The 72089-nt window shown below is 37.9% G+C and overlaps 1 protein-coding gene, 1 long non-coding RNA gene and 2 pseudogenes across 2 annotated transcripts; 3 read left to right on the forward strand and 1 right to left on the reverse strand.

The window, feature by feature from the left end:
• The first annotated feature begins 460 nt into the window (after window positions 1-460).
• Window positions 461-1480, forward strand: LOC108403964 (olfactory receptor 2T27-like). Its single transcript, XM_017671348.3, has one exon. The coding sequence runs from the start codon at window positions 461-463 to the stop codon at window positions 1478-1480; it is 1020 nt and encodes a 339-aa protein (XP_017526837.3).
• Window positions 1481-4683: 3203 nt separating this feature from the next.
• Window positions 4684-17074, forward strand: LOC108403963 (olfactory receptor 2AG2-like; annotated as a pseudogene).
• A 3750-nt stretch (window positions 17075-20824) lies between these two features.
• On the reverse strand, window positions 20825-26611 carry LOC140845962 (uncharacterized). Its single transcript, XR_012124918.1, has 2 exons — window positions 22700-26611; window positions 20825-22302 (listed from the first exon to the last, which is right to left on the reverse strand). It is a non-coding gene; the product is annotated as an uncharacterized lncRNA (long non-coding RNA).
• A 14794-nt stretch (window positions 26612-41405) lies between these two features.
• Window positions 41406-43252, forward strand: LOC108394988 (calpain-7 pseudogene; annotated as a pseudogene).
• The last annotated feature ends 28837 nt before the right edge of the window (window positions 43253-72089 follow it).

Genomic DNA, 72089 nt, shown 5'->3' on the forward strand with positions numbered 1-72089 from the left:
ATATGAACTGAGAGATTTGATTAATCAATCCATATTTCTTGGTTCAGAGACCATTTACAAACTAGAATTTTAATGTAACTGCTTGAGAATCTCAATTTCTAGAAAATTTGAAGAAACATGATTTTAAACTCTACCTTATGGCAAGTGTCATATTTTGGATGGTTTCTTCGAGACTTCTTAGAAATGTTTGAAAGGCAAAATTCATTTATTTACTATTAGTAAATAATAAAAACTAAATTCATTTATTTACTATTAGTATATAATAAAAAACAAAATTAATTTATTTACAATTAGTAAATAATAAAAAATAAAAACTTTTTAAGACTTAAGAAGTTAAGTCCAGAGAAAAAATATTAACTTGATGTATTGGAAAATTATCCATAATTTAATTTGAGAATAATCTTAGTCGGTAAACAGATGCTTTAACATTGTCTCCAAATTTCCAAATTAGGAACAAAAGATGGCATGGCAGAACAACCAGACTTCAGGGCGTGACTTCCTCCTCTCAGATCTGTTTCAAGGCACCTCTGCTCCCTGGACCTTCTTTGCTCTCACTGTACTGAATCTCCTGGTAGCCCTGCTGGGCAACACGACAATGATCACCCTCATTAGGGCTGACCCTCAGCTCCACAGTCCCATGTACTTCCTGCTCGGCCAGCTCTCCATCATGGACCTCTTGTACATCTCTACGTTTGTCCCCAAAATGGCCCTCGACTTTCTCTCTGGGGACCGTCGCATCTCCTTCTTTGGATGTAGCATTCAGATGTTCCTCTTCACAACCCTAATTGGGTCAGAATGCCTGCTACTGGCCGTCATGGCTTATGACCGCTATGTGGCCATCTGCCACCCACTGCACTACCCCATCCTATTGCGCCCCAGGGTCTGCACACTCCTGGTGCTCACATCCTGGCTGGGCGCACTGCTCAATGCCTCCATTCATGTTATCTATACTATGAATCTCCCTTTCTGTGCCTCCAGGGAAATTCATCATTTCTTTTGTGAGATCCCACATTTACTGAAACTAGTCTGTACTGACACCTCCCAATATGAAAAGGGTATTTTTGTCAGTGGTTTTATTTTTTTACTTCCTCCATTCTCAGCCATTCTGGCCTCATATGGATGCATACTGTCCACTGTACTGGGTACAGGATCAAGCCTGGGGCTCAGGAAAGCTTTGACCACTTGCTCTTCCCACATGATCGTGGTGTCTCTGTTCTATGGGGCTAGTATCATCAAGTACATTCTGCCAAAGTCCCACAACTCCCCTGAGCAGGATGAAGTGCTCTCGGCCTTCTACACCATCCTCACGCCCACGCTCAACCCCCTCATCTACAGCCTGCGGAACAAGGATGTCACCAGGGCCCTCAGGAGGGTGCTGGGGAAATGTGGAAGATGGAGTGATCAAGTTTCCAGTGTGAATCCTCAACAGGTGAAGCATATTTTCAAAATTGGAGCAGACAAAATCATTTCTTCCACCTGAAGATAAAATATAATCATCTTTTTTTTCCTTTTCATTATTTATCCTTTGTATTCACTTATAACTTAATTGTGATTATTTTTATTCCTGGAATACATGAAATGGATTTTTATTCTCATTAATTTTATTCATTTGTTCAAAATACACATATATTCAAAAAGAGGAATCATAATGTCCTCAATTAAATTTCATTAAGAATTTAGTTGTATTACAAAACCCCAATTTTAATTGTTGGATTATTTTCATGTATATAGGGTTTCCAAATTTTAAATGATTTCCTAAGATGAACTTGCTCTATTTTCTGACATTGAATAACAGAATCAATATAAATTGATATCCTTAATATGTTTTAAATATAAATTGACTAAAAGATTTTTTTCTTAACACATTTTAAAATCATTGCATCATCTGTGTTGATATTAACTTTGTGTCTTACTATCTTATATTTTAATTATAAAACATATTGTTAGTAAAGATGTTCCTACATATTGTTTCTACATAGGGAATGTATGATTTTCAACATAGATGTTAACTGTACTTCATTGGAATGGCTACCTTTTCTCCTTTTTCTGATATTTGCTTTTGAAATGTCCAATATATTGTTGCTTCTTCATTTCAAAATTTGTAAAAATTTGCTTTGTACTTTACTGCTACTATTATGTAAAAAATTCATTTATCCCCAGTCATAGCCCTTTTTCACAATGTGTCAGTTCCTTATTATCATTTCCTCCACACTGCATTAAATCTGATTACTTCAGTTATTTTCTCAGAATGTCCTGATTTCTGTATCCAGGTAATTTATTTTATTCTACTCCATACCTGTAAATATAATTTCAAGAACATGGTTCTTATTTGGAAAAATTACAGCTAGCACTCACCATAGCTTGCACTCAGGGGATAAGTAATAAAACATTTCTCTATTTACAGATTTTTGAGGTCAATATTTGGTTTTCATGTACTTATCATTTATTCTTTCCTGCAGGTGATGGTGAGGCAAATACTAATTATTTTTGTGGTCTCCAAAGGAAAATGAGTGGTAGAAGTGAATATTTAAGGATTAACTTCATATAATTTATATTTTTATTGAACTATAGTTGACATACAATGTTATTTTGGTTCAAATATGCAACATGGAGATTCAACAGTTTTATACATTAGTAAATCCTCAGCTCAACTAGTGAGTTACTGTCAACAGAAAAATATGTTATATGATTATTAACTATATTCTCTATGCTGTAATTTATCCTTTACTATTTTACATTATAATTGATATTTTGTGTTTCTTTATCCCCTGTACCTCTTTCATCCACCCACCTCAACCCTTCCTGCTTGGTAACTAACAGTCACTTCCCAGTGTCTATGAGTCTCCTGCTGTGCATTCCTATATAATTAATTTCTTGATATCTAAATTTGTTGGTCTTTTACCCTAGTACCATCTACTGCCCATATGCATTTTTTGTTCTCCCCAGCTTTTTTTGAAATAAAATTGACAAAAACTTGTACATCTTCAATGTGTACAATGTGTTGATATGCATATATATTATGAAATGATTATCAAAATCAAACTAGTGGGATACATCCATCTTCTTATGTAGTTATGTTATTTGTGTGTGTGTGTGTGTGTGTGTGTGTGTGTGATGAGAACCCTTGAGACCCTGTATCAGAAAATTTCAAATATATGATGCAATATTATTCACTATCGTCTTCATGCTTTATATTAGACCCAGAACTGACTCATCTACATACTTAAAACTTTTTACACTTTGACCACCATGTCCCCTACCCACGCTCCCAGCCTTGGAAACTGCTATTCTGTTCTCTGGTTCTGTAAATTAGACATTCTCAGATTCTGCATGTAACCAACATCATGTAGTATTTATCCTTCTGTGTCTGGCTTATTTCACTAGCTTGATATCCCCCAGGTTAACCAATGTTTTTACAACTATCAGGATTTCCTTCTTTTTTATAAATGAAATTTCGTGTGTGTGTGTGTGTGTGTGTGTGTGTGTGTGTGTGTGTTTATATAATTTGTTTATCCTTCCATCCATTGTTGGACACTTTGGTTGTTACTGTGTCTTGGTTAGTGAACTCAAATTGTATTACAAAGCTACACTCAATCAAAGCAGTTGATTCTAGTATAAAACAGACATATAGACAATGGAACAGACTAGTGATCACAGGAGTAGCTCATGGCACATAGTTTCACTTAAGCTCATTGTATATTTGAATTCAGGAATACAACTAAATGTGTGGGCTCACGGGTCAGGCAGAGCTCACTTCTATTTCTACTGCAATTGCAAATTCTCTGATGTTAGGCACATTTCTTACAACCTGTGGGTTTCATGTTTGAGTTTTAAATATAAGTGCATAATTACATAGCATTTTTTAAATAATAAGATAGGGTACAAGTATTCCTGTAACCTATCAGGGTCATAAGAATTTAGAAAGTTCTCACTAAATAGTAGCCACTGGTATTTTCAAGTACTCAAAAACTGTTACTGTTCTATGATGAAACTGATGAATAGAGGGTGGTGAAATTCTATGCTTCGATTTAGATTAGAGCCAAAATGTGAAGAAAATTCCAAGTATAATAAAAAATCAATATGCTATGTATAATTAGTATTCCATATAAATTTTTTTTCCAAGACAAAGGAAGCATTTATTGAATTTTAGTATGTATCAAGCATTTTGCTAGACATTTTTACCTTTGTTCATTCATTCATTTATTTTTTGCAATTGCTTTATTGAGATATAATTCATATGCCATAATATTCAACAGTTTAAAGAGTACTATTTCATGTTTTCTTAGAGTTGTGCAACTATCATCACAATCAATTATAGAATATTTTCATTACTCCCAAATAAATCCCCTACCCTTTACAAGTCACTCTCCTTTTCTACTCGAATTTCTTAGGTGATCACTAATCTATTTCCTATCTATCTAGATTTGCTTATTCTGTACATTTCATATAAATGAAATTATATGTGTTTTTTGGTGACTGGCTTCTTAACACAATGTTTTCAAGGTTCATCAGTGTTTAAGCATGTATCATGTTTTAGCATATATTTTTTATTGCTAAGTAATATTCCATTATATGGATATAGACCATGCTTTATGCATCTGTTGATGGAAATGAGGTGCCTCCATTTTTTGGCTATTATGAATAATGCTCTTATTAACATTTTATAAGCTTTGGTGTGCAGTTATGTTTATTCCTCTTGGGTATGTATACCCAGGAGAGGGTTTTCTGGGCATATAGTAGCTCTGCGTTTAAACTTTTCAGGAGCTCAGATTGTTTTCCAAAGCAGCTGTACTATTTTGTGTTCCTATTTGCAGTGTATAAATGTTCTAATTTCTCCACATTTTCATTCTGTTATTTACCAAAATACATAATATTTATTTCACAATATTAAACAACAATGGTGCTGGATAGATATTAAAAATCTTATTTTATATATGGAGAATCAAAGCCTCAGAAAAACTGTAAATAACTTGTCCCAAACCATAAAAATAGTAAGTAAAAGAGTTAAGTTTTTTTTTTTTGCCCACAGAAATTATTCTTTTATTAATGCCAAAAGCAAAAATGTAAACAATGACATTTGTCAGGTGAATTTTGGATAATCTGTTCCTTTTTTATATAAGTACATTTTCCAAGCTGAATAAAATATAAATTTTAAAAAATTATACCTTTATAAAAAAAAAATGTTAATTGACTGAACACTTGAAATTTAATCAAATGCGCCCCTTGCTGGTGAGCATAAAACTGCTTTGCCAGATTACTTTTTTTTTTTCTCTAGCTTACTTTATTGGAAGAATACAGAATGTAATACATATAACATACAAAAGACGTATTAGTCACCTGTTTATGTTATCAGGAAGACTTCTGGTCAACAGTAGGTTATTAGTAGTAAAAATTTTGGGGGAGTCAAAAGTTACATGTGGATTTCAATAGGGTTGGGGGTCAGTGGCCATAAGCACCCTGTTGTTTAAGGGTCAACTATACATTTTTATTTTGAGAGGGCATCTCTCATATTTATTGATCAAATGGCTGTTAACAACAATAAAATTCTGTATGGGGAGACAATGCTCAATGCACAATCATTAATCCATCCATCTCAAGCCTAATTCTTGTCAGTCTCCAAACTTCTGAAGCATAATGAACAAGTTCTTACATGGTGAACGAATTCTTACATAGTGAACAAGTTCTTACATGGTGAACAGTACAAGGGCAGTTATCACAGAAACTTTCGGTTTTGATCACGCATTATGAACTATAAACAATCAGGTCAAATATGAATATTCGTTTGATTTTTATATTTGATTTATATGTGGATCCCACATTTCTCCCTTTATTTTTATTATTATTTTTATTTTTAATAAAATGCTGAAGTGGTAGGTAGATGCAAGATAAAGGTAGAAAACATAGTTTAGTGTTGTAAGAGAGCAATTGTAGATGATCAGGTGTGTGCCTGTAGACTATGTGCTAATCCGATTTAGACAAGGGCAATAAAACATCCACGGATGCAGAAACTTTCTCTCAAAACAGAGGGGTGAGGTTCTAAGCTTCACCACTGTTGTTCTCCAATTTCTCACCTTATGGCCCCCCTGCGACTATGTCTGTCTTAGGTTGTTCCTCCCTTGAGGAATCTTACCTGTCTCTGGCTAACCAGTCATCTTCCGGGGACATACAGGGAGATGTAAAGTTGGTAAGTGAGAGAGAAGCCATATTGTTTGAAAAGGTTAGCTTTTTACTTCTTTGCAGATTTATGCCCTGTGGCTTCTATTCCCAGCACTTGTCTCGAGGTATCTTTAGCACCTGGAGGAATTATGATACTCGGTAAATTCAATATGAGACACGAATTCTATTTAAGGGTTGTAATTAGGAAGGAAGAAGAAAAGCTATAGAGGTAGCATATGGCAGAAAACATGGGAGGATTGATTATTTCTTTGACATATCTTCTTGTAGAGTACCTTAAGCATGTATAGGTTTTAAACCACTAACTAAATTGCGCACTCATATTAACATAATATGAATACGGTTACATAAACAAAGCAAATCTATAATTACCATCCATCTCCAGTGAAGCCAAGAAAACCAGTTAGGCATGCTAGGCATTTGTGAAAATTTGTCTATGATATGATGTATATTGTCCAACTGTACTTGAACAGCCTGAGAGAAATCAGACAAATTAAAGCAACCCATTTCTGGGATCTGTTCACATCCCATATGTTCTTTTAACCATAGATAGTCTACAGTTGTAAGATGTTGGAGCGCTACAACTTGCACCCCTCCCAACTCCTGGTTGAGTTCCAACAGTACAGATCCGGTCAAATTAGTTGTCTCACTGTATGCACATGCCGGCCTAGACATCTCCCTCCTCATTCCAATGGCAAGTCCAGGAAACGGTGGGATGGATGGAGCCACAACCGCAGCATCGCCCGGATCCCTGTGGAGGCTTTTTGATGATCATCCCCTGGCACGAGTCCTCCAGAGAGTGCTGATGCCGGAAGCTCCTCCTCATATCGTATCTTAGTTCATTTTCTGGGTAGCCAAACTAGGCCTTGATATTCTGCATAAAAACAAACGGACCCTTTGCACATACTTTGACATGCCCTCTATACCACTGTGTAGAACTCATTGGAGGTCACCATGCAGGAACTGCTTTTTTTTTATTAAGAGAAAGGAGTATTATCAGAAAAGAGTACCTCCTTAGCCGATCGTCTGACACCCTTTAAGTGATCAAAATTAAGGATATTTAAAGCATGCGTTAATCATTGATTTACCATTGGTTTTATCCTATCAAGGAGTAATCCCGCTTTACTTTCTTTCTTTCTTTTTTTTTTTTAAATCTTTAATCTACACTTATATGAAGAATACTATGTTTACTAGGCTCTCCCCTATACCAGGTCCCCCCTATAAACTACATTACAGTCACTATCCATCAGCATAGCAAAATGTTGTAGAATCACTACTTGTCCTCTCTGTGTTGTACAGCCCACCCCTTTCTGCCTCCCCTCCATGCATGCTAATCTTAATATCCCCTTTCTTCTTCCCCACTCTTATCCCTCCCTGCCCACCCATCCTCCCCAGTCCCTTTCCCTTTGGTACCTGTTAGTCCATTTTTGGGTTCTGTGATTCTGCTGCTGTTTTGTTCCTTCAGTTATTCATTTGTTCTTATACTCCACAGATGAGTGAAATCATTTGGTATTTGTCTTTCTCCACTTGGCTTATTTCACCGAGCATAATACCCTCTAGCTCCATCCATGTTGTTGCAGATGGTAGGATTTGTTTTATTCTTATGGCTGAGTAATATTCTGTTGTGTATATGTACCACATCTTCTTTATCCATTCATCTACTGATGGATACGTAGGTTGCTTCCATTTCTTGGCCATTGTAAATAGTGCTGTGATAAACATAGGGGTGCATCTGTCTTTTACAAACTAGAGTGCTGCATCCTTAGGGTAAATTCCTAGGAGTGGAATTCCTTGGTCAAATGGTAAGTGTATTTTGAGCATTCTGAGGAACCTCCATACTGCTTTCCACAATGGTAGAACTAATTTACATTCCCACCAGCTGTGTAGGATGGTTCACTTTTCTCCACAACCTCGCCAGCATATGTTGTTGTTTGTCTTTTGGATGGTAGCCATCCTTACTGGTGTGAGGTGATATCTCATTGTGGTTTTAATTTGCATTTCTCTTATAATTAGCGATGTGGAGCGTCTATTCATGTGTCTGTTGTCCATCTGTATTTCTTTTTTGGAGAACTGTCTGTTCAGCTCCTCTGAGCATTTTTTAATTGGATTATTTGTTTTTTGTTTGTTGAGGTGGGTGAGCTTTTTATATATTTTGGATGTCGAGCCTTTATTGGATCTGTCATTTACAAATATATTCTCCCATACGGTAGGGTATCTTTTTGTTCTATTGATGGTGTCTCTTACTGTACAGAAGCTTTCAACTTAATATAGTCCCACTTGTTCATTTTTGCTTTTATTTTCCTTGCCTGGGGAGATATGTTCAAGAAGAGGTCACTCATGTTTATGTCTAAGAGATTTTTGTCTATGTTTTTTCTAAGAGTTTTATGGTTTCATTACTTACATTCAGGTCTTTGATCCATTTCAAATTTACTTTTGTGTATGGGGTTAGACAGTGGTCCAGTTTCATTCTCTTACATGTAGCTGTCCAGTTTTGCCAGCACCATCTGTTGAAGAAACTGTCATCTCCCCATTGTATGTCCATGGCTCCTTTATCAAATATTAATTGAGCATATATGTTTGGGTTAATGTCTGGAGTCTCTAATCTGTTCCACTGGTCTGTGGCTCTGTTCTTCTGCCAGTACCAAATTGTTTTGATTACTATGGCTTTGTAGTAGAGCTTGAAGTTGGGGAGTGAGATCCCCCCCACTTTATTCTTCCTTCTCAGGATTATTTTGCCTATTCAGGGTCTTTGGTGTTTCCATATGAATATTTCAACTATTTGTTCCAGTTCATTGAAGAATGTTGCTGGTAATTTGATAGGGTTTGCATCAAATCTGTATATTGCTTTGGGCAGGATGGCCATTTTGACGATATTAATTCTTCCTAGCCACGAGCATGGGATGAGTTTCCATTTGTTAGTGTCCCCTTCAATTTCTCTTAAGAGTGTCTTATAGTTTTCAGAGTATAGGTCTTTCACTTCTTTGGTTAGGTTTATTCCTAGGTATTTTATTCTTTTTGATGCAATTGTGGATGGAGTTGTTTCCCTGATTTCTCCTTCTATTGGTTCATTGTTAGTGTATAGGAAAGCCACAGATTTCTGTGATTTAATTTTGTATCCTGCAACTTTGCTGTATTCTGATATTAGTTCTAGTAGTTTTGGAGGTGAGTCTTTAGGGTTTTTTATGTACAATATCATGTCATCTAGAAATAGTGTCAGTTTCACTTTTTCTTTACCAATCTGGATTCCTTGTATTTCTTTGCTTTGTCTAATTGCCATGGCTAGGACCTCCAGTACTATGTTGAATAACAGTGGGGAGAGTGGGAATCCATATTTTGTTACCGATCTCAGAGGAAAAGCTTTCTGCTTCTCGCCATTCAGAATGATGTTGACTGTGGGTTTATCATATATAGCCTTTATTATGTTGAGGTACATGCCCTCTATCTCCTTTTTTGCTGAGAGTTTTTTTTATCATGAATGTATGTTGAATTTTGTCAAATGCTTTTTCAGCATCTATGGAGTTGATCATGTGGTTTTTGTCTTTCTTTTTGTTGATGTGGTGGATGATGTTGATGGATTTTCTAATGTTGTACCACCCTTGCATCCCTGGGATGAATCCCACTGGGTCATGGTGTATGATCCTTTTGATATATTTTTGTATTTGGTTTGCTAATATTTTATTGAGTATTTTTGCATCTACATTCATCAGGGATATTGGTCTGTATTTTTCTTTTTTGGTGGGGCCTTTGCCTGGTTTTGTTATTAGGGTGATGTTGGCTTCATAGAATGAGTTTGGGAGTATTCCCTCCTCTTCTATTTTTTGGAAAACTTAAAGGAGTATAGGTACTATATCTTCTCTGTATGTCTAATAAAATTCCAAAGTAAATCCGTCTGGCCCGGGTTTTGTTCTTGGGTAGTTTTTTGATTGCCATTTCAATTGCTTTGCTCGTAATTGGTTAGTTTAACTTTTTGGTTTCTTCCTTGGTCAGTCTTGGAAGGTTGTATTTTTCTAGGAAGTTGTCCATTTCTTCTAGGTTTTCCAGCTTGTTAGCATATAGGTTTCCATGGTGGTCTTTAATAATTCTTTGTATTTCTGTGGAGTCTGTCGTGATTTTTCCATTGTCATTTCTGATTCTGTTGATGTGTGTTGATTCTCTTTTTCTCTTAATAAGTTTGGCTAGAGGCTTATCTATTTTGTTTATTTTCTCAAAGAACCTACTCTTGGTTTCATTGTTTTTTTCTATTGTTTTAGTCTTCTCTATTTTGTTTATTTCTTCTCTAATCTTTATTATGTCCCTCCTTCTGCTTACTTTAGTCCTCATTTGTTCTTCTTTTTCCAGTTTTGATAATTGTGTTGTTAGACTATACATTTGTGATTGTTCTTCCTTCTTTAAGTGTGCTTGGATTGCCATACGCTTTCCTCTTAAGACTGCTTTAACTGAGTCCCACAGCAGTTGGGGCTTTGTGTTGTTGTTGTCATTTGTTTCCATATAGTCCTTGATCTCTAATTTAATTTGTTTGTTGATCCACTGATTATTTAGGATAGTGTTTTTAAGCCTCCATGTGTTTGTGATCCTTTTTGTTTTCTTTGTAGAATTTATTTCTGCTTTTATAACTTTGTGTTCAGAAAAGTTGGTTGGTAAAATTTCAATCTTTTGGAATTTACTGAGGCTCTTTTTTGTGAGCTAGTATGTGGTCTATTCTGGAGAATGTTCCATGTGCATTGAGAAGAATGTGTATCCTATTTCTTTTGGATGTAGAGTTATATAGATGTCTATTAGGTCCATTTGTTCTAGAGTGTTGTTCAGTGCCTCCGTGTCCTTACTTAATTTATGCCCAGTGGATCCATCCTTTTGGGTGAGTGGCGTGTTGAAGTCTCCTAAAATGAATGCATTGCAGTCTATTTCCTCTTTTAGTTTTGTTAGTATTTGTTTCACTTATGCTGGTGCTCCTGTGTCAGGTGCGTATATATTTAGAATGGTTATATCCTATTGTTGGACTGGGCCCTTTATCATTATGTCCTTCTTTACCTCTTGATACTTTCTTAGTTTTGAAGTCTATTTTGTCTGATACTAGTACTGCAACCCCTGCTTTCTTCTCTCAGCTGTTTGCCTGAAATATGTTTTTCCATCCCTTGACTTTTAGTCTGTGCATGTCTTTGGGTTTGAGGTAAGTTTCTTGTAAGCAGCATATAGATGGGTTTTGCTTTTTTATCCATTCTGTTACTCTGTGTCTTTTGATTGGTGCATTCAGTCCATTTACATTTAGGTTGACTTTGATAGATCTGTACTTATTGCCATTGTAGGCTTTAGATTCATGGTTACCAAAGGTTCAAGGTTAGCTTCTTTAGTATATTACTGCCTAAATTAGCTCGCTTATTGAGCTGTTATATACAGTATCTGGAGATTCTTTTCTTCTCTCCCTTCTTATTCCTCTTCCTCCATTCTTTATATGTTGGTTGTTTTATTCTGTGCTCTTTCGTGTTTCCTTTAACTGCTTTTAGCAGGTAGTTGATTTTACTTTTTTGCCTTTAGTTAGTATTTGGTTGGTCTTCTTTCTTTGATGTGATTTTATTTTCTCTCGTGACATCTGTTTAGTCTTAGGAGTGCTTCCATCTAGTATAGTCCCTCTAAAATACCCTGTTGAGGTGGTTTGTGGGAAGCAAATACCCTCAACTTTTGCTTTTCTGGGAATTGTTTAATCCTTCCTTCATATTTAAATAATAATTGTTCTGGATACTGTATCCTTGGTTCATGGCCCTTCTGTTTCATTGCATTAAATATATCATGCCATTCTCTTCTGGCCTGTAAAGTTTCTGTTGAGAAGTCTGATGATAGCCTGATAAGTTTTCCTTTATAGGTGACCTTTTTCTCTCTAGCTGCCTTTAAAAGCCTGTCCTTGTCCTTGATCTTTGCCATTTTAATTATTATGTGTCTTGGTGTTGTCCTCCTTGGGTCCTTTCTGTTGGGAGTTCTGTGTATTTCCATGGTCTGTTCGATTATTTCTTCCCCCAGTTTGGGGAAGTTTTCAGCAATTATTTCTTCAAAGAGACTTTCTATCCCTTTTTCTCTCTCTTCTTCTTCTGGTACCCCTATAATATGGATATTGTTCCTTTTGTAGTGGTCACACAGTTCTCTTAATATTGTTTCATTCCTGGAGATCCTTTTATCTCTCTCTGTGTCAGCTTCTATGTATTCCTGTCCTCTGGTTTCTATGCCATCAATGGCCTCTTGCATCTTATCCATTCTGCTTATAAATCCTTCCAGAGTTTGTTTCACTTCCGTAATCTCCTTCCTGGCATCTGTGATCTCCCTCCGGACTTCATCCCTTTGCTCTTGCATATTTCTCTGCATGTCCATCAGCATGTTCATGATTTTTATTTTGAATTCCTTTTCAGGAGGACTGGTTAGGTCTGTCTCCTTCTCAGGTGTTGTCTCTGTGATCTTTGTCTGCCTGTAGTTTTGCCTTTTCATGGTGATAGAGATAGTTTGCAGAGCTGGGACGAGTGACAGCTGGAACAACTTCCCTGCTTGTTGGTTTGTGGCCTTCCTCTCCTGGGAGAACAGCGACCTCTAATGGCTTGTGCTGGGCAGCTACACTCATAAAGGTCTTCTGATTCTTGCCCAGGTGCTATGGAGTTTATCTCTGCTGTTGCTGTGGGCATGGCCTGCCTGAGGCTGCTGCTCTGATATGGTGGAGCCGTGTTGGAGGGGGAACGGCTGGGAGGCATTTTATCTCCGTGAGGGGCCTCCATGCTCCCTGCTGACCAGGGGGGTTATAGTGCTTAGAGATCCCCAGATTCCCAGGAAACTTCCATTGGGCTGTGAGGTCCCTGTGCCTTTAAGACTTCCATAAAGCACTCGCTTTTCTTTGTCCCGGGTGCAACATCTGCAGGGAGCTGCTCATAGGTCTTACTATCCTGTTTCCCTAGTTTCTAGCACCTCATGCATGCACTGTGTCTGCACTCTGGTGTGATTGCTGAGGTTGGGTATGTAGCAGTCCTGGGCTCCCTCTCCTTCCCACTCTGCCTCCTCTCTTCCCACTGGAAGCTGGTGTGTGGGGCACTTGGGTCTCGCCGGGCCAGGGCTTCTATCTTACCCCCTTCGTGATGTGCTGGTTTCTCGCAGGTGTGGATGTGGTCTGGCTGTTGTCCTGTGTCTTCTGGTCTCTATTTTAGGAATACTGTTCTTTGTTGTATTTTGAAAAATATATATGGTTTTGGTAGGAGACTTCCGCTGCTCTACTCACACCACCATCTTGGCTCCGCCCCCTATTCATTTTATTTTTATACTTGATTTATATGTGAATCCCACATTTCTCCCTTATCATTATTATTATTATTTTTAATAAAATGCTGAAGTGGTAGGTAGATGCAAGATAAAGGCATAAAATTTAATTTAGTGCTATAAGAGGGCAAATGTAGATGATCAGGTGTGTGCCTATAGAATAAGTATTAATCCAGGCTAGACAAGGGCAACAAAACATCCACAGATGCAGAAGATTTCTGTCAAAACAGGGGGGTGAGGTTCTAAACCTCACCTCTGTTGATCCCCAATTTCTCACCTGATGGGCCCCCTGCGACTGTGCCTGTCTTAGGTTGTTCCTCTCTTGAGGAATCTTACCCATCTCTGGCTAACCAGTCATCTTTCAGGGCCACACAGTGAAATGTAAAGTTGGTAAGTGAGAGAGAAGCCATATTGTTTGAAAAGGTTAGCTTTTTACTTCTTTGCAGATTTATGCCCTGTGGCTTCTATTCTCAGCACTTGTCTCGAGGTATCTTTAGCACTTGGAGGAATTATGATACTAGGTAAATTCAATATGACTCACGAATTCTACCAAAGGGTTGTAATTAGGAAGGAAAAAGAAAAGCTATAGAAGTAGCAGATGGAAGAAAACATGGGAAGATTGATTATTTCTTTGACATATCTTCTTGTAGAGTAACATAAGCATGTATAGGTTTTAACAAACTACTAATTAAATTGTGTACACACATTAACATAATAGGAATATAGCTACATATCAAAAGCAGACCTACAATTACCAGCCATATCCAGTGAAACCAAGAAAACCAGTTAGGTACCCTAGGCATTTGTGAAAACTTAACAATGATATGATGGTTATTATATAACTGAATTTGAATAGTTTCAGAAAAATCAGACAAATTAAAACAACATATTCCTGGGAACTGTTAACATTCCATATGTTCTTTTAACAGTAGATAGTCTATAGTCACATGATTTTGGAGCACTGCAACTTGCACTTCTAATTCTTGGTTGAGTTCCGACAGTATAGATCCAGTCAAATTTGCTGTTTTACTGTATGCACAGGCAAGCTTAGATGTCTCCTTCTTCATTCCAATGGCAAGTCCAGAAACTAGTGGGATGAATACAGCTACAACTGCAACAGTGCCAGCATCTTTGTTGAAGTTTTTGATGATCACCTTCTGGAATGACTCTACCAGAGGATGTTGATGTTGGAAGTTCTTCTTCATATCGTATCTTAATTCATTTTCTGGGTAGCCAAATTAGGCTTTGATACTCTGTATAAACACAAACAAACCCTTTGCCCACACTTTGATATGACCTTTATACCATTGTGAAAAACCTAATGGAAGTCACCACACAGGAACTGCTTTTTTTATTTAAGAGAAAGGAATATTATCAGAAAAATGTACTTCCATAGCTGATCATCTGACACCCTTTAAAAGATCAAAATTAAGGATATGTAAAGCCTGAATTAATCATTGATTTGCAGTTAGTTTTATCCTATCAAGGAGTAATCCCCCTTTTTTTCTCTTCTTTTTTTTGTTATCATTTATCTACAATTATGTGAAGAATATTATGTTTACTGGGCTCTCCCCTACACCAAGATCCCCACAAACCCCATTACAGTCACTGTCCATCAGCATAGCAAAATGTTGTAGAATCACTACTTGTCTTCTCTGTGTTGCACAGCCCTCCCCTTTCTCCCATTCCCCACATTATGCATGCTAATCATAATACCCCCTTTTTCCTCCCCACCTTATACCTCCCTACCCACCCATCCTCCCCAGTCCCTTTCCCTTTGGTACCTGGTAGTCCATTGTTGGGTTCTGTGATCCTGCTGCTGTTTTGTTCCTTCAGTTTTTCCTTTGTTCTTATACTCCACAGATGAGTGAAATCATTTGGCATTTGTCTTTCTCTGCTTGGATTATTTTACTGAGCATAATAACCTCTAGTTCCATTCATCCTATTGCAAATGGTAGGATTTGTTTTATTTTTATGGCTGAATAATATTCCATTGTATATATGTACCACATCTTCTTTATTCATTCATCTACTGAAGGACACTTAAGTTGCTTCCAAATCGTGGCTATTATAAATATTTAATTACAGCTCTTGCTTTAAGATAGTTCCTTAGATGATATTTTTTCCTTTTTGCAACTAATAATCAAAGAAGGTATTGGACTGTATGTAAGAGATATAGTTGTTGATAGCTGTGTCCTTTACCTGATTCTGAGTTTTTCTCAAAGTTTTTCCATTTTGTTCCATGTACATGTATTGATAAATGTGATAATCAACTGAAACATATAGTAATTAATGCATTTAATTAATAAATTCATGTCTCTGGATTCAGAGCTGTTACCGAAAGTAGAAGTTTAATGTATTTGCATAAAAGCTAAAATTTCTACAAAAATTTAATAACAAACATATATCTAAACTATATATTAAAATGTAAAAAACAAATATGCCATAATCCCTAGGGTGCAATGTGTTATGCCATAGATGATCTCTTAATATTTCTTAGTAAATTCTGCTGAAAGGAAAATGTATCTATTCATGAACACTAGAAGATGAAGGGCAGGAAGGGAACTTACCTGAGATATTGGGAAGTGAGGCAGGAATTAATTTGAAAATTTTCTCCGCACTATAAAAATAATGCTTATAATTACAGCTATTTAAAAATGATCTTCACATTTGCAAATTAGGAACAAGAGAGTGTCATGGCAGAACGACCAGACTTCAGGGCGTGACTTCATACTCTCAGATCTGTTTCAAGGCACCTCGGCTCCCTGGACCTTCTTTGCCCTCACTGTGCTGGATCTCCTGGGTGCCCTGCTGGGCAGCACCACAACGATAACCCTCATTAGGGCTGCCCCTCAGCTCCACAGTCCCATGTACTTCCTGTTCGGCTGGCTCTCCCTCATGGACCTCTTGTACATCTCTACGTTTGTCCCCAAAATGGCCCTGGACTTTCTCTTTGGGGACCATCACATCTCCTTCTTTAGGTGTAGCATTCAGATGTTCCTCTTCACGAGCCTTGTGGGGACCTAGTGCCTGCTGCTGGCCGTCATGGCTTATGACCGCTGTGGCTGTCTGCCACCCACTGCACTACCCCATCCTCATGCGCCCCAGGGTCTGCACACTCCTGGTGCTCACGTCCTGGCTGGGCGCACTGCTCAATGCCTCCATCCATGTTATCTATACTACGAATCTCCCTGACTGTGCCTCTAGGCAAATCCATCATTTCTTTTGTGAGATCCCACGCTTACTGAAACTGGTCTGTGCTGACACTTTCCAGTATGAAAAGGGTGTTTTTGTCAGTGGGGTGATTTTTCTCCTCCCTCCCATCTCAGCCATTCTGGCCTCCTATGGACGCATACTGTTCATTGTGCTGGGCATGCAATCGAGCCTGGAGCTCACGAAAACCTTGGCTACTTGCTCTTCTCACTTGACTGTGGTGTCTCTGTTCTACGGGGCTGCCATCTTCAAGTACTTTCTGCCCAAGTCCTACCACCCCCCTGAGCAGGATGAAGTGCTCTCCGTCTTCTACACCATCCTCACACCCATGCTCAACCCCCTCATCTACAGCCTGCGGAACAAGGACATCGCCAGAGCCCTCAGAAGGCTTCTCAGGAAATGAGGGCTGTGCGGTGCTGTTGTTTGCAATGTGAATCCACTACAGAGTGAGCTTCTGCTTTGAAATGGAATTAACAGGTATGTATATAAACATATCCATGTGGATTTAACAGGTGACACCATGTATTTGAGAATTAGGGGAAAACATATAATACCTTCTGTAATGATACAACTTAACATCGTCGTTTTCTTATAGTTAATCATGTGAATGATAACAAAAATGGAGATATTTTATTCATGTAATATATGTAATAATTTTTATTCTTATTATATTACATTTGTTCATTTTATAAAAAGTACACAGAATTTTTAAAGAGAAGAACATCATTTACCAATTTCCTTTATTAGAAGAATTTATATGTATATTCCCTAACTACCACTCTAACTGGTATAATAATAATAATTTTCAAGTATATACTATTTTTTAAATATTTTTCCTATGAAAATTCTTTTTCTCATGATATGACATGGAATTATTGAAGTATTTATTGATACCCTATATGTTTTAGCACAAATTAATTAAATAGCGTTCTTTTAAGATACTTTAAAATTTTGTTTAATCTGTCTTTCTCTTTGTTATGTGGCTCAGTACTTGTGATTTCCAAAATAAAACATACATTTTAGTGAAAACATTTCGTTTCTATTGTATAGAATTTTCAAAATACCAATTACTCTTCATTAGAGTTGTTATCTTTAGCTGTTTCATATTTACTTCTGAAATTGCCTGAATTTATGGCTTATTCATTACTTCTAATTTTTAATAACTTTTGCTTTGTATTTTTCTGTTACTTTTGTATGTAAAATAAATTTGTCACTAATCATAGCTCTTGTCACAATATGGCGATTCCATATCATCATTTCCCCTGCAAAGTCTTAGATAAGAATACTGAAGTTACATTTTTACTGACATAATTTACAGAAGATACTGTACTCTTTCAGGTGAGTAAAAAAAATTTCAATATTTGTATGTATTGTAAAATGATCCAAACATGAGCCTAGTAAATACCCATCATATGCAATTTATCTTTATAAACCTAATTTTCAGAACTGTCTTCACTGCACACTATGTATATTTGTATATTATTTTTTCCATTTTCTATTGTCTTAAGACACTTTAATTTCCCTTTTATTCTCTTCTTTGACCTGTTGGTTATTTAGTAACATATTGCTTAATTTCCACAGATTTGAAAATTCCAGTTTTCCTCCTAGGATTGATTTTTATTTTCTTACCACTGTTTGGGAAAAATAGCTGACATGACCTCAGTCTTCTCAAAGTGATTAAGACATTTCTGCAAAGGACAGCCCATTAGGTGTGCGCTTGTTCTGGCCAGATGATGTAGCCCTTGTTTCAAGGGGGGCATTGTTGCCCCAACTGTTATTGTATTGTGCCCATTTCTCCCTTAAATTTGGTTACAATTTCCTTTATATATTTAAGCATTCTAATTGTAGGTACATATATATTTTAAATTGTTTAATCCTCTTGATTAGCTGACTCATATCAGTATGTAATGATCTTATTTTTCTCTTATAACAGATTCTCTTTAAGTCCCTTTGGTCTGATCGTACATATAGCTGTCCCTGTTCTTTCTCTGGATAACGCTTGGGTGGAGTAGCTTTTTCCAACCGTACGTGTTTAGCTGATATGTTGCCTAAAGTCATCTCTTGTACCTTACATATACTTTCTTAAATCACCCATAAACTGTATGAAGAATCTTCTAGAGTTTAATACATTTTGATTAGAGAATTCAAAGCATTTAGTGTTAAAGTAATTATTGATCTGTAAAGATTTACTATGGACATTTTGATAATGGTTTTATGTTTATAATGTCTGTGTTCCTTTCTTCTTTACGGTCTTCTTTTGTGATTTGTTCACTTTTGGAGAGTTATGCTTTGATTTATTTGTCTTTGTGTGTCTACTATAGCCTCTGGCTTTGTTGCTACCATGAGGCTTATGAATAATCTTATAACAGCCTGTTGACAGTCCATATGGCTCTGTTATTTTAAATTAATGACAATGATGGGAAATGGCAAGTTGTTACCTGCCCCACCCTATCAATTCCCACCAGTATTACGTATAATTTAAATTTCTGTGGAGTTAAAGAAGATATATTTATCATTCTCTTCAGTCATTATTAATAATGGCAGAGTTCTTAGTCCTTTTTCTTAGTCCTTAGTATCTGGGAAGTAATCAGTGAGGTTTTTCTCCCGCCTCTGATTCTATAAGGTAATCCTGTGGTGAGCATCACCAACTTAAAATGCTGTAAAATTGCCTCCATAAAGCTGAAGAACTTAATTTTAGGCCATTATGTACTACATTTAGGCCATGTACACTATGTATTATATGTTATAAATATAAATATTTCACCCAATAAATGATAAAAGTGTGCAAAAATAAACATCTAATATACACCTTGAATTACTTTCCCCTTAAAGAAATTCCTCAGACCTCTTTCCCTCCATTATCCAAAGAAACTTCCTTGATTTAGATGTAATGCCAAATAAGAGGTACAATAGAAATTAGTGTAAAAGAAATGTATTGAGGGCTGACAGCTTTCTTGATTTTAAATTTACCAATAGATTGAAACAAATTATAGTTTCCAATCAGAGAGAGTGTATTCATAATGTAGCTCCAGTGCATTAGGAAATGGCTTGTACCTTCAATGTGAATTAAGCAACTTATATTAGCATCCACTTTAAATGTGTTGTAAACCAAAACCAGAACCTTTAGCAGAGAGGCAAGAATCAATATTACTGCTTTTATTCACCACGATAGATTTGAGAACTACTTTACCTACTACTCGGCCTCACAAACTGAAAATTACAAGTTTCCATCTAGCAACTTAAGCAATAAGTAAATAAATATATATTTACTTCTATCATAATACAGTTTATACCAATTATTACCACTATCCACTCATATTTTTGTAATGTTGACCTCGTTTTTCCTTGAATTGTGAATTCTGTTTTTATTAAGTGTCTGTGTTATACAGATTATGTAAGATATTAGGTAAATCATTTAAGAAGATGTACACAAATCTTGAACTGGAAGCCACAGATACAGAGAATTTACCTTCTTATTATTATCAGGCAATAATAAAATAAAATTTCAAAAATGGAAATGTTCATAATAAATAGTACTCTATTAGATCCAAATGACTTGCATAATGTTTTATTTTAATACAATTGAATAAAATTATCAACATATATTTTCAATTTTGAAATAATTGATTTACTTTACTATTTTTATAACTTCAAAAATATTACTGGATATGATCATGTGTTAAGCATATTAAAAATGTCTGAGGATAAAACACAGAGGAAATGATCATGTTTGCTACATCAATGATGAGCAAAGTGATCCTCCAGGGTTATGACTTCTCAGAAACTATACTGGACTCCCAAAGCCTGGTCCTACCTCACTGCATCAGGAGTGGCTTCAACTCCTTTGTCCTTGTAACCTCAAGATAATTCAGTATCGATATATGCAGCTGACTCTGTGTACATGCCCAAATTCAGCAGTGAGAACAAATACATTCAAAAAAGATGTTCTGTGAGAAATACAGACCAGGATTAGTAAGCAAGGAAGGAACCACAAAGTTGAGCTATCGCGGTCCCTTCAAGGAAATGAAAGGAATCCTTCCAGTGAACCAACCAGGTGAGTGGTAAGGTCCAGAGGAAGCATAAATACTTAAGAATTCTGCCACTGTTGGATTCCCCTGAGGAAGGCGCCGCCCCAAATCACTCACCAAAGACGTTTCTTGATGCAACAAGCAAGAGGAATTTATTCGGAAGCCAACTAGTTGGGGTCCAAGTCAGCCTGTCGCAGCAGGTCTCAACGAGGACCCCGAGCACACTAAGGCAGAAGGTTTTATAGCATTTTCAAAAGGGGTAGAATTTTCCATAATCACAATGCAGGGTTTTTTCTATAGGCTCATAAATCTTTTGCTGGCGCCACATCCTGGGGTCTGGTTAGATGAGATCACCTACGGAATGTCTAGGGTGGTTCTAGTAAGATAAGCTAGGCGTGTATGATTAACTGATTTACGGTTAGCTAACTAAAGGTCACTACAATTGACACAGGCTAACTAACTTGTTTTTCAAGATTCTAATGATTTTCCTTCTTTTGGGTTAGGGGGTGGTATTTAGGCCTTAAGATGGCTGTACTTATGCTAACTTTTGATTCTTCAGATCCTACATTTCCCCACTTCTCTTTTTGGGGCATTCCAATCATGGAATGTTTGTATCTTCTTGTGAGGTGAGTGAGTGGTATTGTTGCTTCAACATTAGTACATGAACGGCACTCACTCTTTCTCTAACAAAAGTTATTAACCTGTTTAACATGCAGGGTCTTAAAGTTAGAAGCAACACAAGGATGAGTAGGGGCCCAGCCAGAGTGGATATCAGGGTTGTAAACCACGGGGACCTAGTGAACTAAGATTCAAACAGTCCTTGGCCTGCTTCTCGCTCTCTCTTCCTCTGATCTAGCCTGTCTCTAAGTTTTGACATTGAATCTCTTACTATCCCGGAATGATCTGCATAAAAGCAGCATTCTTCTCTTAAAGCTGCACACAGTCCTCCTCCTTTTAGGAACAGCAGATCTAGCCCTCGTCTATTCTGTAAGACTACCTCAGAGAGGGAAGTCAGAGATTCTTCAAGTTTTGTAATGGATTGCTCTATGGTTTTTAGGTCTTCATCAATAGCAGTCCTTAGTCTTTCATAATGCTGGTTCCCTTGAACAATAGCGGCTGCCTCCGTTCCCACTCCAGCTGCGACTCTTATCTCTAACAACACGGCTAAGGTCAGCGAGACCGGCTCTCTCTTATATCTATGCTTAGGTTCAAATTCAGCTACAAATGAGAGATCATCATGATACATCAACCTGGGCACCAGCTGGACCATGATACAGAAATCATGGGAGGAGTTGAAGGCAGAAGTAGAGACACATAGGGTCACTCCAGTGTTACAAGCCCACTATCCCTTGGGAGGAGGGATTAAATACCTGTTTTTACCAGGGAAGGCTATGGGTATGGTCTCATTCTTTCTTCTACAGATAGAGACTCTAGCTGCTGCTAGGGAAGAGGGGTGATGACCGCTCTGGCTGCTTCATGCTGAGAAGGGGGCGCAGTAAAGGGTGCAGCTAGGTCTCCATCACTGGTCAGTTGAGAGGGCTTCAGAAGGCTGGCGCTTCTATTCTGGGTTTCATTTTTATTACTATTTGCAGTTTTGTGGCTTCTAGGCAAGATAAAACAAATTGTGTTATTAGGTTATGTAGCAACATCTGGAGTTGGATTTTTTATTCTGGAAGGAGGCTGCATTATTGAAACGATACTTCTCTCTAAAATCACTCTCATTTTTATTAGAAGTAACTAGGTTAAGAAAATAATTAACAGCTGGCTTGATTATTTGCACAGGTGCAGCAAGAAGAGCAATTGATTACACAGGCTCTTTTAAATATGCTTTGCTGGAACTTTTTGTAAGGAATTTCAGATTGAACTTTTAAAGGCCTCTTGAGGCCAGACAGCCAAGCCAGACTTGCCATCAGGCTTTGCCTGCAGTACCTGTAGATTTGGATGAATTCTTCTCTTCTCGAGGTCTCTGCACCTGCCAGGAAGTGACCTTCTTTACTCACCTGGTAAGGCTGCTGGGAACTCTGTAAGCAAGGTACCAGGCCAGTTCTTCCAAGGGGCTTTGTTGGCTTTATAAAGTCAATCTTAGTTCTTTAAAGTTGTTCACATCTGAGTTTATACATATGTCTCTCAGGTACGACATTCCAGTCAAAGCCCTGGTAGTATAACCAGTGTTCTTAAGTAGTCTTCTCACAAGGAAAGCAGATTCTTATTGAACTCGTGCAAATAAACATACTGCCATGGAATACAAAAACAGTCACTGAAAGTTTTTAAACTCTGGAGGGATCAAGTAGAGAGAAGGATGTTTCAATTCTGCTCATAAAGATAGTCATTTACTAAACTGTTGTCAGTTTAAGAGAACAAGGTTAAAACACTTTACCAGCAACATTTGAAACAAAAAGACACAAAATCATTTTCTTTAGTTTATGTAATCTTATGTAACTAATACCTGTTCTGCTGAAATCTAGTTCTTTACCAGTTTAGGGATAATACTATAAATGACAAAAGACTTACAAATGACAATGGTTAAAGATATGATGAGAGCTTACTGTAAAACAGTTGACATAAGGAAATTCTGATATTTCTGTAATACAAAACATTCAGTAACAAAGTTTAGCATCATTCTCTTTGACAGTGCTTTCTTGGTAAATAAATATATATATATCAGATAAATAAGCTAAATTAGTCAAATACTTAGTCTAGTGAGAAAAAATTCTTCTGACATGTTCCAGGGGCCCTCTGGAAAATATCAGAGTTAACTAGAGGTAAAAGCACTTTTTTGCATTTAATTTTTTTAGAACTATCATTACACATTTATTGTCTATATACTCAGCACAGTAAACGAGATATCTTAAAAAGTGGGGCAGCAGGGGAGACTGTTGCTGTCAATTTTTAAAGACAACATACAGAAAGTCAAACTAATTCTAGGTTACTAAGCATTCTTGAGAGAATGGTAGCAGATGGTAGATTCTTCTGCTTTCATCTTCAGGAGGGGAAAAAAGCTACAATAAGAATTCATATTTAGCTGAAAGAACTGTCTAAACTCAAGGCAGAGTATAATATCACCAGGCATACAAAAGACCTGTTAGAGATACATACAAAGAATGAATATGGCTATAGTCAAATTCAACTTAAAAGTTTAAGCAGAATCTCAAATTTAAATGTCTCTTTCTTTCACACAGATATTCAGATATGACCAGAAATATGCTTTGAGATGAAAGAGATCAGGCATTTTACTTTTTCATTTAGGGACTGAGAAATGATGACCTTTGGCTTACAATCAATAGCTTACAAACAGTGAAAATAATAAGAACATAACTCAGCATAAGTGTCTAAGACCAGATACAAAAAACAGAGAAAGTGCTTAAGTTTACAGGTCTTCCCTGAAAGCTTCAAGAATGTTTTACTCTTTAATAGTAGATTCCCCCATGTTTTTTTTTTTTTTTTTTTTAAACATACAGCATATAAATTAAACAAGAAGACCTGGTGGTTCTCAAAAAATCTATTACAACTTTTTTCAAAAGTGGTCACACGTTCGTCTGTCTAAACCTTCACAGTGAAACCTGTTTTTCTGGGAGAAACATAATCTTGTCCAGATTCTACAGTTTAATAAATTTTGGTTTGTTAACTAAGTGCATTTAATCAGCTGAAAAAAGCTTTGTTACTATTCTGCTTAGGAATTCAATTTTTCAGGCCATGCAATCATTTTTAATAACAAAATATTTCAAAGGCAAATAAAGGTTATACAGTTGTTAACAAACTTTAGCTTTTAGTCCCTTTAACATTACGATTTCATGGCAACTCACTGAGACTTTAAGCATGAGAAACTGCTGTGATCTTTCAACATTAAGAGCAGACTAACAGTTAAAGAAAACTGTTTAACTGGAAACGAGATTTTAATTTTGCTGTGCACTTGATATCAAGACTCACTTGCTTTAATTTCACTAGGCATGACTATATCTGTAAGAATATAGTAATTTATTCTTCATTTGCCCCATGGTCCCAAGCACATAAGCCGGTGAGAATTATGCCTGGGCTTGCCTGCGGCTTGACTGGGTTTATCTCACTTTATCTCTAAATATCCTAACCCTCCCCCCAAAGCAACAGGCTGAGCGGATCTTCTACAACAAAAGGCACCACGCTGTTTTCTCTCTTTGTCTCTCTTTAAATAAATAGCTGTACTTTAGAACAAAGTTACTTTCTTTTATCACAAAACACATTCTTTAGCATGCAGAAGAGTTTTCATTTTTTATACTTTTTCTTATTAAAACATACATCTTTTAGCATAGAGAAATGTTTTTCTTTATTACTTTAAGTGGTTTTAATTAGAACTTAAAACCATTAGAAACTTTAACTTCTAGTGAACACTGAGAAGCAGGACACTGCAAACTGTCAAACTAACATTTTCTAGACCAACAAACTCACGAACACATTCTACAATTTCTGCAACCATGAGCTTCACAGCACAATCTCCCAGCAAACACAGAGCACATCTTCTCAACTTAACAAAACTCTAAGGCTTTAAGTTACTACAAAGATTCTCAGGCTGCAGGTAGGCATACACACTGCAACACACAATTTAAAAGGTGTTCACTTGCCACACTTATCCAGTTCACCTACCTGCAACAACTATGCTAGCCTACTCACAAGACCCCCACTGAACACTAGACAAAGCCAAGCTTCTAAGCATTCTATTCTTAAAAGATTTAGCAGATAACATGACTCAAATGACTCTAGGTAAACTCAGGCAGCTGACAACTACCAGGACATGCCCGCCTCAGGCAAACTCAAATTAGCATTAATGCTTAACACTTTTTTACCAGGTTTTCTGGAAGTTTTAGAACACTCAATTTTCACAAGCGCTTGTCTTTAAATCAATTTCATTAATACCATCCGGAGGTAGAAAGATATATTCATTTACACACTTAGGGGGTTGTCTGAGTCTGTCCCATTGTCAGTATAACAATTATTAGGCACATGAAAGACACAAAAAACAGAGACACACACAGATTAGACACACAGCGGCCGCTTTTTGTTTTTTCTCAGATTTTCAAACAGAAACCGAAAGGAATCAGAGGGTTGATATTCCTGGCACCTGAAAATCAACCCTATCTCATCAGATTCACCTTGCCGGAAAAACAGACTGGAGGCTACCAGGCGTCCCTGGCCTCCCAACCTCCCCGAGGCGTCCCCCAGGGTTGCAGCCTGCGGTGCTCTTAGTACGTCTACCGACCGCAGTCTCGACCCCTTTACGGGATCGGGACAGCTGCCAGACAGTGGGTACCCCCTTTCAGAATTCTGACCGGTCTCACTGAAAAACAGAAAACAGAACACAGACAAACCAAGGCGCCACTAATCTTACCTCTTCCTCCAAGAGCGACTTCGGGAGTGAAGCGGGGTGAGCGCATGATCCCGGACGAGCCCCCAAATGTTGGATTCCCCTGAGGAAGGCGCCGCCCCAAATCACTCACCAAAGACGTTTCTTGATGCAACAAGCAAGAGGAATTTATTCGGAAGCCAACTAGTTGGGGTCCAAGTCAGCCTGTCGCAGCAGGTCTCAACGAGGACCCCGAGCACACTAAGGCAGAAGGTTTTATAGCATTTTCAAAAGGGGTAGAATTTTCCATAATCACAATACAGGGTTTTTTCTATAGGCTCATAAATCTTTTGCTGGCGCCACATCCTGGGGTCTGGTTAGATGAGATCACCTACGGAATGTCTAGGGTGGTTCTAGTAAGATAAGCTAGGCGTGTATGATTAACTGATTTATGGTTAGCTAACTAAAGGTCACTACAATTGACACAGGCTAACTAACTTGTTTTTCAAGATTCTAATGATTTTCCTTCTTTTGGGTTAGGGGGTGGTATTTAGGCCTTAAGATGGCTGTACTTATGCTAACTTTTGATTCTTCAGATCCTACACCACAAGTGGGAACAAGAAGAGTGAGCAGCTGTACAAATACAAAGGCAAAGAAAACCCAGGACACAACACAATTAACAAATATTATAATACATCTTAAGGCAACTAGCAAAAATTTAAGGAGGAGTCTTGTAGTCCAATGCAAAAGCAGCAAGCAAAACTAAGAATAACACGAAAACTCACGGAAATGCACCATCATCAAAAGATAGTAGTTCTCCAACAACCAAGTTCAAAGGCACAAAGTTTTTCTATCTAGCCGATTAAGAATTTAAAATAGCTCTTCGAAGAAAGTAAGTTGGTTAAAAGAACACTCAAAAATAATTGACCAAAATTATGATAACTATACAGGATCAAAATGCAATAGTCACCAAAAGGATATTAAAAAAAATAATAACCAAGCAGTAATTTGGAAGTGAAGACTTTAATGAATGAAATGAAAAATGCAATAGAGGGCATCTTTAGCAGGGTAGAACAAATGGAAGATGGAGTAAGTTGAGTCAGAGGGTAGGAGTTTTGGAATAACCCAGTTACTGTAAAAAAGACAAAAGAATGAAAACATAAGGAAGAATGCTTACATGATATATGGATGTCCATCAATAGAAAAATACATTTCTGGCAACAGAAGTAGATCTTTTAAAAAATTTCCAATAATTAACTGTAAAATTTGATAATTTGCATACCTTTGGATAACAGTGTCATGACTGGCAATTTCTTGAGTAATAATTCTAAATATGAAACACTTCTTTGGTAAAAATATGTTAATATCCTTTACCAGGGAAATTTGGAATTACATCATGAAAAGAGACAAAATAAATAAAATGATATGAAGTGAATTTATTCTAAAAAGGCTATGAAAAATAGTTACATGTTTCACACACACAAAAATACACATATAAAATTATATTGCCTATTGATCATAAGTCAAAATGTAATATGCTTTGAAAAATAACTGTGGGTAAAATTGCATTACCAGAATCTCTCCCCTGGCCTTAGTGTATCTCCATATCAATAGGTGATTCCAAGGGGTGAAGAGAAGCATCCATATCCATATCAATAGGTGATCATAAGGGGAAGCAAGGGCATATCTGGACCTGAGAGGTTGGGTGGGGTCCCTTTTTCTGCAACCAGGTTATGAGAAACAAGGGCAGGCAGAAATGGACGACTGCTTATAGGCAATAAATGTATTTTTCCACTTTATTTCTCCCTTTGACTGATTTTGTTTCAAAGGTATTTTGCCACAAGGTTTTCCCCCAGAGTTACAGGGAGCAAGATGAAGTAGGTTTGTTAATATACATTCTACATTTTCTGTAAAATACATTATAATTTCATCAGAGAGAAAACTCGCTTGAGCAAATAATCATTGATTTTAGTCTAAGATGGAAATATTAGAATATAAGTATCTCATTTTAAAGAATTAAGTACTTTCATTAGTAACACTTGCCTCAAATCCAATCACTGATGTAAAAGTTTCTAGGATAGAAAAAAGCAAATCTAAGTTTTAAGTACCCTGAGTCTGACAGTTTAGGGTGATCTCCTTAAGAAAAGCAATAAAAAATACAAATACAGTGTTGACATAGGCAACACTGGGAGGGGCCTTTGCAAGTGAGAGGCCCTGAAAGTTATTCCTTTAGCTTCATAGCTCCTTCTGATTTATTTCTAAATAACTTTTAGGAGTGTTTTTCAACACATGTATTGCTATTTTCCATTGACATTGCGTGAGAAAAATAAGAGTAATAACAGGTAACCACAAAAGTAAATTTCTTTGAATGGCTATGAGAATATTAAATGGGATATAAAAACTGCGGTGTGCCCACACACTATCCCTGGGGGTGTAACCGCATCGCTATAGCAGAGCAGCTCTCGAGAGGGCAGAACACTGTCTGGATCAGAGGACCAGGAGCTCAGTGTCTGCGCTGCTGAGTCACAGATTCACTCCTACATTTCTCCTGGTCTGATGACAGCACCTAACAGTGAGGGTGATTTCAAAAAATTAGTTCAGATAAACAACTCATCAGTGCTGCCTGGCTCACAAGCACTCAGTAAGTATCAGTTTTAGTGATGACCATTACTGTTTTTATTGCTGTTATTATTTTTAATGATTATCAGTCTATGTCAGCTAAGATGGAATTATAAATGAAGTAGCTCTGTTGCTTTGCTCCAGGGTAAACATAAGCCCTTCAATATTCATCCACACTCAATAGTGAAGTAGTTCTACTAGACTCAAAAGCAAACAAATAAAAAAGTGGGAACTATACCGATACAGAAAAACTTAAAATCAACCCTGTAATATTGGCACTTCTCTGTGCATGTGTCAAGCCTAAGCCAACCCCGTGGTCATGCTCAGTGCTGACGTCCTCAGCAAACTCACTGTCCCACATGGGGCATGTGCCTGCCTTCCCATCACCTGGGAAACACCGACCCCCACACATGGGTTTCTGAACCCAAACAGTGGACTGAGAGAGGTGTACGAGGTCACTTTACCTCCAGATTTAATCACTTTTGGCTCACACAAACAAAGGAAACAAATAAAATATGTCATGCTGCTATATTTAATCAAGTGTAGCAAGTTAATTTATACAAATTTGTCATAAAAAAAGAAAAAATTGAGTCAGTGTGTCAAATATATTTCCATTAGGGATAAAGTGACAGTGTTACACCTTTTTCCTTTAGAATTCAGAATGATGTGAAGTGTGGAATTTGATATAGCTGCAACTCCAAAGAAAACACTGTTATCATGATATAAAATACATAAAAAATATTTCAAGTTCAGTATTTAAAAACTGTACTCCAAATCAAGTTTTATGTCAAAATTCACTTTATTTTCAGAAAGAAGCTTCTTTTTCAGTATTCATTCATTCATTCATTCATAAAAACTTACTGGCTGCCAAATAAGTACTAGGGAGAATGTTAAATATTTAAAACACAAGGTTTCGGGATTAAAGATGGCAGCATGAGAGGTGAGACAGAGACCTCCTCCTATAGTATGAAAATATAATTTAATACAACTAATCCTGAAAGAGCAACAGAAAAAAAAGCTGCACTAGACAGCATATACCTGAAGAAAAGAGTAGACTCATGGAACAGGATAACGCACCAAAACCCTTCCCCCACCCAAGGTCACTGGTGAGAGGAAGAGAAACAGAGCAGGGAGAGAGTGGAGACATGGGACTGCTGAGCACCTACACCAGGAGATCTGCTCTGGGAGCATGAACCTGCATTGCATGGTGCTCTGGTGATTTAGTGCAGTTGGAAAGCTAAGGTGGAATACCTGGAGAGATAGAGATTCCAGCTGCTTGTGGAAAACAGGGATTCATATTCAGCTAACCTGGGTGGGCAGTCTGAGAGACTTTCTAAAACTGAGAGGGCTGATAAAGGGGCAAGGATTACAAAGAGCTTACAGCTCTGGAGAAAGGTCAAGTAAACAAAATTGTCCAGGTGCACTGTTCCCTGCAGGTTGGGAGCTTAAATGATCTTCAGGTGCTCCATCCCCCTGGTTGGCTATGCAGCTTCAAGGCCCTTCACAGTGATATGCAGCCTGTTGAGTCCTCCTCTCGGCCAGCCTGCACCTGGCTCAGGCTCTCAAACCAGCAACTCCTGCCCTGGCATCAGGCCAGCCAGAAGGAAGCCCCACCTAAGGCAGCTACAAACACAAAGCATAGAGGCTTACACCTTGTGTTTGGTCCACTAGTTCAGGCAGTGGAGACAGGCACAGCAGCTGGGAATCAGGGAAGAGCTCTTTCCTCCCCCAAGCACCCACACCACTCCCCTGTGACCCCCTACACTCCTCCAGGGGCTGAGAAGCTCCAGAGAGTAGGGCTTCTGGGCAGGCACTAAAGGGCACCACAGACAAATTATGAAACATCAAAGGAAACTGGTTCAAAGGCAAACTATGAATACACCTGAGAAAGATTCAAATGAAACCAACCTCATGAAACTTCTGGAAAGAGATTTCAAAATAAAAATCATTAACATGCTCATAGAGGTACAGAAAAATATTCAAGAACTCAGGAACAAATTTAGGATGGAGACCTAAATTTGAAGACCAGGATGGAGGGTATTAAAAGTAGATTAGATACAGTGGAGGAGATGATAAATGAAATAAAAATCAGTGAAGAAGAATACAAAGAAGCTGAGGCACAGAGAGAAAAAGGATTTCTAAGAATGAAAGAATACTGAGAGAACTGTGTCACTAATCCAAATGGAAAAATATTCATATTATAGGGGTACCAGAAGAAGAAGAAGAGAAAGAAAGAGATAGAAACTGTCTTTGATGAAGTAATTGCTGAAAATTTCCCCAATCTGGGGAAGGAGATAGTCTCTAAGGCCATGGGGGTGCACAGATCTTCCAACACAAGGGACCCAAGTAACACACCAAGACATATAGTAATTAAAATGACAAAGATCAAGGATAATGAAAGACTACTAAAAGCAGCCAGAGGGAAAAATAAGATCTCATACAAAGGAAAACCAATCAGGCTATCATCAGACTTCTCAGCAGAAACCTTACAGTCCAGAAGGGAGTGGCATGATGTATTTAATGCAATGAAGCAGAGGGCCTTGGACCAAGAATACTTTATCTGGTAAGATTATCATTTAAATTTGAAGGAGGGATTAAACAATTTCCAGATAAGCAAAAGCTGAGAGAATTTAGCTCCCACAAACCATCTATACAGTGTAATTTGGAAGGACTACTATAGATGGAAGTATCTCTAAGGTTGAATAGTTGTCACCAGAGGTAATAAAAAGGGATAGACAAAGAGTACAGAATATGATGCCTAATATGTAAAGAATGGAGGAGGAAGAAAAAGGAGGAGGAAAAAAAGAACCTTTAGATTGTGTTTGTAATAGCATACTAAGTGAGTTAAGCTAGACTTTAGATAGTAAGGAAGTTAACCTTGAACCTTTTGGTAACCATGAATCTAAAGCCTGCAATGACAATAAGTATATACCTATCAAAAATCACTGTAAATATAAATGGACTGAATGCACCAATCAAAAGACTTAGAGTCACTGAATTTATAAAAATACAAGGCCCAACTATATGTTGCCTACAAGAGGCTCATTTCAAATCCAAAGACATACACAGACTAATGTGAACGGATGGAAAAAGATATTTCATGCATATCTTTTTATGCAAAAGATATTTCATGCATAGGGAGAAAAAAGCAGATGTTGCAGCACTTGTATCAGAGAAAATAGACTTCAAAACAAAAACAGTCAAAAGAGACAAAGATGGACATTATAGAATAATAAAGGGGTTAATCCCACAAGAGGATATAACCATGATAAATATCTATGCACCCAACAGAGGAGCAAAAGAACAATGGAACCCAATGTCAGCAGAAGAAGGGACATAATAAAGATCGGAGAAGAAATAAATAAAATTGAGAAGAAGAAAACAATAGAAAAAGTTAGTGAAACCTAGAGCTGGTTCTTTTAGAAAATAAAAAAATAGAAAAAAAAAGAGAATCTACACACATAAACAGAATCAGAAATGAGAAAGGAAAAATCACGATGGACTCCACAGAAATACAAAGTCTTATTAGAGAACACTATGAAAATCTATATGCTAACAAACTGGATAAGCTAGAAGAAATGGACAACATTATAGAAAAATTCAGCCTTCCAAGACTGACCCAGAAAGAAACAGAAAATCTAGGCAGACCAGTTACCAGCAATGAAATTGAATTGTTAATTTAAAAACTACCCAATAACAAAACTCTGGACCAGATGGACTCACTGCTGTGTATTATCAGACATTTAGAGAAGTCATAATACCCATTCTCCTTAAAGTTTTCCAGAAAATAGAAGAGGAGGAAATACTTCCAAACTCATACTATGAAGCCAGCATCACTCTAGTACCAAAACCAGGAAAAGACACCACAAAAAAAAAGAAAATTACAGACCAATATCACTGATGAATATAGATGCAAAATACTCAACAAAATATTATCAAACCAAATTGAAAATACATCAAGAAGATCATATATCATGATCAAGTGGTATTCATCTCAGGGATGCACGGATGGTACAGCATTAAAAAATCCATCAACATCATCCACCACATCAACAAAAAGGACAAAAACATATGATCGTTTCAATAGATACTGAAAAAGCATTAAACAAAATTCATCATCCACTCAAGATAAAAACTCTAAAAAAAATGGGTATAGAGGGCAAGTACCTTAACATAATAAAGGCCATATATGACAACCCACAGCCAACATAATACTTAACAGTGAAAAGCTGAAAGCTTTTCCTCTAAGATTGGGAACAAGAAAAGGATGCCCACTCTCTCTGTTTTTATTCAACATAGTACTGGAGGTCCTAGCCAATCAGAAACACAAGAAATAAAAGGCATCCATATTGATAAGGAAGAAGTCAAACTGTCACTGTTTGCAGATGAAATGATATTGTACATAAAAAACCCTGAAGAATCCACTCCAAAACTACTAGAACTAATACCTGAATTCAGCAAAGTTGCAATATGCAAAATTAATAAACAGAAATCTGTTACATTCCTATACACTAACAATGAACTAGCAGAAAGAGAAATCATAAAAACAATTCCATTCACAATTGCATCAAAAAGAATAAAATACCTAGGAATAAACCTAACTAAGAAAGTGAATGACCTATCCTGAAAAATACAGGACACTCCTAAGAGAAATTAAAGAGGACTCTAATAAATAGAAGTCCATCCCATGCTCTTGGGTAGAAAAAATTAATACTGTTAGAATGGCCATCATGCCTAAAGCAATCTACAGTTTCAATGCAATCCCTATCAAAATATCAACAGCATTCTTCAACAAACTGGAACAAATAGTTATAAAATTCATATGGAACCACAAAAGACCCGAAATAGCCAAGGCAATCCTGAGAAGGAAGAATAAAGCAGGGGGATCTCACTTCCCAACTTCAAGCTCTACTAGAAAGCCACAGTAATCAAGACAATTTGGTACTGGCACAAGAACAGACCCGTAGACCAGTAGAACAGAATAGAGAGTCCAGATATTAACCCAAACATATGTGGTCAATTAATATACCATAAAGGAGCCTTGGATATATAATGGGGAAATGACAGCCTCTTCAACAGCTGGTGTTGGTCAAACTGGACAGGTACATGTAAGAAAATGAAACTGGAATATTGTCTAACCTCATACACAAAAGTAAACTCCAAATGGATCAAAGACCAGAATGTAAGTAATGAAACCATAAAACTCTTAGAAGAAAATATAGGCAAAACCCTCTTGAATATAAACATGAGCAACTTCTTCATGAACATATCTCCACAGGCAAGGGAAACAAAAGCAAAAAGGAACAAGTGGGATTATATCAAACTAAAAAGCTTCTGTACAGCAAAGGAGACCATCAGTACAACAAAAAGACATCCTACAGTATGGAAGAATATATTCATAAATGACATATCCAGTAAGGGGTTGACATCCAAATTATATAAAGAGCTCATGCACCACCACAAACAAAAAGCAAATAACTGAATTAAAGAATGGGCGGAGGAGCTGAACAGACACTTCTTCAAAGAAGAAATTCAGATGGCCAACAGGCACATGAAAAGATGCTCCACATTGCTAATCAACAGAGAACTGCAAATTAAAGCCATAATGAGATAATAACTCACAACATTTAGGATGACCAACATCCAATAGACAAACAACAATAAATGTTGGTGAGGATGTGGAGAAAGTGGAACCCTACTACACTGCTGGTGGGAGCGTAAATTAGTTCAACCTTTATGGAAAGCAGTATGGAGGTTCCTCAAAAAACTAAAAATAGAAATACCATTTGACTCAGGATTTCCACTCCTAGGAATTTACCTTACGAATGCAGCAGCCCAGTTTGAAAAAGACATATGCACCTCTATGTTTATCACATCACTATTTGCAATAGCCAAGAAATGAAAACAACGTAAGTGTCCACCAGTAGATGAATGGATAAAGATATGGTACATTTACACAATGGAATATTATTCAGCCATAAGAAGAAAACAAATCCTACCATTTGCAACAACATGGATGGAGCTAGAGGGTATTATTCTCAGTGAAATAAGCCAGGCAGAAAAAGACAAGTACCAAATGACTTCACTCACATGTGGAGTATAAGTGCAAAGAAAAAGCTGAAGGAACAGAAACAGCAGCAGACTCACAGAACCCAAGAATGGACTAACAGTTACCAAAGGGAAAGGGACTGTGGAGGATGGGTGGGAAGGGAGGCATAAGGGAAATAGGGGCATTATGATGAGCACACATAATGTGGAAGCATCACAGGGAAGGCAGTACAGCACAGAGAAGACAAGTAGTGATTCTGTAGCATCTTACTACACTGATGGACAGTGACTGTAATGGGGTATATGGGGGGGAATTTATAATGGAGGTAATCTAGTAACCAGAATGTTGTTCATGTAAGTGTGTATTAATGATACCCCCCCAAAAATAAATCATAAGTTAATAAATAAATAAATAAAATAAAACACAAGGTTTCATGTGTAATCCTTTCCCTTAATTGGTACAGGAAAGGTAGATAATAAGATCATAATGATGTAGTCTGACATATGTAAGGGTGCATTTTGTTCAAGGAGACATTGTCTACACCTGTAGGGCCAGTAACAGTGAAAAGTGATGGGAGTTGGGTGGGCAGGTATCAGGAAAAAATAATAGAATATGTAAAACCTAAGTGATATGTATAGTTGACTCAAATTTAGATTTAAGCAAAGATTTGAGGATATCCCAAACAAATTTATATTTTGGCATCCCTCAACTGAACATTGTAAACATTTTGTATTTATTTAGAGGAAATATAAGTTACTGCAGTGGGGTACATATAGAGAAATAAGTTTACTAAGGTACAGCAATCCTTATATTATGAAGCCATTTACTCTGATCTCATAATTTCATTTATCATGAAAAAAAACAGAGCAAAACCTACCAAATAATAATAAAAAGCCTCCTAAATTAGAGGCGATTCTTTGTAAATAATCTGTTCATGTGTTGGCTCCTGTAGATGGTCTCCTCTCTGACATGGCACGCCTACCTATTTATATACCTCAGCACATATTCTTTTCCATTCAGATTTTTTTAGGCGTAATGGTACACATGCAAATTAATAAAATATTCTCTTCACTATAAAACAATTATGAGCAAATTATTGTGGCTAGATACATTGACATACTAGATATCTGACCAGCTTCCCTACATACTTATTCCACTCTGCAGGGAGTTAAGTTATAAGAGGCAGGAGAATGGTACATATTGTTTCAAATACAATGAACATATGGCCATACATGAAAATTAAAGGAAAAGAATTATTGCATCATAAAGTGCAAGAGTAGATTACCCATCAACATTTATTTTTTTTAGGGTTTAGATATTACTTATCAGTATATTCTAGGCAAAGTGTTATATGTTATTCACTATAGTCAATAAGGGGTTCCAAAAGTTACATTTTTGTATGAATGTACAATGCCAACAGTCTCCTCAAGGTCCCAATACCCACTTAATTCCTCAGGCTGCAGAGAAAGGGGTTCAGAAGAGGGGTGATAATGGCGTAAAACAGAGCTACTGTTCAGGAGAACGCAAGGGTTGCAGCCTTGTATAGGTGGAGAGGCCCATCACATAGAAGAGACTGGGCACCATCAGGTGAGAGGAGCAAGTGGAGATGGCTTTCGTCTGTCCTCTGGCTGAGCTCATCTGGAGCACCACAGTGAGGATGCGGGCAGAAGACGCTAGATGGCCACGAATGGTACCAGCAGAATAATGAGGACCATCAGGAGACACATCTCAGGAATAGTTGTTAGAATGATTCCCTGCTATCCGTGCAGAGGTAGCAGTTAGATCGTTACAGCAATTTCTTCTTTGATATTCTTTTCTAAAATCGGGTTATTTGAAGATCATGTATCTCATAGAAATACATAGGAAGAACTACACACATTCTTAATAATTAAGCTAATGTGTCACTAAGGCAAAGAGGCAGAAAAATAGATTGGAAAAGAGAATTTTGCAATCTATCATTTGAAATACACTTTAGGAGCTAACACCAAATTATGACTTCGAGTGGTGATTACTATTTTCGGTCTCATACAATAACCATTTAGTATGAAAAAGAGAGTGGAAAATAAAAAATAGTAAAAGAATTCATTTTTCTTAACCTTATGCAAGACTGAACATTTCAGTTTAAATGGGTTGCCTGCAGAATCACAGCTGAACCCCATATATTGTTTGCAAAGGCCCTCAGGGAGACCCCGGACTCTAGACCAAAATTAAATGCAGTGTCTACATTGCAGATGATATTTTTTTCTCAGATTGTTGTCTGCACTAAAAATAAATAAACAAAAAACAATTGAGTTCAGGTTAAATGCTCAAAATGTTTGTTCAAATGAAAACTAATGAGATATCTTTTAACAGATAGGTTTTACAAAAGTATTACTTAATTCTACTTCACCTTTAAAACGTGTATATAAACTATATTCTAGAAAATAATAACCAATTGATATATACTTTGATGTTTTTTGAACAAAAGGATGATTTGAGGGAATTGTGTGACTCAGGCTATGCTATTTTCTAAATAATGCAATTAACTTTTTCCTAAAAATTTGTAAGATTAACATGATCATGGAAGTCGGAGAAACTTTTCTGAAAATATGCACATCCAATAAATGTTGTAACCTATCAGGGTTCATTGTGGCCTGGATCATAGGGAGGAAGTTAGATAAGGACAGGGCATTCACTTACTGTTATTCAATACTTATGGGATTTATTTAACCTGGTAAAATTAAAGAGAGGATAAATTTTAAAATTTCAATCTAAATAATTCCATAAGATGACATAAAAGAAAAACTTTACTAAGGCAAAAAATACATCTTTTATAAAATAAATGTATGTTCTATAATATTACACAGTAAAAAATATGCACATATTATAAAATATGTATATTAAAATATATTTTAAATTGCTGCATATTTATATGTGTATGTATTTAATTATATAGACATACATATTTATAACATATATATGCTCAAAAACTTGGGTAGTGAGATGATGTAGGTCATATTTACTATATGTTTTATGACTTTCCTGTAAAACACCTTAAACAATTTCCTCAGAGAGACAACTCCCTTGAGCAGACAATCATTGATTTTTACTCTCAGATGGAAATATTAGAATATAAGTATCTCATTTAAGCAAAAAATTAACTCCTCTAATGGGTAATACTTGCCTCAAATCGAATCACTGGTATAAAACTTTCTAGACAAATAAAGGGAAAATACAAGTTTTGGGATCCCTGAATCTTGCAGTTTAGGGTAAACTCCTTAAGAAAAGTAATAAAAAATACAAGTACAGTGTTGACATAGGCAACATTGGAAAGGGCCTTTGCAAGTGAGAGGCCATTAACTTTAAATTTCTTGAGCTTCATAGCTCCTTCTGATTTATTTTTGAATAAATTTTAGAAGTGTTCCTCAATTCACATTTTCTTATTTTCAGTTGACATTGTGTAAACAATACATTTTAAGTGTAACAGGTAACAACAAAAAATTTCTTGGGAAGGTTATGAGAAAAATCAATCTCAAATGCTGTGGTATAAAAATGGTGGTGTGTCCTTAGGTACCACACAGTGAGCCCTGGGGGTATAACTGGATTCCAATAGTGGGGTGGAACTGAGGAGGGCAGCACACTGCCCAAGTGAGAGAAACAGGAACTTACCATTTGTTTATATATGCAGAGATTTACTACTTATTTTCTATCAGGATCCATGATAACACCAATTACAAATGGCAATAAAAAATTAGTCAATTGTAATCAAATCACAGTGTTCCCTGTGACATAACAAGTATTCAATAAGTACTAGTTTTAGTAATGATGATTGTTTTTATTGGGGTTATTATTTTTTTTAATATTTTTAATCAAGCATAGTTGATACACAGTATTATATTGGTTTCCAGCATATAGTATAATGATTTAACAATTTCACACAATATTAAATCCTAATCTCAACTACTTTAGTTGCTATCTGTCAACACCTCTCATGTTGAACAAAACTGATTGTATTTTTTATGCTCTACTTTCATTCCTGTGACTAATTTATATTATGATTGTGATTTTTGTGCCTCTATACCCTTCACCTATTTTACCCACACACCCCAACCATCCCCATGGTAACCACCAGTCACTTCTCAGTGTCTATGAGTCTAATGCTGTTTTGTTCATTTTGTTTTGTTTTGTTTTTAGATTCCACATGCAAGTGAAATCATTTGGTATTTGTCTTTCTCCACCTGTATTTCACTTAGCATAATACCCTCTAGGTCCATCCATGATGTCAAAATTGGGAAAATTTCTTTTTTGTAGCTGAATATCCCATTGTACATATGTATCACATTTTCTTTATACTTTCATTTATTGACAGATACTAAGGTTGCTCCCATATCTTGGCCATTGTAAATAATGTGATAATAAACAAAGGAGTTCATATATCTTTTCAAATCAGAGATTTTGTTTTCTTTGGGGAAATTCCTAGAAATGGAGTTACTGGATTGTATGGTATTTCTATTTTTAGTTTTCAGAGGAACCTCCATACTGCTTTCCACATTGGCTGCATTACTTACATTACCTCCAATAGTATAGGAGGTTCCCTGTTCTTTACATCCTCACCAACACTTGTTATATCTTGTCTTTTGGATGTTGGCCATCCTTACTGGGGTGAGGTGATATCTCATTGTGATTTTAATTTGCATTTCCCTGATGATTAGAGATGCGGAGCATTTATTCATGTGCCTATTGCCCAACTGTGTGTCTTCTTTGAAAAAAAGTCTTTTCAGGTCCTCTGCCCCTTGGGCTACATTTATTGCTTTGTTTTGGTGTTGAGGCTTCTGAGCTCTTTATATATTATGGATTATCTACTGTAACAAGATTGATTAATTCTAGAGACAGTAAAGGGAGGTTGATTTTTGAATACTCTATCCCCTTAACTAGTTTTAAGGGATGACATATGATAACTCCTTTGTTCAAGGTAAAAAAAATTTACAATAACATAAAAGTCAAGATGATTCAGTTTTGACTAAGTGGAGCTAGGAGACCAGAGCTTATTCTGCATGAATAACCAGAAATTATTATTTGCTTTCTTTAATCTGAAGTTTATTCCTGTCTTTCTACTGTGACTTGGACTAGCACATACCACTGAGGGTGATTTGTGAAAACTGATTTCGTTTATAAAGGCTAGCAACTCACAACATTGCCTGGCATGCAACCAGCCCTTAATAAATATCAACTTTAGTGACGACTATTACCATCACTGCTGTTATTATATTTTTGTTATGATCCTATTTAATATGGATTCAGGGACGGAAGCATATCCCTTACTATTTAGTCCAATGCAGACACAAAACCTCTCAATATTTATGCACATATAAGTGTAACTTCTCTCCACCATCAACTCAAAGAAACTCAAAAAACAAAAACAGAACACACTATCCAGGCAGAGAATAACTTAAAATCAATCCTATAACATGGCCACTCTCTCTGCCCACATGCGCAGCCCAGCAAACAGCATGGCCACTGAACAAGACTGCCTCTTCTGAGCTACTGGGCTGCCTCCCACCCAGAGCTCACCATCCACACAGGGTAAGTGCCTACACTCTCAGTCTGAGCCCACACGTCCATATCTCTGAGTTCAAATAGACCAAGATAGTGCCAGGAGTTCCCGTGAGCTCAAGACAGCCCTTAAAATTCACACAAATAGGGACAATGTAAACATGAGAGATCATCTTATTTTATTTGGTCAGGTTTAATAGGAAGGGGGTAAAAGCAAAGGAGGAAAACCAATGAGATGCCTCAATATAAAAGAAGGCATTCCTAAGGTATATTATAACCTGTCACTACCTTCATCCCTTAAAATCCAACATCAGAAAGATGGGTAGGAGGCAGGTACACATCCTCAACACCCACAGAAAACCAAGTAAACAATACATGGTCCAACGTAGTTTTATAAGAACTGTAGAATCCAGGTACGAAGCGACAGGAAACAAGCTAACGTAACCAAGAAAGAGCCTTATTCAAAATGGGGGGAAATTCCGTGGCATTTTACTTGCGGTTGTCCCACCCCACCCTAAGATCAGTGTGCCTGGGTCATAAAGAGACGACTTAATGTCCACTTCATCCTCTGGGACAAAAGTGTGCCCTAGCCGACGCGACTCTGATTGGCCCGAGGCTCTCCAAGGGGGTTGGTTTCTCTTTCGTCTTACTCAAAACACTGATTGAAGAAATGGTGTAGATTGGATTCCAGTTTGGAGTCCTCTGACAGCAGTGGCAGGTGTCATGGAGCATTAGTACAAATCCACGCAGAGTACAAATCCGCGGGAGCTTCTGAGTAAGAGGTTACAGGAGGGGGAATGCAACAGAAATCCAAGGCTTCTGAAAGAAACAAGGGTGAGACCCTTAAGGAAATTCCAAAGCAGTCATGTATTTGGGTAATGGAAAAAACTTACCGAGAACTCCACTTTTAATTACCTTATAGGATATATAAAATAAAACTATTAATTTAGGGGGGAATGCTGGGACGGCGACGCGGGGCGGCCTTGCAGCTCGAGAGCCGCATGGGCTGAGGGGCGCGGCCCGTGACAGGTTCCATCCCAGGAGGCCCCGGTCCTCCCTTGGCCACCCGCAGTGAGCTGTGCCTGCCCGCCAGCGCCCCCGACTCCTCTTCCCGGCCCCGGGCGCGCCGCCGTTGGCGAGAGGCCTCCCGGCGCGTGTCCTCGCTCGGCCGCGCGGGTTCGGCGCTGTGGACGCCCCAGCGCTGGAGCGGGACGCTGTGCAGTCCCCCAGGCTGGCAGTGCAGCGCGACCACGAAGGCCGCTGCTCCGAGGCTGCATTTTGCTACAGGGAAGCTGCGCAAGCTTGGTTTTATGCTGAGATGGCAGCACCAAGCCTAGAACATCTTCAAGAGAAATAAATGAGTGATTGGAAAGAATCCAGACTTTACATTCTGCAGTTCAAAGACTGCTGATCCTTAGAAATCAAAACATCAGCTGCATTTGGAGGAGTCCGTTTCCTTGTTACACAAGCTTTTGACGAGGATGGGACGGGGAATGTTGAAGACGCCACAGAGTTGTATACGGAAGACGTAGATCTCTGCCTGATTATGAAACTGCTGATAAAATTCTGCAAAATAAACTGAAACAGGTGGCCCGACAGGCACTAAACAGAGTGGCAGCCTGCGTGAGCCTTTAACAAAGCCACCACGCAGAACCAAGTCAGCGAGAGTCAGACCGAAGCCGCCTCCCACAGGATCGCATTGTCCCCTGGGAACTAACTTTTCCTGGAAAGACCTCGGCCATTTGTAAGTTCACTATCATGATGCACAAGGACAGAGGTTTACGTCAGAAGAAATAGAAGCGCTCAGGGTAACATAAAAAAATAAATGGCATAGAATACGTCCCTTTCATGAGTATTGATCTGAGGGAGTGTTATGCTTGCCCAGTGCCTTCCTCTGACAGACGGGACAAGCTGGCTTTATCACCTACATGAAACGCTACATTTTCTGAATGGGTCCGACCAGAAGATGTCTTCAGCAATTCTGCAATGATTTATACTGTGTTCAGTTTTAGCATAAAACAGACAATAGTACCAGAGTGTTACTTTGTGTCATCATTGGCTCTCAGTGCAGTTTATGAAAGAAGATTTAATAAGGAGATGATTACCAGCATAATTTACCCTCAGAATAAGCATGGTGAGCCAGAGAACAACTCATGTGGGAAGTATATGGTAAAATTACATACACCTCAATTGTGTCCCAAGAAAGGTGATAATTGATGACCAGTAACCTGCTGATCACGAAGGAGAATTTGCTGTTCTTATTCCAACAACAAAAGCGAATTATGGGTTTCTCTCATAGAAAAAGCATACATAAAAGTCATGGGAGGATATGATTTCCCAGGATCCGATTCAAATATTTATCTTCATGCACTGACTAGGTGGATACCAGAAACGACTGCTATGCATTCTGATTTTCGCTAAGGGTAATTCTTTCAGAACGCTTCATCAAAGGTTTCACAATGGGGATGTCCTCGGCACTGCGTCAACACACACAATGACTGAAGCCGAGGGAGAGAAGTGCAGTCTCATTCCCACATATGGATATGCTGTTCTGGATGTTAGAGAGTTCAAGCGGCTGCAATTTGTCCAATTGAAAAATCCTTGGAGTCATTTACGTTGGAAAGGCACATACAATGAAAATGATGTAAATAACTGGACCCTGGAGTTGCAAAAATATTTAAACTTTGATCCTCGAACAGCTCATAAAATAGACAATGGAATATTTTGGATTTCATGGGATGGTCTCTGGCAGTATTGTGATGTGATTTATTTGAGTTGGAATCCAGGTGTTTTTAAAGAATCAACATGTATACATAGTTCTTGGGATGCTAAGCAAGGACCTTGGAATGCTGTTAAGGATGCCTGTATCCTGGCTAAGTGGAGGTGCACTGTCCACAGGGGGGCTCCGCAGTGTGGGTTTTGCTCAGTAGACACATAACCGACAAGGATGATTTTGCAAATAATTGAGAATTTATTGCAATGGCTGTGTATAAGACTGATGGGAAGAAAGTTTACAACTTACACAGACTAGCAAAATGAATGCAAAAGAAAGGATCCAACTATATGCTGCCTATCATACACTCACTTTAAATATGAGAACTTCCATAGAATGAAAGCAAATAATGAAAATGCATTGCAAGCAAATAGGAAAAACAAAAACAGAGCTATACTAATATATACATAATATACTAATATTATATTTAAACAACCAAGTGGTTAATTAAAAAATTAAAATGGAATTTATAAAATATTTTAGATAATCAAAAATGAAGCCCAACATAAAAAATATTACTGGACACAGCAAAAGCAATGCAGAAAGGTGAACTGTAGACTGTAAAAATTTACATTAAAACAGGAAATCCAACTCACTCCAAAGGATAGATCCACAAGACAGAAAATAAGTAAGGATACAGAGGCACTGAACAACATGCTAGAACAGATGGACCTAATAGACATCTATAGAACTCAACATCCAAAAGCAACAGGATACACATTCTTCTCAAGTGCACATGGAACATTCTCCAGAATAGACCACATATTGGGCATCAAAAAGAGCCTTAGTAAATTCAAAAAGATTGAAATTCTACCAACCAACTTTTCAGAACACAAAGATATAAAACTAGAAATAAATTACAAAGAAAACAAAAAGGCTCACAAAAACATGGAGGCTCAACAACATGCTCCTAAGTAACCAATGGATCAGTGAAAAAATTAAAATAGAGATCAAGCAATATATAGAAACAAATAACAACAACACAAAGCCCCGACATCTATGGGACGCAGCAAAAGTAGTCTTAAGAGGAAAGTATATAGCAATCCAGGCATATTTAAAGAAGGAAGAACAATCCCAAATGAATAGTTTAATGTCACAATTATCGAAGTTGGAAAAAGAAGAACAAATGAGGCCTAAGGTCAGCAGAAGGAGGGACATAATAAAGATCAGAGAAGAAATAAATAGAGTTGAAAAGATTAAAACTATAGAAAAAATCAATGAAACAAAAAGCTGGTTCTTTGAGAAAATAAACAAAATAGATAAGCCTCTAGCCAGACTTACTAAGAGAACAAGAGAGTCAACACACATCAACAGAATTAGAAATGAGAAAGGAAAAATCAGGACGGACCCCACAGAAATACAAAGAATTATTAGAGAATACTATGAAAACCTATACGCTAACAAGCTGGAAAGCCTAGGAGAAATGGACAACTTCTTAGAAAAATACAACCTTCCAACACTGACCCAAAAAGAAACAGAAAACCTAAACCGAACAATTACCAGCAACGAAATTGAATCGGTAATCAAAAAACTACCGAAGACAAAACCCCTGGACCAGATGGATTTACCTTGGAATTTTATCAGGCATACAGAGAAGACATAACACCCATTCTCCTTAAAGTTTCACAAAGAATAGAACAGGAGGCAATACTCCCAAACTCATTCTATGAAGCTAAAATCACCCTAATACCAAAACCAGGCAAAGACCCCACCAAAAAAGAAAATTACAGACCAATATCCCTGATGAACATAGATGCAAAAATACTCAACAAAATATTAGCAAACCGAATTCAAAAATACATCAAGAGGATCACAGACCTTGATCAAGTGGGATTCATCCCAGGGATGCAAGGATGACTCTCCCCACTGTTATTCAATGTGGTAATGGAGGTCCTAGCCACAGCAATCAGACAAAACAAAGAAATACAAGGAATCCAGATTGGTAAAGAAGAATTCAAACTGTCAGTATTTACAGATGACATGATATTGTACATAAAAAACCCTAAAGACTCTACTGCAAAGCTACTAGACCTAATAATGGAATACAGCAAAGTTGCAGGATACAAAATTAACACACAGCAATCTGTAGCTTTCTTATATGCTAACAATGAACTAATAGAAAGAGAAATCAGGAAAGCAATTCCATTCACAATAGCATCAAAAAGAATAAAATACCTATGAATAAACCTAACCAAGGAAGTGAAAGACCTATACCCTGAAAACTACAAGACACTCTTAAGAGAAATTAAAGTGGTCACTAACAAACGGAAACTCATCCCATGCTCCTGGCTAGGAAGAATTAATATCGTCAAAATGGCCATCCTGCCCAAAGCAATATACAGATTTGATGCAATCCCTATCAAATTAACAACAGCATTCTTCAATGAACTGGAAAAAATAGTACAAAAATTCATATGGAACCATCAAAGACCCCGAATAGCCAACGCTATCCTGAGAAGGAAGAATGAAGTGGGGGAGATCTTGCACCCCAACTTCAAGCTCTACTACAAAGCCACAGTAATCAAGACAATTTGGTACTGGCACAAGAAAAGAGCCACAAATCAGTGGAACAGAATAGAGACTCCAGATATTAACCCAAACATATATGGTCAATGAATATTTGATAAAGGAGCCATGGACATACAATGGGGAAATGACAGTCTCTTCAACAGATGATGCTGGCAAAACTGGACAGCTACATGTAAGAGAATGAAACTGGATCACTGTCTAACCCCATACACAAAAGTAAACTCCAAATGGATCAAAGACCTGAATGTAAGTCATGAAACTATAAAACTCTTTGAAAAAAACATAGGCAAAAATCTCATGGACTTAAACATGAGTGACTTCTTCATAAACATATCTCCCCGGGCAAGGGAAACAAAGACAAAAATGAACAAGTGGGACTATATCAAGCTAAAAAGCTCTGTACAGCAAAGGACACCATCAATAGAACAAAAAGGTATCCTACAGTATGGGAGAACATATTCATAAGTGACAGATCCGATAAAGGATTGACTTCCAAAATATATAAAGAGCTCACATGCCTCAAGAAATAAAAAGCAAATAATCCAATTAAACAATGGGCATAGGAGCTGAATAGACAGTTCTCTAAAGAAGAAATTCAGATGGTCAACAGGCACATGAAAAGATGCTCCACATTGCTAATTATCAGCGAAATGCAAATTAAAACTACAATGAGATATCACCTCACACAAGTAAGGATTGCCATCGTTGAAAAAAAAAAAACAACAAATGTTGGCGAGGTTGTGGATAAAGAGGAACCCACCTACACTGTTGGTGGGAATGTAAACTAGTTCAAGCATTGTGGAAAGCAGTATGGAGGTTCCTCAGAATGCTCAAAATAGAAATACCATTTGACCCAGGAATTCCACTTCTAGGAATTTACCCTAAGAATGCAGCACTCCAGTTTGAAAAAGACAGATGCAGCCCTATGTTTATTGCTGCACTGTTTACAATAGCCAAGATATGGAAGCAACCTAAATGTCCATCAGTAGATGAATGGATAAAGAAGGTGTGGTACATATGCACAATGGAACATTACGCAGCCATAAGAAGAGGAAAAATCCTACCATTTGCAGCAACATGGATGGAGCTGGAGAGTATTATGCTCAGGGAAATAAGCCAAGCAGAGAAAGAGAAATACCAAATGATTTCACTCATCTGAGGAGTATAAGAACAAAGGAAAAACTGAAGGAACAAAACAGCAGCAGAATTGCAGGACACAATAATGCACTAACAGGTACCAAAGGGAAAGGAACTGGGGAGGATGGGTGGGCAGGGAGGGATGGGGGGGGAAGAAGAAGGGGGTATTAAGATTAGCATGCATGGGGGGGACGGAGAAAGGGGAGGGTGGGCTGCACAGCACAGAGAGGACAAGTAGTGATTCTACATTTTGCTATGCTGATGGACAGTGACCGTAAGGTGTTTTTTAGGGGGCACCTGATATAGGGGAGAGCATAGTAAACATAGTATTCTTCATGTAAGTGTAGATTAAAGATTAAAAAAAAAGAAAGAAAAGGGGGATTACTCCTTGATAGGATAAACCAATTGGTAAATCAAAGATTAACGCATGCTTTAAATATCCTTAATGTTGATCACTTAAAGGGTGTCAGATGATCAGCTATGGAGGTACTCTTTTCTGATAATATTCCTTTCTTTTAATAAAAAAAGTAAAAAGAAAAAGAAAAAGAAAAAGAAAGCAGTTCCTGTGTGCTGACCTCCAATGAGTTCTACACAGTGGTATAGAGGGCATGTCAAAGTGTGGGCAAAGTGTCTGTTTGTTTCTATGCAGAAGATCAAGGCCTAGCTTGGCTACCCAGAAAATGAACTAAGATATGATATGAGGAGGAGCTTCCGGCATCAGCACTCTCTGGAGGACTCGTGCCGGGGGATCATCATCAAAAAGCCTCCACAGGGATCCGGGCGATGCTGCAGTTGTGGCTGCATCCACCCCATCGTTTCCTGGACTTGCCATTGGAATGAGGAGGAAGATGTCTAGGCTGGCATGTGCATACAGTGAGACAACGAATTTGACCAGATCTGTACTGTTGGAACTCAATCAGGAGTTGGGAGGGGTGCACGTTGTAGCACTCCAAAATCTTACGACTATAGACTATCTACGGTTAAAAGAACATATGTGATGTGAACAGATCCCAGAAATGGGTTGCTTTAATTTGTCTGATTTCTCTCAGACTGTTCAAGTACAGTTGGACAATATCCATCATATCATAGACTAATTTTCACAAATGCCTAGGGTGCCTAAATGCTTTTCCTGACTTCACTGGAGATAGGTGGTAATTATAGATTTGCTTAGTTTATGTCACCGTATTCCTATTATGTTAATATGTGTGTGCAAGTTGGTAGTTTAAAACCTATACATACTTAAGGTACTCTACAAGAACATATGTCAAAGAAATAATCAATCTTCCCATGTTTTCTGCCATATGCTACCTCTATAGCTTTTCTTCTTCCTTCCTAATTACAACCCTTAAATAGAATTTGTGCCTCATATAGAATTTACTGAGTATCATACTTCCTCCAGGTGGTAAAGATACCTCGAGACAAGTGCTGGGAATAGAAGCCACAGGGCATAAATCTGCAAAGAAGTAAAAAGCCAACCTTTTCAAACAATATGGCTTCTCTCTCACTTACCAACTTTACATCTCCCTGTATGGCCCCGGAAGATGACTGGTTAGCCAGAGACGGGTAAGATTCCTCAAGGGAGGAACAACCCAAGACAGTCACATTCGCAGGGGGGCCATCATGTGAGAAATTGGGGAACAACAGTGGTGAAGCTTAGAACCTCACCCCCCTGTGTTGAGAGAAAGCTTCTGCATCCATGGATGTTTTATTGCCCTTGTCTAGCTCGGAGTAGCACATAGTCTACAGGCACACACCTGATCATCTACAATTGCTCTCTTACAACACTAAATTATGTTTTCTACCTCTATCTTGCATCTACCTATCACTTCAGCAGTTTATTAATAATAATAATAATAATAATAAAGGGAGAAATGTGGGATCCACATATAAATCAAGTATAAAAATCAAACGAATATTCATATTTGACCTGATTGTTTATAGTTCTTAATACGTAATCAGAACCGAAAGTTTCTGTGATGACTGCCCTTGTACTGTTCAGCAAGTAAGAACTTATTCACTATGTAAGTATTCGTTCACTATGTAAGAACTTGTTCGTTATGGTTCAGAAGATTGGAGACTGATGAGAACTAGGCTTGAGATGGATTAATGATTGTGCATTGAGCATTGACCCCCCTATACAGAATTTTATTGTTGTTAACAACCATTTGATCAATAAATATGAGAGATGCCCTCTCAAAAAAAAAAATTAAAGTTAGTAAGCTAAAACTATAAACCTCTCAGAAGAAAATATAGAATATATTACATATTTGCAACATAGGAAAAAGATTTGAGAATCACATAGAAGTGGTTGATATCCAGAATATGTAAAGAAATCTTAAAACTCAACAACAATAACAATAAAACCATGAGAAAAGGTTCATGATTGGATATTGGGATGGTTTCTTGGATATGATGTAGAAAATTCAAGCAATAGAAACAAAAATAGATTAATCACATTAAATTAAAATTTAAAGTAAAAGCAAATACAAATGTGTGTACATCAAAAAACACAATCAGTAAAGTGGAAAAACAACCTACAGAATATAATAAAATATTCGTATATCATACCTGTGATAAGCTGTGAATATCCAGAATACATAAAGAACTCTTACAACTCAAAAACATCATCAATAACACCACCACGACAACAAAAACAGAAAATAACACATGTTGGTGAAGATGTGGAGAAGCTAGGACTTTTGTGCACTGTTTTGGGGGATGTGAAATCATGCAGCTACTATGGAAAAAGTATGGCTGTTCCTAAAACAAAAAAAAAACAGAATTTCTATTTGATCCACTGATTCAACTGATTATATATTTAAAAGAAAAAAAGCAGAGACCCAAAGATATTTTCTTCTACTCACCTTCTAACAACATCATTCAAAATAGCCCAAAGGTGGAGTTAATTCAAGCTAATGGATGAGGGAATAAACAAGACATGTTATATACATATAATATAATTATTCAGCCTTAAAAAGGAAAGGGATTTTGACATATGCTATGACATTTTTGAACCTTGAGGACAATAAACCAGTCACAATTAACAAATACTGTATGATTACATTTATATGCCATATATACAGTATTCAAATTCATGGAGAAAGAAAGTAGAATATGGTTGTTAACAGCTGGGGGAGGTGGGGCTGGGGAGTTCTTTAATATGTATACAGTTTTATATTTTGGAAAATGTAAACGTCCTGGTGATTTGTTCCAAACCAATGTGAATATGCCTAACACTTTATCTGTATACTTAAACATTGTTAAGATGGTAAATTTTATGTTTTGTGTATTATTGACTATACATAAAAATACAAACAAGATAATATATGAAAAAGATGTAACATAAGTGATCTTATACCAACAAAAACCATGAAGTTGAGTATTGGAATAAACTGAAGCTCAAGAGGAAAACTGTATCACCATGACGTAAAAGTGATGCAAAACAAAATCCTCAGGTTGGGTTTTCCAAAGCTATACTATAAATCAAGAGGAAAAATGCGTGACTATAGTGGAGTAAAGACAGAGAAAGAAGGTTGCTAAGGTGTAGCAATTACTTGATTGAGGAGCAATTTAGGCTCTGGTGCCTTATTTTCATTTCTTACTGAAAAATAAAAATAAAAAACAGAAAAGCCACACAAACAGTAACAATAAACTCAGAAGTCAATTAGATCCTGTTTGGAAACAATCCATTCATCCACTGACTACTTTGCACGTCCTCCACTCTGACATGACACCACTACCTACTTAGGCACCTAAGCAAATTTTGTGACCTACCTTGTTTCAATTTCAATTCCTCTTTCCAATCAGTGTCCAATTTGTACATGTCTTATTGAAGCAGTAAATTCAACTAGTTTTATACTTTAGGTCACATTTATGACCAGATATTCTTATGTTTTGTTCAGAAATCCCTGCCTCAAGGGAAAAAATCATATTTTTCAGCACAGTTTTGGAAGTCCTTTGGATATCTGACTGCTTTGAGCTTAGAATTTAAAGGACTGAGCTTATTATTTTCTTATTGTGATTAATTTAGTGAAATCAGAAGAACATTAGTCCACAAAGAATGGACTCCTTATCTCTAACAATTTCTCTAGGAGCAAGTTTTTCTTCCAAATTTGCACCTTTGAAGCACTCAATTTTAACGAATTGTCAGTGATAATTCAAATAACTTTTGTTTTTTTCCACAGTATACTCTGGAACTTAGTGTTTCACTTTCATCTGATCATATTAGATCAACTTCAGATTCCCCCCTTTGAAGTCCTATTTCCTTATACATCTTCTGGTAGAAAATGTTGTGTAAGTTTGGTTATTCTGTAAACAGAATTCATTCATTGTTTTCCATGTATAATTGATTTTGCCATAGGGAATTGGATGTTTGTTTGTACTTTAGAAGGGCTGGAAGAGTGAAGGTTAATTGTAGGTTGTCTTGGAAACCTGCCTGGAAGCCGCTGTGACACTGTCGTGAGATAGAAGAGTGTCAGAGTTCCTCCCAAATGATGGCACCTGATATACTTGGATTGCAAAATGATGTTTTAAATTTTCTAAGTGGTGTGGAAAAGATGCTGAACCTACATCTCCAGTGATATTAACATTAAGTGGTGTGGAAAAGATGCTGAACCTACATCTCCAGTGATATTAACATTGTGTGGTTGTGTGGACGTGGTGGGTATGGACATATGCTGAAGCAGTATTATTCATTTTACCTTATAGGGATGTTATAGGTACAGACATTAGCAGGTCTGAGGATTTAATATACATGTAAGTCATAGGGAGCTCTGGCTGGCCCGAAGAAAGTGATCAATAAATACTAACATTAGTTTGATATCCTATACAAGTTCACACTAGAGAAATCCCTTTGTCTCATCCCAAAATCCACACTACATTAACTCAACCTCACCACATGACCTAATCTCTCCCAAGTAACCCAAATGCAACCTAAAGTATTATTTCCAAATAATATGTAGCAATCACCTTACTATTTCTGAAAAATATTATGTATATGTCCCTCCTGCATGTATAGAGAAAAAATGGCGACCATTTTGGAAATAGAATGTTAAGGAAAACTTTAATAAACTATGTCCAATTACATCATAAAGGTACAAAAAGCACAATTGTTGATGTACATTCCTAGTTGAAAGAGACCTATGGCCTTGATATACATGAGAGAGATAATATTCAGAAAATGGAATCACACATTTAGTTCATTAAAAATATATACTGATTGTTATACAAATCTGTAATTTGTGAATTTTATATTACCAAAAGATAAAGTATAACTATTCATGATAATCAACTCATTGACTTATATTTATTCATAAAGTTCAAGCTCAACTCCATATGATGAACTGAAAGTTTTATCTGGCACTGTCACAAGAAATTTGCCATAATCAATGAACTTAAACTCACAAAACGCTTATAGATGCATTAATTATTACCCCCATTTTACATATGAAAAAATCAAAGGAAATAAAAGGTATAGAACTTATTTGTTTTGTTTGTTCTTAAGAAGCAGGCTTGTTTAATTGGGGCATTTGAAAGATAATGAGATAATTGTGCTCCTCACTGCCTAAGGGACCAGAGAGGTAAACAAAGGACACTTCCTCTGAGGACAGTGCAGACAGAACTGTAATTTGTCACGACTCACTGTGGTAGAGACCTTGTGAGCTCTTAAGCCTCCTAAATTGATTGGCAATGTGTGACGCTGACATCAAGAGAAGACAAATCACTCCAGATAATTTAATTTGCGATACTTCATCCTCATGAAGAGATTTCTGGTGGTTTCTTGTGGAGTAAAATAATAAAAGGTAACAATTTATATATATATAGTTTCTGAAGAAACTGGAGGTATTCAATGTCAAAAAATCAATTGAAGCTTAGGCTTCATGATGACCAAGACATTATTCTGCTTAGGTGAGTAGTTCCCTTACTCAACACTATCCTCCTTGCTTTTGCAAGACAGCTATTATTTATGTTACCAAATATTGAATTCAGTGTAAATATAAGTGAAATTGAGAAATACTTTTAAATACCATATTTATGTACTTACTACATGTGCCTGATGTCATTCATCCATCAGAAATCCTTCAATAACAAGAGAAGAAAAACTGGGCTCACACAATTTCTGAATCAAAAACAAAACAAAGCAAAACAAAATATATGTATACATACATACACAGAGGGAATGCATAGTCACTGAATTTCTTTTAGCAACGACTATGGAATTTATTTGTGTATTTACTTATCTATTTATCTTCCACTGAGGATTTAAATGAGGAATGATCTTTAAAATTTGTAAGTTTAAGAATTTTGAGCTCATCAAAATAAATATTCCATAACAATTTAAGATAGAAAGATATATTAGGATAAAAATGGATCATTTACTCCTAGTTTTTAAGCACATAGGAATGCATTTTTGATATGCTTAGTATTCATAATACTTAAGAAATTTAAAAGGCAAATATTTGAGTTAAAACTGTTTGAATTATGAGCCCTTCAGTTTCCAAATCCTATTATATTTTTCAGTCAAATAAATTGACTTTTCATGTACAAAGTGGAAGCAATTTATTTAATAGACTATCACATCTCTAAGTCACGGCTACATAAAACTATCTAAAAGTTAAAAATAATTTTTCACCGAATTATGGAATATGATACTAAGTATCATTTGTAGAAGTCATTTAAGCAAAATAAGGTAAAATAACATTTTAAATAAATACTAAATCAGCCATGTTTATGTCTGTTTTCTGGCATATTGATTTGGGCTTAGGAGTGGGCAGAGGAGCCAGCTGCTTACTTCACCAGGTCTTGGCTGTCTAGACAACTGTGCCCCAAGTAAACCGGTGGTGAACAAGCAGAGAAGAAAATTAGAAGTAACTTTAATTGATGGCTTCGCATTAAAAGCTTACTGAATATCTACAGTGTTCCTGGCTCTGTAATAACACTGTTTATTAGAGGGAGAAGGTTATGAAAGGGCCTTTTAGCAACTTATTAACTATTTTAAATTCCTTTATCACGTCTAGGTTACATCTGCATTTCTCCAGTTGACACATGTGCCACCCCATTTAGAATGACTGATCCTGTTTACAAAAAAAAAAAAAATACACACACACACACACGTACACATTATACCCAATGATACATTTATGCTTAGAGACAAATTAATTCACCATCAAGAATTAAAATACTTCGCATTTTTGTTGTTTTGCTTTTCTCATTGAAACATTTTTACTCGCTTCTTTTCTTTTGAGAAAAATATGCACAGCTTCATAAGACTTGGGGTAAGAATACATGCAAAATGAATCCTGACTTTAGGTGATTTTTTTGTTTTTTTAGTTGGTTTCTTTGAAGAAATTCTTTCTAAGAACTCAATCTAAATTTGATATAAAAACATTATAAGTTATCAAGTTCTCAGCAACAAAATCAAGTCACTGTGGATCGTTACAGCCAGGGACTGACTGCACTTTGCAAGGAGCGAGGTTAGTTTTCTCAGGTGTTTATGTGAAATTTAATTTTTGTGTTGTGCTTTTTTATGAACCAGTTTTCTGAGGAACACCCTGAAAAATGTCATGTATGTGCATTAGCAAATTTAACCAACTTAACCCTGTCATTGTCACTTCTGAGGTCACACAGGAGCCTATCAGTAGAACTTCTCTCCATTTTATCCTCTTCAGACCATAAAGTTAGGTGTTATATGTCTCCATACACCCAAAATTGTAGGACTGTGGCACAGATGAGGAACATCCCCAAGCCCACTGTCTACAATAGATCTGTAGTGGTTGAATGTCTCTGTTTTGTTTTTTTTTTCTTTTCTTTTTCAAATAAAGCATATTTTAACCTGATACCCTTTCAACTTGTACCTTGCCCAGGAAGCTGTTGATGGCAGTTTGATCAGAGCACCATGTTTTTAAAACAAAAAGAATGTTGAGTCAGACAGACATAAGTTATTGTCCAAAAAAATGATAAATATTTTTAGAAAAATCCGAACTTTTAATGCAAAGCCATCAATCACATTAATTAGCTGTAGTATCTGAAAAATATTAGAAACTATCAAGTATGATTAACATTCTAAAAAGAGCACGCTGACTGAATTTTAAGTTCCTCTGATTATTGATAATGAAAAAAACTGCTATGCATGTATCAAAGCAACATTTTACATAATTTTTCAGGTCTTTTAAGTCTCAGCATGCAGGTTGCCAGCTCTAATTTACACAAACAGTTGGAATATAGGGAGTCTCAGCCTGAAGCAAACACAGGAATTAGTCAGCCTCTCTGCCTCCCTTCTCTTGTACAGTCCTTTGTACAAACAAATGCTTCATTTGATGCACCTTCTCAAGAGGCCAGTCACTCAGTAGGTAACGAAAGGTGTTTTGCAATCCCATGTACAATATTAAGCTCCTTGTTACTTATATCAATTTTGTATATTTTTAACATTAGATTTATGGAAAATGTACAGAGATCCAAATATGGAATTCCTTCAGTTCTCTAAAGGTTTAAATTTTATGAGAAAAGAAGACTTTGCAGAGTGTCAACTTCTTTTCACTAACACTGAGAATGAAGACATTTATTGGAAAAATGTGAGAGAGAAGTTTAAGATAAATTCTAGCCAAAATAAACAGGTAAAGAGGGGCAACAAAGGGCCAGGTAGTTTATTAGAACACAATTCCCAGGCGAGGTTTCTCAGTCTACAGAAATGGAGGCTGGGAAAGTCGCACCCAGCAGGGCAGGCAGTGAGTTTTTAAAGAAGGTAGGGGGAGGCAGAGCTTAGATTTACAGCAGCATGAGGATTGGGTAGCTTAAGGCACATTTTTCAGGTTCGGAGTGGGCAGCAGCCAGGGACTTTGGCACGTCAACAGTGTCCAACATGCTCCCCCCTCCCCCCAGTGCCTCCAACCTTACATTCCAGCCTTTTGGTCATAATGAGCAATGAGTTGATCTGGCTACTTCTGGCTGACAAGTGGCATCATGGGGGTGGTTTCTTAGCATGTAGTTACATTGCTCTGTCTGCAGATATCTTGCCTTGCCTTCTCCAGAGGCTCTCACTTTATTATGTCTAAGTTTATGGTCTCTGGTTTATTTTCTCCTCTACAGATAGAGACTCTAGCTGCTGCTAGGGAAAAGGGGCAATGACCGCTCTGGCTGCTTCATGCTGAGAGGGGGTGCATAAAGGGTGCAGTTAGGTCTCCATCAGTGGTCAGTTGAGAGGGCATCAGAAGGTTGGTGCTTCTCTTCTGGAGGGACATACTTGATGAGATTAAGAATGCATGGCTGAATATGAGAACTAGAAATATGAAGAGTTTAATTGAGAAGTATAGCCAGGTATCATGGGGAAACTAGAATTCTGGATCGAGTTTACATCTCAATGACTAGTATTAGGATTTGGTATAGATGACTACATTATTGAAACAATACTTTTCTCTAAAATCACCCTTATTTTTATTAGAAGTAGCCAGATTAAGAAAATAATTAACATTTGGCTTGATTATTGCATAAGTGCAGTAAGAAGAGCAATTGATTACACAGGCTCTTTTAAATATGCTTTTTTGGAACTTTTTTAAAGGAATCTCAGATTGGAGTTTTAAAGGCTTCTTGAGGCCAGAAAGCCAAGCCAGACTTGTCATCAGGTTGTGTCTGCATTACCTGTACATTTGGGTGAATTCTTCTCTTCTTGAGGTTCTCAAGATATTCTTGATGTTCCTGCACCTGCCAGGAAGTGACCTTCCTTACTCACCTGGTAAGGCTGCTGGGAACTCTGTAGGCAAGGTACTAGGCCAGTTCTTCTAAGGGGCTTTGTTGTCTTTATAAAATAAGCCTTAATTTCTTAAAGCTGTCTGTTCATATCTGAATTTACACACATATGTTTCTCAGATATGACATTCCAGTCAAAGCCTTGGTAATATAACCAGTGTTTTTAATTGGACCTCTTATAAGGAAAGCAGATTCTTATTGGACTTGTGCAAATAAACATACTGCCATGAAATATAAAAATAGTCTCTGAGAGTTTTTAAATTCTGGAGGGATCAGGTAGAGAGAAAGATAAAGTTTCAATTCTGCTTATAAAGGCAGTCCTTTACTAAACTGTTGTCAGCTTAAGAGAAAAAGCTTAAAACACTTTATCAACAACATATGAAACAAAAAGCTACAAAAAGATTAGTTTACTTAATCTTATGTAACTAATACCTGTTCTGCTGAAAACTAGTTTATTACAAGTTTAGGAGTTATGAAGAGTGGGTAAAGATGACAAAAGACTTACAAATGATAATGGTTAAAGATCTGATGAGAACTTACTGTAAAATAGTTGTCATAAGGAAATTTGGATATTTCTGTAATACAAAACATTCAGTAACAAAGTTTAGCATCATTCTTTTTGACAGTGCTTTTTAGATAAATATATATCAGATAAATAAGCTAAATTAGCTAAATACTTTCTCCAATGAGAAAAAAATATTCTTCTGACATGTTTCAGGGGCCCTCTGGAAAATTATCAGAGTTAACTAGAGGTAAAAGCGCTTTTCTGCATTTGATTATTTTTTGGCACTTGCTAAAATAGGAATGTAGGTTGCCATGAAGCAATACTTATCCATTTAACCAGAATAACAAAATACCTCAAAGGCAAATAAAGAAGGTTACACAGTTGTTAGCAAAGTTTAGCTTTTAGTCCTTTTAATATTAAGATTTCATTTTCTTAAATACCCCGACAACTCATTGAGACTTTAAGCATGAGAAACTGCTTTGATAAAACAATTATAGAACTCTTTGAAATCTTTTAATATTAAGAGCAGCCTAACAGTTAAGAAAACTTTGTCTTTTTAACTGAAAACAATTCTAATTTTGTTCTGTACTTGATATTGAGACTCTTTTGCTTTGATTTGATATAGCATGACCATATTAAATTATTCTACAAACTTTCGACAACTTTCTTTTTACATTTAGATTTCTCCCTCTAAATAAACAGTATACTTTAGAACAAACTTACTTTCTTTTATAAAAAGCCACATTCTTTAGCATGCAGAAATGTTTTCCTTATTACTTTAAGTAGTTTTAATTCAAACTTTAAACCATTAGGTACCTTAATTTTCATTGAACTCTGAGAAGCAGGATATTGTAAAGTGTTACACTACCATTCTTTAGATTGACAAATTCAAGTGTGTCTCTGTGTGTTGTATGTTTGACATCTTTTGTGTAGCGTGTTGTGTTCGTGGTTGGGAATGTAATGTGGTCAGTGAATGGTTTTCTTTTTCATGTATGATGTGTGACATGACCGCACGTGTGTTGCGTGATGTGCAACATATTGTGTTCTCAGTTGCATGTGTGTTGTGTGTATTCTTATCTGTTTTGCATATTGTGTGTGTGTTGCGCCGTCTGTGTGTTTTACGTGTTGTGTGGGATATTAATTGTCTGTTGAGTCAGATATGCTCTGTATATATGTTGTGTGCTTTGCATTGTGCGTTCTGTGAAGCTCTGCGTGCTGCATGTTTTACGTGTGTTTTGTGTGATGGGTGTAGTGGGCGAAATGTGTGTTTCACAAACTCGGTGTTCTTTTTGTTGTGGCTTGTGCATTTTTTGCATGTCATTTTGCATGTGTTGTGTGTGGTGGGTGTTTTTTATGTGTGATTGTGATTTGTGTGTGGTTGTGTTTTAGTGGCTGTGTGGGTGTTTGCTTGTTCCCTGTGTGATGTGAGATGTGTTGTCTGTATGTGGTTGTGCTTGTATATTGTGCCTCATAGTGTGTGCTGAGTGTACTCTGTGAAATGTGGTTTGTGTGTGTTGTGAGCAATATGTGCTTTGATGTGTCTGGTGTGCGTCTTGTGACTTGTGTTGTTACATTTTGGGTTTTGTGTGTGTGTGCTTTACATAGTGCAGCCCATGCATGGATATGACTGTGGGGTGTCTCCATGTCATTGTGTGTGTGGTGTGTAGTGTGTGAAATGTGTGCTATGTGGGTTTTTCTTGGTTGTGTATTTTGCATGTGGTTCTGTATGTGGTGGGCCTGTTTTGCGTGTGTGAATGTGATTTGTGTTTGGCTGCGTTTGAGAGGTTGTGTGTGTGTTTGGTTGTGTTTTGTGTGTGATGTGAGATGTGTAGTCTGTGTGTGGTTGTGCTCGTTAGTGTGCCTCATTGCGTGTGTGGTGTGTACTCATTGAACTGTGATTTGTGTGAATTGTGTGCTTTTATGTCCTGCGATGTTCATGGTGTGCATTGTTCCCTATGTTGTGCTGTGTGCGTGTTGAGAGGTTCTGTGTGTTCTCTATGTATGTGTTTGTGGGTGTGTTCTTGTGTGTGTTGTGGTTGTTCCTTGAGTGTGTGTTGTGTGTGGCTTTATGTGCGGTATGTAGTGGCTGCATTGTTCTGTGTGTGCTCTGTTGTTAATGCAGCATGTTGTGTGTGTTATGTGTTGTGATATTAATTTCTGTGTGTGGTGCTTGTGTGTGTTGTGTGATGTGTTGTTCTGTGATTTGTTTGTGTTCTTTGTATTCTTCTCTGTGTGTTGTGTATTTGTGTGTTGTGTGGTGTTTGCGTTTGGCAAGTTGAGTGAGATGTGTGTTATGACTGATATCTTTGTGCATTATGTTGTGTGTTAGGCATTGTGCATTCTGTGAGGCTCTGTGTGCTGTATGTTTTCTGTGTGTTTGGAGTGATGTCTGTAGTGTGTGAAATGTGTGCTGCATAAATTTGGTGTTCTTTTTGCTGTGGTTTATGTGTGTTTTGCATGTGGTTTTGTATGTGTAGTATGTGTGGTGTGTGTTTTGCATGTGTGATTGTGATTTGTGTGTGGTTGTGTTTGACAGGTTGAGTGTGTGGTTGGCTGTTTGAGTAATGAGTGTAATTTGTGATGTGTGTACTGTGTGTGGTCATGCTTGGTCAGTGTGCCTCACTGTGTGTATTGTGCTCACTCTTAGAACTGTGGTTCATGCGTATTGTTTCATGTTATGTTCTCGGAGTGTGTGGAGTTTGATGTTTAGTGTGATGTGCTGTTTGTGTGTTGAGAGACTTCTGCATTCAAGTGCACTGAAGACAGCCTCTCATGCTTGTCCGTTTTCTCTGCAGGTTTGTAATCCACTGGGAGGGACTTGTTTCCTGAGGGCGCTAGAATAGGACGCAAAGAGCTGCCTCTTCCCTTTAATAGCAATGCCCTGAAGGTGCCTTTGTAGTTAAGTGTCAGAAAGTGGTTCAGGAGAACCTTATGCCAGACGTTGCTGGGGAAGCAATCCACAGTGCACTAAGGAGACCCTCCCTGAGAGAATACTTGGCTGCTTTCACCTTGCATGCAATCTGCTCCTATGTAATATGGAAAACAGAAAATATTGCAGTAGAAGGTGGTCTTCTCTGTATGCCCTCTATCTCAAAGACATAACTGGGCTTTGAATAGGCCTTAACACTAGCCATGCAGGAAGTTGCAGAACAAGATGCTTTGAAATAACAGCAGTGGAGGCAAACCAGCTTTGGATTCAGCTTACGTGGGTGAAAGAAAACTGTGCAGGATGCCCCATTCAAGGCATCATTGAAGTCATTGCAGTGGATGCTGAAACTGAGCTTGCAATGTGCTCCCTGTGTCTGTCCTATGTGCCTGCACTCTAAGCGCTTGAGTGAAGTCTGCTGTGTAGAGCTCTCTTTTGCTGAGCGGCGGACACTCTCACTTGTGTGACCATTAACGAGAGGCCTTGCTGAGGAAGCCTGGCTGTCAGAAAAATGCCTGCATGCAATGAATATAGCTTGGAAGTTTAAAAAGTCGCTTTTCTCTGCTACTACCTGGCTGCTTTAGAGAGGCCCAGGTTGGTCTGTGGCGTGTGTAAGCCAATCTCCTTTGCCACAGTCTGAGATTTGAAAACTGAGTACACATTGGCTTCAGTCCCCAGGCATCATGTCAGCAAGAGGTGTGTGCAAGCTTCTTCAAAGCCTGATGGCGGATGGGCCCTAAGCCTCAGAGCTGTTGTCCTGCAGAGAAATCTCTGAGGCTGTCTCAGTCCAAGTGATTTGCTGCTCAGACATTTCCAGACTGACAGCTAAACACTGCTGTATTAAGGCTAGATTCTTATATATACTTGTACTCCCAGACACAAGGATACAGTGAAGACGTCTTCTGCACAGCCTCAGGGGAAGAGGCAGAGCAAGTTGCTTTCTGCACAGCATTGGAAGCAGGACAGATGTGCATTCTGTTCAACAGGTGAAAAGCAGGCATCACCAGGAGCATCTGTCAAGTAAGCTCACCTTTATGGCTAGTGGAGCTTCATTCAAACTTGCAATGGAAATTGTTCTGCGGTAACTGAGCTCTAACTTCATGCTCTAACACTTTCAGTTACTTTCTCCTAACTCATACACAGTGGAATGGCCAAACGTAGCTGTGCATGGTGTCCTCTCTGAATGCACCTTGAGATCAAGTGATACGTGTGCTGTGCATAGCACTTGCAACTAGGTTTAAGGCAAGATGCTGTGGGGACTCCTTCAGCTGATCATCCTGTCATCAGAACAAAGCTCTTCTCTGAGCCAGAACTCTATCAGCCTGAACTAACCACGTGCAACACAGCTCTCTCTTTGTGATCTGCAGGGAGAAAGAATCCTTTGCTATGATTCTAAAGCTAAATGCTTAAGGGCAGTCCTAAGACTTCTGCATTCAAGATCATTGAAGAAAGCCTTTCATGCTTAACTGTTTTCTCCACAGGTTGGATTCATGCAGGAATCCTTTGTTTCTTGGGGGTGCTAGAAGAGGACGCACAGATCCAGAGTGTCCTGGTGACTTAAGCAATGCCCTGAGTATGCCTTTGTAGTAAAGTGTCAGAAACTGCTGCAGAAGAGCCTTATGCCAAACTCTGCTGGGGAAACAATCCACCGTGCCCTGAGGAGACCCTCCCTGAGAGAATACTACACTGTTTTCCCCTTGCATGCAACTTGCTCCTTTGTGATATAGAAAGCTTAGTAAACATTGCAGTAGAAATCTATACACTTGATCTCTTTTGTGGTTTTGGGGTTTGTTGTGGGTGTAGTGGGCTGTATGTGTTGTTGGTACACGGTAGTGAGTGATTTGTGGTGTTTTTCTGTGATTCTGTGTGTATTCTCCCTTGTGGTATGCTGTGTGTGCTGTGTTCTTGTGTGTTTGGCATTGTGTTGTCTATGGTCTGTGAGTCTTGCTTGTTTTCTGTGTGTTACCAATGTTGTGTGTATTTTGTACGTAATATGTGTGATATAGGTTTCTTCCTTCTTGTTGAGTACAGTGTTCTGTGTATTTTTCACTGTGTGGTGTGTTATGTGTTTTGTTGGTATTTGTGAGTTGTGTTGTGTGTGTGTTGAGTTCTTTGTGCATTGCATATTTTGCCTTTTTTGATGAGTTATCTGTTGGCAGTTGTATATGTTGTGTGTTTGGTGAGTGGCTTCCAGTCAAAAGTTTAGTGTGAAATGTGTCTTGTCTTTCTGTGTCTGCTGTGTTATGTACTGTGTTCTGGGTTGTGTAAGTGCTGTCTATATGCTTTCTGTGTGTTACATACTGGGTAGATGTTGGGTGGTCTGTGTCATTTGAGCATTGTGTGTGATGTTGATTTATCCTTGTGTCGGACATGTTTCGTGCAGGTATTTGTTGTGTGTGTGAGTTTGTGGGTTTTGGTTCATGCTGTCTGCGTGTGGGTCTGTGTGTTCTCTGTATTGTATGCGTGTGGTTTTCTGTGTTGTGTGTAGTGCGTTATTTGTGTTTTGTGTGTGTTTTTGTTGGTTGTGTGTAGATTGGTATGTGTTGTGTCCATTTTGCATGTGTGATTGTGATTTGTGTGGTTGTGTTAGAGAGGTTGTGTGCATGCTTGGCTGTTTAAGTTATGCACATGATGTGAGATGTGTTGACTGTGTGTGGTTGTGCTTGTTTAGTATGTCTCATAGTATGTGCAGTACGTAGTCTGTGCAGTGTTTTTCATGAGTATTGTGAGCATTTATGTGCATTGAAGTGTGTGGTGTCTTGTGACTCTTGTTTTGCGTGTTTCTGTGTTGTGTGTGTATTCTGCATTGTGCTCCTCTGTGATTATGCGTGTGTGTGCTGTCTTTGCGTGCTTGTGTGTCTAGCATGTAGTGTGTGATATGTGTGCTGTTTGTCTTCTTTGTTGGTTATGTGTGTTTTGCCTATGGATTTGTGAGTGTTGTGTGTGTGTTGTGTGTGTGATTGTGATCTGTGTGTGGTTGTGTTTGTGTGATTGTGATGTTTGTATGTAAGATGTGTTGTCCATGTGTGGTTGTGCTTGTTTAGTGTGCCTCATTGTTTGTGCTGCATGAACTCTCACAAATGGGATTTGTGTGTTTTGTGAGAAATGTGTGCTCTGCTGTGTCTCTTGTGTGCCCTGTGACTGTTGTATTGTTACTTCTTGAGGTGTGTACTGTGTGAAATGTGTGCTATGTGCGTTTATTTTTGGTTTTGTGTTTTGCATGTGCTTTTGTATGTGTTGTGTGTGTTTTGCATGTGTGATTGTGATACGTGTTTGGCTGTGTTTGTAAGGTTGTGTGTGTAATTGGTTGTTATGTGTGTGAGGTGGGATGTGTTATCTGTATGTGGCTTTGCTTGTTTACTGTGCTTCATTGTGTGTGTGGTGTGTACATGGTTAAATGTGGTTTGTGAGAATTGGGTGCCTTTATGTCCTGTGATGTTTGTGGTGCATGTTGCTTCATATTTTGTGCTGTTTGTGTGTTGAGTTTGTTTGTGTTCTCCATATGTTTGTGTTTGTGGGTGTTTACTTGTGTCTGTTGTGGTTATTCCTTGAGTGTGTGTTGTGTGGGTCTCTGTGTGGTATGTAGTGGTTGCATCAGTCTGTGTGTTGTGTTGTTAAAGCAGGGTGTTGTGCTTGCTATGAGTTGTGATGTTTAAATTGTGTGTGATGTTTGTGTGTGTTGTGTGATGTATTTTTCTGTGATTTGTGTATTATTTTGTGTGTTATAAAGTATTGATGTGTTTCTTTTATTGTGTGTTGTGCGTGCGATGTTTGTGTTGTGCGTCTTTTTTGTGATGTGTTTTGTGTTTGTTGCATTTTGTGTTTTGTGTGAAGTTCGTTGTTTGTCTTTTGTGTATGTGGTGGGACGCAGTTTGTGGTGTGTGTTGGGTGATTTTGCTTGTACTCTGTGTTGTGTTACATTTTGCATGCTGTGTTATTATGTGTTTTTTGCTGTGAAGTCTGTGATCTGCTGGTTTACCGTGCATGGCTGTGTTTATGTGGTTGTGTGTGTGTTTCTTGTGTGTTGTGTTCTTTCTGTGTGTGACTGTTGTGTATGTGATGTGTGCAGTTTGGATACTTTGTTATTTGTATTGTGTGTTCTGTGTATATTTCTCTGTGGAGTGCTGTGTGACTGGTGTGGTTGTGGGTGGTTCTGTGTTGCATGTTGTGTGCTTGGAGTGTGTCTTTGTGTGTTGTATGTTTGACATCTTTTGTGTAGCATGTTGTGTTCGTGGTTGGGAATATTATGTGGTCTGTGAATGGTTTTCTGTTTCATGTATAATGTGTGACGTGACCGCATGTGTGTTGCGTGATGTGCAACGTATTGTGTTCTCAGTTGCATGTGTGTTGTGTGTATTCTTATCTGTTTTGCATATTGTGTGTGTTGCATTATCTGTGTGTTTTATGTGTTGTGGGGAATATTAATTGTGTGTGGTGTCAGATATGCTCTGTATATATGTTGTGTGCTTTGCATTGTGTGTTCTGTGAAGCTCTGTGTGCTGTATGTTTTATGTGTGTTTTGTGTGATGGGTGTAGTGGGCGAAATGTGTGTTTCACAAACTCGGTGTTCTTTTTGTTGTGGTTTGTGCATTTTTTGCATGTCATCTTGCATGTGTTGTGTGTGGTGGGTGTTTTGTGTGTGTGATTGTGATTTGCATGTGGTAGTGTTTTAGTGGTTGTGTGGGTGTTTGCTTGTTCCGTGTATGATGTGAGATGTGTTGTCTGTATGTGGTTGTGCTTGTATAGTGTGCCTCATTGTGTGTGCTGAGTGTACTCTGTGAAATGTGGTTCGTGTGTGTTGTGAGCAATTATGTGCTTTGATGTGTCTGGTGTGCGTCTTGTGACTTGTGTTGTTACATTTTGGGTTTTGTGTGTGTGTGCTTTACATAGTGCAGCCCATGCATGGATATGACTGTGGGGTGTCTCCATGTCATTGTGTGTGTGGTGTGTAGTGTGTGAAATATGTGCTATGTGGGTTTTTCTTGGTTGTGTATTTTGCATGTGGTTCTGTATGTGGTGGGGCTGTTTTGCGTGTGTGAATGTGATTTGTGTTTGGCTGCGTTTGAGAGGTTGTGTGTGTGTTTTGTTGAGTTTTGTGTCTGATGTGAGATGTGTTGTCTGTGTGTGGTTGTGCTCATTAGTGTGCCTCATTGTGTGTGCAGTGTGTACTTATTGAACTGTGATTTGTGTTAATTGTGTGCTTTTATGTCCTGTAATGTTTGTGGTGTGCGTTGTTCCCTATGTTGTGCTGTGTGCGTGTTGAGAGGTTCTGTGTGTTCTCTATGTATGTGTTTGTGGGTGCGTTCTTGTGTGTGTTGTGGTTGTTCCTTGAGTGTGTGTTGTGTGTGGCTTTATGTGCGGTATGTAGTGGCTGCATTGTTCTGTGTGTGCTCTGTTGTTAATGCAGCATGTTGTGTGTGTTATGTGTTGTGATATTAATTTCTGTGTGTGGTGCTTGTGTGTGTTGTGTGATGTGTTATTCTGTGATTTGTGTTTGTGTTGTGTGTATACTTCTCTGTGTGTTGTGTATTTGTGTGTGTGTGGTGTTTGCGTTTGGCAAGTTGAGTGAGATGTGTGTTATGACTGATATCCTTGTGTATTATGTTATGTGCTTTTCATTGTGCATTCTGTGAGGCTCTGTGTGCTGTGTGTTTTCTGTGTGTTTGGAGTGATGTGTGCAGTGTGTGAAATGTGTACTGAATAAATTTGGTGTTCTTTTTGCTGTGGTTTATGTGTGTTTTGCATGTGGTTTTGTATGTGTAGTATGTGTGGTGTGTGTTTTGCATGTGTGATTGTGATTTGTGTGTGGTTGTGTTTGACAGGTTGAGTGTGTGGTTGGCTGTTTGAGTAATGAGTGTAATTTGTGATGTGTGTGTACTGTGCGTGGTCATGCTTGGTCAGTGTGCCTCACTGTGTGTGTTGTGTTCACTCTTAGAACCGTGGTTCATGCGTATTGTGTGAAGTTATGTTCTTGGGGTGTGTGGGGTTTGATGTTTAGTGTGATGTGCTGTTTGTGTGTTGAGAAACTTCTGCATTCAAGTGCACTGAAGACAGCCTCTCATGCTTGTCCATTTTCTCCACAGGTTTGCAATCCACCGGGAGGGCCTTGTTTCCTGAGGGCGCTAGAACAGGACGCAAAGCGCTGCCTCATCCCTTTAATAGCAATGCCCTGAAGGTGCCTTTGAAGTAAAGTGTCAGAAACTGCTGCAGAATAGCCTTATGCCAGACGTTGCTGGGAAAGCAATCCACCGTGCCCTGAAGAGACCCTCCCTGAGAGAATACTACACTGTTTTCCCCTTGCATGCAACTTGCTCCTTTGTGATATGGAAAACTTAGTAAACATTGCAGTAGAAGGCTATACACTTGACCTCTTTTGTAGTTTTGGGGTTTGTTGTGTGTGTAGTTAGCTGTATGTGTTGTTGGTACATAGTAGGGAGTGATTTATGGTGTTTTTCTGTGATTCTGTGTGTATTCTCTGTTGTGGTATGCTGTGTGTGCTGTGTTCTTGTGTGTTTGTCGTTGTGTAGTCTGTGGTTTGTGAGTCTTGCTGTTTTCTGTGTGTTGCCTGTGTTGTGTGTATTTTATATGTAATATGCATGGTATAGGTTCCTTCCTGCTTGTTGAGTACAGTGTTCTGTGTATTTTTCACTGTGTGGTGTGTTATGTGTGATGTTGGTATTTGTGAGTTTTGTTGTGTGTGTTGAGTTTTTCTTTGTGTACTGCATATTTTGCCTTTTTTTGATGAGTTATCTGTTGGTGGTTGTATATGTTGTGTGTTTGGTGTGTGACTTCCAGTCAAAGGTTTAGTGTGAAATGTGTCTCGTCTTTCTGTTGTCTGCTGTGTTATGTACTGTTTTCTGGGTTGTGTGAGTGCTGTTTGTATGCTTTCTGTGTGTTACATACTGGGTAGATGTTGGGTGATCTGTGTCATTTGAGCATTGTGTGTGATGTTGATTTAACCTTGTGTCAGACGTGTTTTGTGCAGGTGTTTGTTGTGTGTGTGTGTGTGTGTGGGTTTTGGTTCATGCTGTCTGTGTGTGGGTGGGTGTGTGCTCTGTATTGTATGCGTGTGGTTGTATGTGGTGTGTGCAGTGCATTATACGTGTTTGTGTGTGGCTTGGTATGTGTTGTATCCATTTTGCGTGTGTGATTGTGATTTGTGTGGTTGTGTTAGAGAGGCTGTGTGTGTGCTTGGCTTTTTGAGTTATGCACATGATGTGAGATATGTTGACTGCGTGTGGTTGTGCTTGTTTAGTATGTCTCTTGGTGTGTGCAGTACATAGTCTGTGCAATGTTTTTCGTGAGTATTGTGAGCAGTTATGTGCATTGAAGTGTGTGGTGTCTTGTGACTCTTGTTTTGCGTGTTTCTGTGTTGTGTGTGTATTCTGCATTGTGCTCCTCTGTGATTATGCGTGTGTGTGCTGTCTTTGCGTGCTTGTGTGTCTAGCATGTAGTGTGTGATATGTGTGCTGTTTGTCTTCTTTGTTGGTTATGTGTGTTTTGCCTATGGATTTGTGAGTGTTGTGTGTGTGTTGTGTGTGTGATTGTGATCTGTGTGTGGTTGTGTTTGTGTGATTGTGATGTTTGTATGTAAGATGTGTTGTCCATGTGTGGTTGTGCTTGTTTAGTGTGCCTCATTGTTTGTGCTGCATGAACTCTCACAAATGGGATTTGTGTGTTTTGTGAGAAATGTGTGCTCTGCTGTGTCTCTTGTGTGCCCTGTGACTGTTGTATTGTTACTTCTTGAGGTGTGTACTGTGTGAAATGTGTGCTATGTGCGTTTATTTTTGGTTTTGTGTTTTGTATGTGCTTTTGTATGTGTTGTGTGTGTTTTGCATGTGTGATTGTGATACGTGTTTGGCTGTGTTTGTAAGGTTGTGTGTGTAATTGGTTGTTATGTGTGTGAGGTGGGATGTGTTATCTGTATGTGGCTTTGCTTGTTTACTGTGCTTCATTGTGTGTGTGGTGTGTACATGGTTAAATGTGGTTTGTGAGAATTGGGTGCCTTTATGTCCTGTGATGTTTGTGGTGCATGTTGCTTCATATTTTGTGCTGTTTGTGTGTTGAGTTTGTTTGTGTTCTCCATATGTTTGTGTTTGTGGGTGTTTACTTGTGTCTGTTGTGGTTATTCCTTGAGTGTGTGTTGTGTGGGTCTCTGTGTGGTATGTAGTGGTTGCATCAGTCTGTGTGTTGTGTTGTTAAAGCAGGGTGTTGTGCTTGCTATGAGTTGTGATGTTTAAATTGTGTGTGATGTTTGTGTGTGTTGTGTGATGTATTTTTCTGTGATTTGTGTATTATTTTGTGTGTTATAAAGTATTGATGTGTTTCTTTTATTGTGTGTTGTGCGTGCGATGTTTGTGTTGTGCGTCTTTTTTGTGATGTGTTTTGTGTTTGTTGCATTTTGTGTTTTGTGTGAAGTTCGTTGTTTGTCTTTTGTGTATGTGGTGGGACGCAGTTTGTGGTGTGTGTTGGGTGATTTTGCTTGTACTCTGTGTTGTGTTACATTTTGCATGCTGTGTTATTATGTGTTTTTTGCTGTGAAGTCTGTGATCTGCTGGTTTACCGTGCATGGCTGTGTTTATGTGGTTGTGTGTGTGTTTCTTGTGTGTTGTGTTCTTTCTGTGTGTGACTGTTGTGTATGTGATGTGTGCAGTTTGGATACTTTGTTATTTGTATTGTGTGTTCTGTGTATATTTCTCTGTGGAGTGCTGTGTGACTGGTGTGGTTGTGGGTGGTTCTGTGTTGCATGTTGTGTGCTTGGAGTGTGTCTTTGTGTGTTGTATGTTTGACATCTTTTGTGTAGCATGTTGTGTTCGTGGTTGGGAATATTATGTGGTCTGTGAATGGTTTTCTGTTTCATGTGACATATCCTGATTGATGGCTTAACTGCTGTGGCAAGGTGAGCTTCTTATGTATGCTTGTACTCCCAGACACAAGGGTACAGTGAAGAGGTCTTCTGCACAGCCTCAGGGGAATAAGCAGAGCAAGTTTCTGTCTGCACAGCATTGGAAGCAGGACCAATGGGTGTTCTGTTCAATAGGACAAAAGCAGGCAGCACCAGGAGCCTCTGTCAAGTAAGCTCTTCTTTATGGCTAGTGAAGCTGAATTCAAATGTGCAATGGAATTGTTCTGGGGTACCTTAGCTCTAACTTCACCATATGTCACTTTCAGTTACTTTCTCCTAACTCATACAGATTGGGATGGCAAAACCTAGGTGTGCATGATGTCCTCTGTGAATGTGCCTAGATTCTGATGGGATCTCCACTGTTATGTGTACCCTGAGCTCCCTTGCAGGCAGATTTCCTAGGGAGGCGAGTTGCTGCCCCTGACCCTGTGAGTGGAAAGCAAGCAGAGCCTACACCGATGCATCTCCGTAAGTTCACACTCAGCCTTTTGAGCTGCCTATTGGTCTTCATATGGCGATTTTCATCAATGTAGTGGAAATTCACAGTAGAAATGCTCTTTGTCATATATAGCAACTTAGAATATAGGCTGAAGCTCAGAGAGTTAAAGGGGAACCTTTTTATACCCATAAATATATTTAAAACTGAGCTGAGTTGCTGGGTAGAAAGTCATTGTTTTATACTCTTTTGCCATGCTTATTCTGTCCCTTGTTCATTATAAATAAGTCTTTATATTGTCAGGTAAAAGTCTGACTTATGTTTCATCCAGGTTAAGCAAAATGCAGTATGCACAATTAGTTCTTGCTCCTAAATCAAACCCTGTAAAATATAATGTTTTAGGTATCTTACTCAATGTTCTGTTATCATACCAAAGTACTATTTTTATTTTAGTGAAAAGAAATTTAACCAAAGATGCTTTGCACCATTCCATCCTCTGTGTCATTCCGTAATACTTTTATGTGCTAATGTGATGCTTCTAATCTGCTTGTAGAAATCCTCCCACCTCCTCCTGGCTATCAGTCAAAGGAAGGAATCAAAAGTTTCCTTTGACACAGAGCTCAGAGAAAGACTTCCATTTGCATTCCAGCCTCTTTCCTTCTTGAAACTCATGGGAATTGTTGAGAAAATGTTCAACAATGTAATTTATTATCTTCCTATATGGAAGTTTTAGCACAAAGGTAGAAATAGAGCCCTGTTTTTCCGCACACCACCAAACATCAATGAATAATCATTAAAAGGGTAATCATGTGAGTGGCCTATTGAATGGGTTAAAGTTAGATGTTCACTTTCCTGTTACTTCTATTAAGTAGCCCCTGTCCTTCCTTAGGTTTGAATGATAGCTTGGGCAGGCCCAGAGCTTTTGTGAGTACCGTGGAGTATTAGATGAGTGAGAGGTAAAACAAAACAACAGACTTAGTCCAGTGTAAGTAGAAAGTTATAAAGCATTTATCCAATGTCAAGCTTTTGTCTCCCCATCAGCTGGATGTGTTTTCTAAACTACTCTTTCAAGAAAGGGCAAAGGTGGGGGACAGTGGCAGGGAAAGGAACAGAGGCTTTCTGTGTTTCTTTTAGCTGATGCTGTCACCCTCAGTTCTTTCTGTTATCACATGTCCCTTGTCATTGCTCATTGAAATGCTAGTCTTTTCAGGAGTTCACTAAAGGGGACACCCCTCAACAAGGATCCCCCACATTGCACAATCCACAGGAGTGTGTGATCGCCTTTAGCTGAGCCCTTCAGGGTCCTCCCCCAGCTCCTGTCCCAGCTGGAGCTTCTCTATATTCCCTGAATATTTGCAGAGAGAGGTCTTTGCATAAAGCTTGAGCCTAGTTACTCTTCAGCATTGAGTTGGTCACTGGCAAACTCCTGCTTTACCGATGGGGAAAGAGCAGTTTTTCCCCATTGTCCTCATTTGTCATTTTGTATTAAGGGTCATTTGAAACACCTTCCCACCTTCATCCTCTGCAGGTGAGGAGTCTTGTGTTCATGTGTGCTCCCAAACTCCAAGACCTTAGCTCTGCCAAAAACTCAGTTATGCTCTTCATCTCTGGTAGCAGCACAGGACAGCCATACCTGTTTCTACTGACAGCTCAGGAACTATGTTACACAGCGGGGATCAGTGAGATATGTCTCCTCTTCTAGGAAACAACTGTAGTTGGAATATTAGGAGTACCAAACTCCCATGTAGACAAAAATCCATGCGTAACTTTTGACTCCCCCAAAACTTAACTACTAATAGCCTACTGTTGACCAGAAGCCTTACCAATGACATAAATAGTAGATTAACACATATTTTGTAAATTTTATATATTATATACCATATTCTTACAGTCAAGTAAGCTGAAGAAAAGAAAAAGGTTTTTCAAATTGTCATAAATCTCAAAAACTTCTCCAATATATTTATTGAAAAACTACCCATGAGTAAGTGGATCAGCACAATGCAAACCCACGTTGTCTGAGGGTCAGCTGTATCCTTTATGAGGAATTTATTGGCCTCCCCTCACTTGAAGGCAGAGAATTGAAAGCACAAACAAGAGAAGGTCACATGGCACAACATTCTCAATCTAGAATCTTTCATGAACCTCCCTCTCTGTAATGGATCTCTTGACCTCTGTTACATCAGTTCTTAGGTGTGATGGTTGTTGCGCATCTTACATGGGTTTCTAGAAATGTATCTAGCTTCTCTCTCCAGAATATGGTAGAATTTATTGCCCTGTTTCCTCAGCTTTGAAGCTTTAAGTGAAATTCTAAGACAACCAGAAGTCCCATTCCATATCCCATTAAAATAAAGCCCACAATAAAGCTGCAAATAACCTGAAGATTTAACAGTTTGAATTTCGCATTTCTTGGCTGTATTTGAAAATTTGTTTGTGGAACCCACTGTAGACACAGTTACTTAACCAGAGATTGTCAGACTTTCAGTGCTTGAAGGGACTTCAAAATTTCCTAGCCCATTCACTTCATTTATTGGTTAACACAACTGAAATCCAGAGATGTGGAGTAGCTTAATTGAGGGGAAATAGTGTGTCAGTTGGCCAATAAATTTTTTTTAAGTCCTGGAATTGTTTTTAATGGTCTTTCAACTAAAACCCAGGGTATTTCATGTAATTTCTAAGTTCCACGTGGAAGCTGAATTTTCAGAATTTGGTGGAGACTAAAATGTCATATAGTAATACCTATCTATTTTACAAATGAAGATACTAATTAGTTAGAGGTCAAGAGTTATAAACCATATATTTTTATTCCTATTGCCTTTTTCATTGAAGTTGGGGATATTTTGCAAATGAGCTCATGTGTGCATACACCCATACACATACACACACACTAATTTGGTTCCATGACAGTAGAGTAGCAGAGAATTTTT

The sequence above is a fragment of the Manis javanica genome, chromosome 14 (assembly GCF_040802235.1).
Source record: "Manis javanica isolate MJ-LG chromosome 14, MJ_LKY, whole genome shotgun sequence".
Taxonomy (NCBI): domain Eukaryota; kingdom Metazoa; phylum Chordata; class Mammalia; order Pholidota; family Manidae; genus Manis; species Manis javanica.

What these genes read in the sequence shown, in the direction of transcription:
- LOC108403964 (XM_017671348.3), top strand. Translation starts at nt 461, where the DNA reads ATGGCATGGCAGAACAACCAGACTTCAGGGCGTGACTTCCTCCTCTCA.